Here is a 72,089-nt window from a genome sequence, read left to right on the forward strand (position 1 = left end):
GAGCTAACAATTAATAATTTAAAAAAATTAATACACATTGTTCCTTACCTTAACACAGAAGCGATCACTCAGGCATGGAAACCGCTTCCTTCGTCCAGAAGCCCGTGATGTGGACCGGCGGTACGACCTGATTTAATCCAGGTGCAGCGTTGGTCTTCCAGCCGCCGAAGCTTGTGGCTGCTCCTCACAGTCACCCGTCTTTTTTATTTTTATTTTCTTTGTGAAACCGAAATTAGAAAGCAGGTTGTCCCGTCGACATAATGCCTCGCTGCTAATTCTTGCTATAAACACGAATCAAGGTTTGAACTCAAGTGCAAGTGTGATTCAAGGGACGTTTTCAAACAGCGCCGCCACGTTTCAGTGACGGTGAGGAGAGGAACTGCATGCAGGCCGGCACTTTATTAAAGGGATGTGAGCAATGAGGCACTTTCATGCGAAAATCACATTAAAAATAAATTAATTTTAAGCATGATCATTACAATACAAAAATATAACAGTACGAGTATTGTAAAAACACAGAATTGTGCCAATGTTTGAGAGCCCCCCCCCCCCCACCAAAGTTTCACAAATTATATCTTCATGGGGGCTCATGTCTCATCTGCTGAACTTTTCCTTTGCCTCTAAAAAGGACTTATAATTAATTTGATCATGTGATTACAAAAATGTAAAAGCTTCTGACTCTGTACGCCACATTACGGTGTCACTCAGGGGGGCAGCACTTTGCAAGAATTTTCCAAAATGTTTTGCAAATGATATTTTGGTGTGATCACCATTCCTCAGTTCATGAAGTCTTCTGGTCACACAATCATGTTAAATGTCTTTTTAAAGGGGGTTCCTTGTTTTTATTCAAACTTACACGGGAATCAGCAAATAGTGAAGTAACTTCAGTTCCTCAAACAGTCGAATTTTCTTTTTTTCTTTCTGCCCTGTAACGCATAGCATCGAGGACACAGACTACAAACTACAGCACTTCGAGGACTAAAGTGATTTACACAAAGTATAATGTAATACTATTATAAGAAGTATTGGTGTGAGTCATGAACTTCAATTACATGCCGAAGATACCATGTTTGTAAGTGTTTAAAAGAACTATAATGTTTTATCACTTGGGCCTCTCTGAATCTAAATGCACTGTACTTAAATGAAATTACCATTGGCTGAAATTTTATAATAATGAAAAACCCCACTCAAGAAATTTACCACCAGCCGCTACTGCTTCTATCCCGATCTGTGTTACAGATTGCTTTATAGCATTTTATAGAATAAATGGTAAACAAAGTCACTGAGGCCAAAAGGGATTATTTTCGAAGAGTCCTTTTCCTCTCCAGGAAATACTTTCTCTGCATTTTACCCAGCCTATTCACCTTAACTGCAGATACCCAGGGACCCTCAGTGTTAACCTTTGACCCCCCCCAAGTCAGCTCCTCTGACCTCGAGGCCACCATCGCCTCAGCTGTGATCAGATATTACTGGACAAGCTTTGTGCCGAGGAAAGTCCATCAGCCAGCAGAGAGAGTTGACTTGTTCAATCAAGAGAGGTCAAGCATATGTCCTGCCTCTCGCTGACCTTGTGGAGAATACCTGTTGTCTGGGGGACAAGTGAGTCCTTTGGCTGGCTCAACGTGACGTGACCGGACTTCTTTTCAAAAGCCTTTGACAAACGGGAAGCGGTCTACTTGCTCTTCCAACAAGAGAGGTTACATGAGGACCCACCGTCTTATAAATACCATGCAAAGAGGACCGACCAATGTCTGAAGACATTTTCCATTGTCAGCGCTAAAAAAAACTGCTCAGCCACATAATCCGTGTGGCTCCAAGCAGGGAGGTGAATATGAGGGATGTCCTTGCCCTCCCATTGGGTCCACAGCCAAATGCTGATGAGTCCCTATGAAAAACAAACAAGGCTTCATTTGCTAGAGAGCTTGAAAACAATGCATCTCCAAGCAGAACACCTCCCACTGCTTCCACCGCTGATGGGATTAGTCTGGTCCAAAAAAAAAAAAAAAAAATGAATGACAACAAGAAAAAACCTTTTCAAACGTGACAAAGTTAGCTCTGACCCTGATTCTCCATGATGTTGTTTTTGAAGTCCAGGCATCAATCAAGAGATGCAGGATGGCTGAACGGGGGGGTGGAGACATCACTCTTCTGCGCAAGAACCCTGGGGGGCGGACATCACGTCCCGCGGTGGAGAAGAAAAGCCCTGCACAGGTCCAGCTGGAAAAAACGATCTCGTGGAGTTCGTGGCGGAAGAGCGGAAACACTGCATGGAAACGTAGAACATGAAGACCTACGACAAGTTGACAGAGGAACGGTCACCCATCAAGCAAAGGCTCAAAAGTAGTGACCTTCACAGCTGGTCAAGTTTCATCCACCAACATTCAAATGGGTTAGAGGGCAGTATGAGGCCTGCAGGCTGCACAATGGACATGTTTACTCTGGATAATAGATTAAACTCTCTTCCCTCTCAAATCAACCTGTGAAAACTGTTTTATTTACCTTTGCTTTCAGACCGCGAACGCGTCACAATAATAATAGTCTCTTTTAAGTCTTTTCTATTAACAACTACAACTACTCCAAAATAAACTTTGATTGCTGTGGCCACTGCCTAAATTAAAAAAAACGCATGAAGGATTCAGCACACACAACATTTACCTTGTTTTTGGCCATTTATTAATTTAATATGTCTGTTTAGATAATGAAACAAATATTATATAAGTTATTTATAAGTTTGACCTGTATTTTACTGACTTCAGCAAGCGGCGCTTATTTTGTTGCTCTAGGAAATTTCAAAACTTTGTTCCATTTTTTTTAAAAAGAGCTTTATCAGCAATTTGAAATAATAAAGACAAACATTCATAATGCAACATGTTAAATTTTAAAAGATTTAAGGCTGACAATGACATAAAAAGTAAAGCCTCAATGATGAAAATGCCTATAATAATAATGGTGATTGTTGGAAAACAAATTAACGACATTTGTCGGCAGCCCCTGAACGCATCACCCTGACGTCATCACGTTTGTTTTTGCGCGGCGCGATACGGAAGTTTGAACCAGTGTGCTTTTTTCTGGCGAAATCTGCAGTTTTATAAAGTCTCTGGCAGGTTTGACTGACACATTTCAGCAAATCCAGGCTTAATCCGGAGTTGTAGGTCGTTTCGGGATCGCTGATTTCAGAACGGAAGTGTTTCACTGTCGTGACAATGGAGAGATCTCTGATTCAAGACAATCCGCTGCTTTTACCGGCGAATAAGGAGAAAACCGTCTACGACGGATTCATAACTGTGCAGGTAAATATTAACACAACAGTGGACTCCCCGTTAAATGCTGTCATTGAAAAGAAGAGGCGCATATCAGAATAAATGACGAACCCAAACGACATGCGCTCGATTCAAGTGACACTTCTTTTGCATACATTATGTTATTATTACTAAAGATAATGTAAAACCCTGTGTAAAAATAATTTACAAAATCTATATTGCACATAAAACATTGCTCAGATTGCTATTATATGTTGAAAAACTGGGCCTGTATGATTGTGTGTTCAATATTTATATTTTATTTTTTGTATTTTTTTTTTGCAGTGACAATAACACAGAAATTCTGAGAATGTGTGATGGATTCATCACTGTTCGGGTAGTTAGGTAGTATTAATAGATTTCTTTGTCCTCAAAATTGTATATCAGAAAATAAAAATCTGAACTTGCACAAGCAGGTAGCATGTGTTTAGGAAACAGCTTTAGATTTCACCATAAATTAAATATATTTACAGGTATTATCCATTTTTGTAGCGCCAGCTCTGTTTTATATTTAAAATCCTCACTCGTGATGGGAAAAGTGACTCCTCAGATTCCCTCTTTTGCTTAAATATTGTAATTATGATCCACATATTTTACATGAAATGGAAAACAGAAAAAACAAGTACCCATCTAAATTTGGCAAAAATCCAATGTGACTGTCTGTTCAATGCTTATGAAATGAAAACTATTTGCAGGGAGATAACGTGAAGAAAGTTTGGGAATTAGTGCACAAAATAAAACCAAAAAAGTTTGCAAAATAAAAACATGATGCAGAAACAAGTTTGGACTTAAAGACGCTTAAAAGTTGAGAAATTTCAAGACATCAGAAAAACTGTCTGCTTCTAAAAGAGTCCTCACTCAGAGCACTTATTTATTTATTTATTATCTTTTGCTGGTTGCGTATGAGTAATACTCTGCAACACTGCCCCCGCAGGTCATCGGAGGTATTACCCTATTTGTTAAACTCCCTGGAAATTAACCATGTTGGCGAAATGAACCAAGATATAGGTTTTGTTTGACGTTTCACTGTATTCTGCACCAGAATGTTTCATGAAAATTGACTTCACGTTGAGATCGTAAGTCATTTTCAGCACTGATGATGTGATCTTACGACATTTTACAGACGGTTTCATCACGTACATTGTGGCCACAACAAAATAAAAAACTTTCAAGTGTGACTTTAAAGGTTATTATAGCATTATTTTACCAGTCCAGCCCACTGGAGATGAAACTGGACCGTATGTGGCTTCTGAAGTTACATTTTATTTAGGATTTTGTTTACATCTTTGTATATATTATATACATTATAACAGTGTTTTTCAACCACTGCGCCGCGGCACACTGGTGTTTCCGCGAGATCTAGTCAGGTGAGCCGTGGGAAATTATCCAATTAAAAAAAAAAAATTCTAAAAAAACATTTGCTCTCACAGCCGACAGTGTGTTGCAGAGTAATCATGTATAAATACTCTTCACCACTAGAGGGCAGCACAGAACTTTGCCGGTGAAATGTAAAGTGACAGACGTCAGTGTGGTTAATCTCCACCTCCTGCTACCATCTTGTATCAAAGTACTGTGTCAGTGACAGTGATGGAGAAGTTTTTGAAAAGGAAGAATGTGAACCAGGATCTCAGCTCTTCATCCATCAGGTCCAGGTTTCACACTGAGGGAGTCACTATTAAAAAAAAGACATTGGGAAAAACTTTTTTTCTGGATTTACTTGATTCCTGTTGATAAAATTTTGACGAGAAAGACTTTATATTGTTAATAGAGGCTACAGAGTTTAACATTTTAACATTTCCGGGTGGTGGAGTGACTCTAGATTTTTCCAAACAAAAAAGTGCGCCTCGGCTCAAAAGAGGTTGAAAAACACTGCATTATAAGATGTGACAGAATGAAATGTATTAACTATTAAATCCCAGCCTGTGACGGCGTACCCCATCACTGAGGTCTTCTGGGTTGTTGTTGTTTTTTTTCTAGGAAAGAGATTTCAGGATGAGGATCGTTCTTCCACCAGATCGCCAGCTCAAGATGGCCAAGTATAAATTCTCTCATCACTCTTTTTTTTTTTTTTTTCTTTCCCCCACAAGCTCATATAAACCGTGTGTCCTGTGTTTTCCTTATCTATTGTGTCCTGTATACCTGCCGATACTTCCCAGGCTGCATTGCTGCTGGCAGTTGAAACACCTGCTGCGCGGCTACGAGCAGATAGTCAAGCAGGTAACGTGTTGTTCCCTCTGTGTTTTTATATATTTATCACCTTTTTTCTCTTTTTTTTCTGCGTCACTTTGGCTTCTTTTGCGTCGGCCGCCTGGCGACGTTCCCTCGCCCTCTTGTCACCCGTCAGACTCGCCTCACTCAGAAGCAGAGAAAAAAAAACAAAATTTTTTTCACTGTTTAATTAACATCGCCATGGAAAATGTCCCTATTTGTTATGTGGCCCCTCGGGGTTATTTGGATGAGATTGATATTTCACCCCGGGCTGCAAAGTTCATTATTTTCACAGCCTTTAAGCTATCATTAATTATTAAAGCTGGTGGCAGCCCCCATTAATCACAAACACTGTGTTTGATTTGAATGGCTGGCGAGAGGAGAGGGGTGAAAAAAGAAAAGGAAGAAAAGACACTGTCACTTCATTATCCCTCTATTCACGGATGTCTTTTCTCCTGTTCCCGACTCGGCAGAGGCTGCAGCAGTCCACCGATCTCGTCGGTTTCCTTCTGGAGTTGAAGACGGTCTTGGTAAGGAGCAGAAACGACACCAGGGGTTTCAACCCCGGTCACTTCGACACTCTTTACTTTATGAATACGGAGTGAATGGGAGCCTCGAGGCGCTATCAATAGCCTTGATTGTGAGCGTACTCATGTACATGTATGTACAAAGCGGATCGATGAAAAACGCCACCAAACAAAAAGGCGAGAGGCTTCCTGGCCTATTAGTATTCTGGGTTTCGTTCGCAGGAAGTGGGTCTGAAGGGCCGACCCCAGCGCCGCGCCATCCCGTCCCCGCAGTACTACTCGCAGCTCGTCGCCGAGATGGAGACCCTCGGCTGGGATAAGTAAGTGGACCACTGCGAGCTCTGAACACCTAGTTTTTCTTTTTTTTTAAGAGTGTGACTCAACTCAACTCAACTTTATTTACAAAGCGCTTTAAGCAGCCGTAGCTGAGACAAAGTGCTGTACATTGAAATAAAAGATATAAGAGGCAACATAAAAACATTAAAACAATACAAAAGTTAAAGCAATAAAAACAATAAACAAAACATAAAAAGTTAAAAACATAAAGTGTTAATTGATAACAAGCAAAAACAAAACAAATACAACAAATAATAAATAATTGATGTATTTTAAGCAAAAATAAATAAATAAATTATAATAATAATAAATTAGGCTAAATGACCTTGTCTTATTAATATCGTCAATGTGAGCACAATTTATTATTTTTTATTATTATTATTATTGTTAATTGTTTGCTTTTTTTTTTTTATTTACTGTCAAGAAGAGAAACGGAAAAATGAAAATAAAGAGTTTAAAAAAACAAAAAAACAAAACAAAAAGAAAACGAAGGCACTAAAACCAGAGCAGAGTCTCACGCTGAGGTAGAAGCCAAAGAATAAAAAATGGGTTTTAAGACGAGTTTTAAAAAATGGACAGTGAAGGGGCTTGTCTAACAGGGAGGGGGAGGGGGGGGGGGGCATTCCAGAGGTGAGGACCGGCAATGGAAAAGGCTCTTACCCCTCTGAGCTTCCGTTTGGACCTCGGTACCTCCAGGAGCAGCCGGTCAGCTGACCTGAGGCTCCGAGCAGGAGCGTATGGATGAAGCAGCTCAGAGAGGTAAGGCGGGGCGACACCGTTTAAAGATTTAAAAACAAATAAAAGAATCTTAAAACGGACTCTGAAAAGCACAGAGTGACCACGTCTTGTAATGTAGGTGTTTTGTCTACTTCATGCCGGAGTACCTCAGGGGTCTTTAAAGCTGCCTGGTTCTCAATTCTCGGTGGAAAGAAAAGAAAAGGAGGGGGGGGGGTCCTTTTATGAAGAAGAAACCTGCAGGACGAGACTCTGAGGTGGAGAAAAGTGCACGTCGGAACCGGCTAACTCAGAGAACTGTAGCAGAAGGTGTCAAAGTCGGGTCCTGGAGGGCCGCAGCCCCGCATGTTTGACACCTGAGTGTCATGGCGGTTCGCCAGAGAGCCTGTTAATGAGCCGCTCGTTGCAATCAAGCAGGGAAAACATGCAGGACTGCGGCCCTCCAGGACCCCAGTCTGAGTCCACGTTTAAACGTACCAAGTTTTTTTTTTTTTTTTTACAAAAACTGCTATTTCTCCTTCTGCATTTACAAAAAAACCAACAAAAAACCTTACTTTACACGGAGCCGCATATCAACCTGGTTCGGAGCTAATATGAGCGTGCCAAACCTGTAGGGGGCAGTGTGACGGGAAGGACGAAGCCGCGCTAGCCAATCGGAATCTGTCTCGATCAAAGATGAGCAGGATCGGGTTGGGAGGCGTCATTGAACCGCTCTATGATGCGCCGAATCGTGGGATTTATGTCAATGGCCGCCGTCTCCTCCCCTTTGCGTTCCCGTCGCGAGGGACCAGATGTTACCGGTGCCGCCAGTGTAAAGATAAATGTCATTTCCACGCGTTTTCCCAGGAGGAAAACAAAGTGACTGGGCCCGTATACGTGGCTAAAAGCGTCCTGCGGCTACGTGGAGCTAAACAAGAGACAACGCCGCCCCGCCTTAACAAATGGCTCTTAATGCCTTGCTTATTTTTAGTTATTGAGTTATAGTTAAATCCAGGTCACTTTTAATAACGCTCAGCCCGCGGATGACGACGGGCCAGGCTAACGCTCGTCAGAAGGAGGAGGGGTGGGGGGAGGGGGGGGGGGGGGGGGGGTGGAGGTGGGGTTAGTTGAAAGATATCTGTTCTCCCCCAGCTCAGATTAAACCTCAACTACTACACTCATTTTCCACTTTCCTATTAATGACCGCGGCTACAATTATGATATTAGCAAAATGCAAATGGAGCTAATTGAAGACTCTCAGGTTTTAATAGGAGAAATGTGTGGGGGGGGGTGGTTGGGGGGGTTGGGGGGGTGGGTGAAGGTATGCTTTCGGCTGGAAATAGGGCCGACATCATTTCCAGTGTCGCGTTACGGTTAGGAGGCATTACACACGGCGGGCCTCAATCTCCAAAGCACTCGAGATTCGCTTAGCGTCTTAATTGGTGTGGGCCGTGCTAATGGCCACCGGGGGGGTTCTCAGCTGTAACGCTGTCTGCTGATTGGCCCAGGTAAGAGACCCTCCCCCCCCTCCTCCCGCTCGTCTCCGGTTCCACATTGGAGAGCGTGGTCATCCTAATTGGCTGGAGATGGCGGCCCGTGTGTTAATTAATGGAAAATGAGGTCAAGTGGGTCACACGCCATCACTTGGTGGAGCCCGCCCCCCTCGCCCCCTCCACCCCCCCAACCCCCCCGCCCATCAGCTTCAAAAACTGAGCTTCGCCAGATCTCCGGGGCTCATTACGGGAGCAGCTGGCCCTCCGTGCTCGCCAACGCTCCGATGTGAAAGTTTGGCCTCGCCTTTTTCCCCGGCGTTATCACTCCGTCACACCGTGTTGCCGCTCCTCCTCCTCCTCCTCCTCCTCCTCCTCCTCCTCCTCCGACGACGACTCTTGACGGCGGCTCTCCGCTGGACCCCGGCCCGAGGGAATCGCATGTTCTCCAACGTCGACTTCATTTTTTTTTTTTTCTTCCCTTCCCTCGTTCTTACATTATTAGGCCAGCTAATAAATGACATCACCACTGGTAGTGTGGGGGAGGGGGGGTTGGGGTTGGGGGGGGGGGGTTCTGCAGTTGCACCCAGTAAGTAATGACAATGCCCCTGTTAGCACAGTAAAACTGTAAACCAGGCTAATGGTTATTGAGGTCTCGGCACTTGATGAAATTAAGAGTCCGTTTCCTGTGCTCGCGCGACTTCCATCCGTCCTCCGTCCCCCCCATGCGCGCCCCCCCCACGCAGGAACTCTGCATCTCCGTTGATATCACCAGTCATGAATCACGTTGTCAACGTGCGTGCGTGCACGCGTGTGCGTGCGCACACTTGGCTGCGGAGTTGCAAATGGGATGCTCTCATCAGTCTTCCCAGCAGGACGTCTGGCTGTCACGCTGTTTCCATCACGGCCAAGTAAGGGCGGCGGTGGCGGCGGCGGCGGCGGCTGGTCCCTGCGATCCTGGATGCGAGACCCCGATGGTGCGGAGATGGGAAAGTGAACACCGTCGATGCACCGGCGGCTCCCTCTCCACGCCAAAGAGAATCAGCCGTTACAGCCCGAGTCTTACTTTTTTTTTTTTTTTTAAACTCCGTTACCGTTCGTCTTACTCGTCTGTTGCTTGAGTTTCCACTTCATTTTTGACTTCGGTGAGGTCACGGCGTCCACGGCGACGGGGAAGAAACTTAAAGACTCGAATTTAAACGTTTGGCCTTGGACGTGAGACTCGTTTCCATTTCTCATTTAAAGTCAAATCAACAATGCTAAGCAGCAGACTCGATGAGGTGGAGCTAATTCAAGTAATTCCACTTCCTGTGGCTGTAGCGGGATTGTTTTCGCCTAGCCTTGTGTCGTGATGAACGAGCCGAGGTCGACACCCGAAGGCCACTTTGACTGTCGTCCCTCAGACGGGGCGAACCGCCGAGTTCATGACTGGTTTAACAGGTTGACGTAAATGAAAACAGAAGTAAGTGAAAAGCCTGTTTTAGATTCGATTCTTCATCACGGGATTCTTTTCTCACGTCCCTCACGAGTTACTCGCTCCAAACTATTTCTACTCCCCAGCTTTTACTCTTTCCCGACATTTTCCATTCCCTGTCCGTCAATTTAGTTTATTTTGATATTAAATTCGCATGACATGTCCAAACAACAACAACAACAAAAGTGTGTCTGATCTCAAAGACATCTAAGACTCTACAGTATGCTCCGTTTTTGTTAAGCTGAAATAAAACAACTTATACTCAGGTAGAACATAAATTGGTGAATTTACTGTGACCCAACTTAACTGTACCGACTTAATTTGGTCCAAAAAAAAGTCTGTTTGAAAGTAACTTGAAGTACATACACCCACTTTCCCCAAAAGTTTGACAACCTTCCCAATGTGGCTCCATTTACTACCAACAAAGGCCTGACCGAAGGAGACGGAGACGCTCATGGACCTCTGAAGCTGCAGTTCTGTCCATTTGTGCCTCCGTTGATAGAAACGGACCGCCTGCAGACCAGAAACTCACAAGAGCTTCGGTTTTGGAGACGCTCTGACCCAAATCACATCACCCAGCCATCACTCTTTGATCTTTGTTGAACTTTGAAGACAAAATGTTGACTTGAGGTCCAAGTCTATCCCTCCGACTTAATGAAGGAATGATCATTGCTCGTCATTTGACCTGACGAGTTGAATTAAAGCTTTTCATAGTCATAAGATATCAGTTGTACGTTCAAGAGTGTGACGACACCGGGACTCACTGGAGCCCGAGAGGCTTTGGAAACCTCTTGAACATTTTTGCCTGGCGAACCCTGATGTTGCCCGTCAGACCCAACTGAATGCTGGAAGCACAAAGGGAGGTGCAGTGATTTACTCTGGTATGACGACTCAAACAGGGTCAAGTAGAAGTATATTTTCCTTTCTGGACAATCTTCCCCTCACACCCTCTGGAACCTTTTAAGTTCAGCGAGTTTAGCTTCTCACTCGTTCGCTCGGACGCTTGTCACTCTCTTCACTCGCGTGGGTCTATTAGCTGGCCTTGCCTGACAGATGTGTGTATTTACTGCTGTAAGCAGCTGCGGGTGTTTTATGAGTCTTTGTGAGCGCGCGCCTAAAGATGTGAAATAACCTTCGTGCATTCAAGAAGTTCTGCACGGCGAGATGACTTTAGCCTGTTGTCGGAAGATAGCGCCGCTATCGGCACCGTCAAAGAAGTGTGTGTGTGTGTGTGTGTGTGTGTGTGTGTGTGTGTGTGTGCATCAAATTGCTATGATCATGACAAGCATACTTGTATGTGTAGATGTTGGTGTGTGTGTGTGTGACATTAAAGCACTGTTGCCCTTCTCCTGAGGTTTGATTGCTAACGTGTGAGTGAGCAGACACTTTTATGAGTCGGGGCCCATTGGACAGCGTCTCCCATCATTCCATCACTTCCCTAAGTGTGTGTGTGTGTGTGTGTGTGTGTGTCTGAGTCTGTCGCTCCCCGAGCACACTGCTCACATCACTCCTCTCTAACACAGTCCATAAATCCTGTGCAGATATACAGCCGCGTCAGCCCGGGCGCGGAGCGTCCGCGGTAATGTACTGTAAATCTGGAGGAGGACCGCTCCCAACCTTTGTCTCCGATCGCTCTTTTGTCTCCGGGTCTCGGTGGACCGGAGATGGAGTGGCGAGGGGGAGGAAGTGACTCCTTCACAGCGTGCTGGAGCGGCTGAAGGAGCGGTAAATCTGACGGCTCCAAGCTCCAGCCAGATCGGTGTGGTGTCCTTAGCCTCGCCGGGTTATAATTAGCTGGAGAAGGTTGAGCGTCTGATTTACTAAGTCCACTCGAAACTCGGAAAAATGTGAACCAAAGCCTGAGGTCGCGAAGAAACGCGGCGCTCTTCTCACAACTCGAATCCCACGGCATGTAAACCCGTCGATGCAGCTCCGGTGTCAGTAGGACTTTATTTTTCATGTGCTCAGTGGTGGAGTGACGGTGACCGATGTTTTCCAACGGCCAACTGTCGTCTGCTAAAAACAGCTTCAGCCGACGCGGAGGCCAGTCTCGGCATATTGATATATCTATTTCCATCAAACACATGCGGTATAATGTCTCGTCTTAACCAGTCCTTGCTTCTGTTGTAGGAACCGATATAGCTTATAAGCTTGAGATCATGGGCAACAACGTGTTCAAGTGAAAAATGGAAGAGTTTTGTCGCGTTTCTGTTTAAGTAACACTATGAAAACTGCTCCCAGGGGGGGATTTTTTTTTAAAAGGCTCCGACGCCGTCTCCGTGTAAACGGTAGAAAATGCAACAAAATAAAAACGTGAAAACGATGCTTTTTAACCTTTGTGTACACAGGGCTTGGGTTTTGTCCCAGTCTGAAATCAGGCTCTTGGGGGTTATTTGTCTGGATTACCTTTGGGGATTGTATCGCCTACACAGTTGGAAATATTTAAATATTTATGTGGACCAGTGGGGAGGTTTATTCCCATTCCGAGTTGCGTCCTGCTAATGGAAATTAAAGAAGAAAAAAACCCTTAATCACTGTTTACTTCTATTTGGAGCAACATTATCATGGCTAATTATAGAGGTACAACATTTTTGTATGAGCAAAAAAACAAACCAGACCATGAACTGATGGCTAATGTAAGGTCAGAATGTGGCCATTTCAAAGCAAGGCAGCGTGGTCGAGTGGCCGTCTCTCGATCAGAGGATTACCGGTTTGATTCCTCGTCGCGACAGGCCACATGTCTGTATATATGTGTGTGTGTGTGTGTGTGTGTGTGTGTGTGTGTGTGTGTGTGTGTGTGTGTGTGTGTGTGTGTGTGTGTGTGTGTGTCTGTGTGTGTATATATGTGTGTGTGTGTGTGTATGTGTGTGTGTGTGTGTATGTGTGTGTGTGTGTGTGTATGTATATATATATATATTATATGTATTATATGTGTGTGTATATATGTGTAAATATGTATATATGTGTGTGTGTATATACGTGTATATACACACACATATATATGTATATATATACATACAGTATGTATATATATGTGTGTGTGTGTGTGTATATATATATATATATATATATATACGTGTGTGTGTGTGCGTGTTAGTCCATATACCATTTGTGAAGCGTGCAGGAAGTTGAGGCCTCGACGCGCTGCTGAAGTCGACCAAACGTTTAGTTCCTGCCACAGTCGTCCCCCACAGAGAGAAGCAGAACCTGTGGACGTAGACGAAGCCGCAGTCTGATATAACGTCGGCCGCGGTGGTAGAAGCAGCGATAAATCCCCGGAGCAGAGTCTCAATATTGCTCTCTGCCACTGTGATTAATGATGGATGATGGCGGCTGTCGGGTGACGGTGTTGTTGTACACTTCCCCCCCCCGGCGGACGCCTTGCTAATTTACGACGCCGCCCTGCGTCCGTCCCAGGCTGCTCTCCATAGACACGGGGTTCCGGACGCTGAGGCTGCGAGCGCAGGACTCCTGTGGACGGGAACACGTCCTCACCGTCAAACTCAAGCCCAAGGTAAGATGCAATCCAAAATCCAGCATGCACTGCGACTCCCCCCACACACACACACACACACACACACACACACACGTCGTTCAGCGTGGGGGCTGGATCATTTTCACAGTGGAAATTATTCATCACTCACATGGAATAGTCTCCAGCTCGATGTTGACCTCCAGCCAATCGGAATCCAAAACAGGCGGACTTCAGCAGACTCGTGTGGGGACGTTTCAATTTCCCTGACGGAAAATCGGCGATTTACATCTGTGCCCCTAAATCTGGGTCAAACTGGAGAGGATGCGGAGAGACATGATAACCCACTGTGACTGAGATGTAGCACAGATAAAACGTCTCTACGCAGACCTCAGCGTGATGAGGGGGGAGGGGGAGGGGGGGGGGGGGGATCTTTGGCTATGCATAGAGAAAGAACCAATCCACCCCCACGCTCATCTGCATCGCCGCCGTCTCCGTTTTGCCGCCGTCGAGGAAAAATACACGAAACTCCGAGGTAATAAATGCAGCAGGCCCCGGTCAAACACTGCCGTGCCGCAGGGTGTTGGGAATGTTTGCACGTCGGAGAGTTTCACATCGGGAGCGTTTAATGACACTTTCGGACACGTGGTGTCACACAAAAGATGTCGCTTTCTCTCTCTCGCGCAGTCAAATTATGATAATTTTTCTCAGTTCGGTCCGTGCTGTTTAAGAGTCCGTGCTTCACGGAATCAAGCCGGTGACTGTTCTACCAAAATAGGCAGTCTATTTTTGTTCCCGGAGGAAAATGTGCGTTTGGCTTTATTTGTCTGATTCTCACTGCTTAAAAGGTTTTGAGTCGGTGACAGTTGAGATTACGGCGGTGAGGGAGTCATACGTGTTTTGAGGCACGGCACAAAAGTCCCAATTAGACCTGCAGTTGTTCAGAAGGAATATGAATACGATAACCTGCAACTCGGGTACAAAACCTTCAACGCGAGTGTAGAAATCCTGTGACTTGGCATGAATGAAAAAGCCAACAACGCTTTTTCTTTTTATTTATTTCATTCAAAAGTAATAATTAAAATCACTCCCCCGCAACAAAACGTCCAGTCTGAATGAAAAGGAGCAGAAGAGAAGATCAGTATTATGATATCTGCCCACATCATCCATTCAAGAGCTGGAAAGAAAAAGTCGCGACACCAATATAAAGCCCACAACACAATTGCAAAAGCTGCAACATGAAGGGAAATGCCCACAAAAGGCATGCAAAACGGATCTGTACTGTTTTGTAAAAGACACATTAAAGCAAAAGCCCACAAGACACACCCACAATCAGCAATATGACGGCAAAAGCTATAATATTCCAATATGATTGCCTGGTTTTTACTGTCAAGCAGCTTTGGTGTTGCAGTGTCGTCCCTCTTACAAGTCTACAATCACACAATATTAAAGAAACGCTACTAATGTTCCGTGGTCAGGAAACCTTACGACAATCTCATTGCAGCTGCCCACCTCTGCAAAAGTGTCTTATTAATTTTAGTAAAACTACCAAGGCTTCTTCTATTCATATCCACAATGTTGCCTCAAGTAAACGAACTCCAGTGGGAATCGTTGAAAAGACACTGAGAAGATTTTAACCCCAAAAAGCTGTTTAGATTTGGTTTGACTTTGCTCTCAAACCGTCTTATTGTTCTTTGAAAACCAGTCTGAAGCCTGATCTGTTTACACTTGTTACAGCTCGGGCATCGCCCGCTATAGAATCGCTGTATTCCTCCCGTTCTATCCGTCTTCTCGCTTTATCCAGCTGAGACACGGATGAAGGCCAAACGCCATCGTGGCGACTCTGTTTAGACTCGTTCAACTCAATTCAACCTGATTTTATATTGCGCCACATGTAACACAGTCATTTCTAGGTGCTTTTAACAGAGAGAAGCCCAACAAATCCACACGCCGTAGAGGTAGAAGTAGAGAGGCTGACACACACACATAGTTTAGTTCAGTGTTTTTCAACCACTGCGCCGCGGCACACTGGTGTTTCCTCCAGATCTCATCAGGTGAGCCGTGGGAAATTATCCAATTTCACATTTTTTTTTCGATAAAAACATTTGCTCTCACAGCGACAGTGTGTTGCAGAGTAATCATGTATAAATACTCTTCACCACTAGAGGGCAGCACAGAACTTTGCCGGTGAAATGTAAAGTGACAGACGTCAGTGTGGTTCATCTCCACCTCCTGCTACCATCTTGTATCAAAGTACTGTGTCAGTGACAGTGATGGAGAAGTTTTTGAAAAGGAAGAATGTGAACCAGGATCTCAGCTCTTCATCCATCAGGTCCAGGTTTCACACTGAGGGAGGCACTATTAAAAAAAAAAAGACATTGGGAAATACTTTTTTTTCTGCATTTATTTGATTCCTGTTGATAAAACTTTGATGAGAAAGACTTTATTTTGTTAATAGAGGCTACAGAGTTTCGCATTTTAACATTTTCGAGTGGTGGTGTGACTCCAGAGTTTTCCAAAGAAAAAAAGTGTGCCTCGGCTCAAAAGAGGTTGAAAAACACTGCTTTAGAGTTTAGACCACTTTGTCTGAAGTTTTCTTTCACGCTTCCAGGTCAGTATTCACTCTTGAGTTTCCCCCAAATACCTCAAGCGAGATCTGTGCGTTACCTAAGCGGGGGGGGCGGCGCACGCTAAAGTGTTGTCGTCTACTTGCGTTCCACGCGAGGACAGGATGTGAGAAATGACGACACTGCCAAAGATTTTCTTTATGTTGCCCAGGTCTTTGCCAGACTTACCTTCAGCAGGACAACGGGGATTGAACGCTGGGAGGCTTTTAATATGTTGACTTGAACTCTTGGCAGCTTTTAAATGACGGATTCCCCAAAATGTAATATTTAACCCGGCTTTGTCGCGTTTACTTTTTCTGTTCGGGTTTTTCACATACAGCGTGCACATGCCGTTGATAGGAAATGCTGACAAAGCGAGGTAGAAATCCACCGACACCTGTACTTTACATGCTGCAGGCAAGTTTTCCAGCCTGGCCAATGATGATGGAAATGCTAGAATGTACTCGCGGTAGTCACGGGACGTCGTGGCCGCTTGGGTGGGATGGAGAGTTTGAGTTTTTATCGGAGTCCGGATGACATCCATCGTGGGTCAGTGGAGAGTAGTGGAGACCCCAACTGTGGGCCCACCTGGCCTCCCCTCCCCCGCCCCTCCCTTGGCACCTCTCGCCAAAAAGCACCCTTGAGTCCTTCCTCCGAGCGCTCCAGCTGCTTCCTCCAGAGCCAGCAGCAGGTCATCGCTCAGCACAGCGAGGGAGGAGGCAGCTCTGGCATGGAGGTGTGGAGAGGGAGAGGGGGGAGGGGGGGGGAGGGAGAGGGAGGGGGGGGGACGAGGAGGCTGAAGGTGAGCACAGAGAGGATGTCGGGCTTCCGAAAAGTTATCTTGTTCACGCAGGAATGCATCGAGATCACTTTCTCAAAGTGTTGTATAAAGTTTACTTTGTACTTTACCTTCGACCCAAACATTTATTGTAGTAGGGTTAGGGAGTTAGGAGGTTAGGGGTTAAGGCTAGGGGGTTAGGGTTAGGGGGCTAGGGGTTAGGGTTAGGGTGTGGAGGGTAGGGTTAGGGGGTTACAGTTAGGGGTTAGGGTTAGAGTTAGGGGTTAGAGTTCAACAAAAGTTGTTGAACTCTATATTCAATGTCAAACAGGATTTTTGTTGATATATTGTCTCCTCTGTTAAAAACCTGCAGCATCCTGCTGAAGCGCCGGAATGCTCTGCCGACCTGCCCGTCCCTCTGGCCTTACCCTGGACACCCCAGGTACACACACACACACACACACACACACACACACACACACACACACACAAATTGAGAAATATTGTGTCAAATCAGCGAGAAGAGTCCGTTGACAGACTCCTTTCAGGGCGACCGAGCCGAGATGATCCAATGTGGACAAATGAGCAAATTTTTTTTTTTTAAAACAACTAACTTTTACATTTTATTTCCTTGAAAATTATTTAAAATGGACTCGAGAAATGCAGACTTGATTTAATAATCTCAAAGATTATATGCAACAGTTGCAAAGAGCAATAGAGGAGAAATAATCGCTTTGCACTCTAAAACAATCCAAAAACATTTTTTCTAAATTACATGATGAGTCTAAAGCCCCATTTATACTGTTTCAAGTGAAAATGTATAATTTTGGGGCCGAAAGTGGTGTCGTGAGCACATTGAGCCAGTAGTGGGTGCAGTTGTTTGTTGTTGTAGTGAAACCACACACACATACATTCAGTGTAGTTTTGTTTATGGCATTTTTCTGCTTTCATGTAACATTCAGAAATATAAGAGGGATAAAACATGTGCTGTATGTATGAAAGCAACTAGCAAACTAAACTATTTCTATCATAATAACATAAAAGTGGAGTTATTGCCTTTATTTCCCAGATCAAAAAGCAACATATAATTCCGAATGGCTCACATATTTCCTTTTTTGCTGGAAATACATCGGCAATGCATGAAATGAACTGTCTAACGTGACACGATCGCTCAAGAGAAGGAAGTGAATGGAGCATTTCACAAGCATGAGCAGTGTTACCTTAAAATTAGAGTGTCGATTAGCAGAACTTTTAATCTACTGGAGCAAAGTATTTCCCAAATCTTTCTATGTGCACGATGCACATAAAGTTAATGGGAAACACTTTTTTTTTTTTTTTTTTTTTTTTTTTTTTTTAATGGCTTCTCTTTATTTTTCTGAAACATTCAGACTGAAGGTTTGATGGAAAGCGCTTGAAACGTTTTTCCATGTTCATGGCTCTTCTCGAATATTCAACTCCATTGTTGCTTATTTACTTTTGGAAGAGGAGTAAACGCAAGTGCTGGGTTTTTTGTTTTTTTTGTTTTTGTATGTAAGCCAGATAAATAAATCATGAAAAAGGTGCTTAACACGGTGCTTTTCAGGTTTAAATTGCAGTATTATTCCTGCACTTAGAATTGCAATTATCTTCACGAGGGTCACCGAGGCTATTTGCTGCAGCCCTGAATGCTTCCTGCAGCTCCTCGTTCAGAATATTGTGCTGGAAGTAACGCCAAGAGTGAGACGGTAGCAACACTTCAGGTGTTATTTACTCCAATTTTGGCACATTTGGACCATCAGCAATCTGCATTTCGGCATGGAAGACCAACAAACATCTCCATAGTGACGTATGTTTTGGTTTCATGTTCTCAGATTAAAACTGTAGTGAAGATGCCATGAGTTGTGTGAAGACCAGCAGTGAACGCTTACATTTAATGACTTGTTACTAGACATGAAAGGGTTCTGCCTTTCATGTCCAGTGTCGCGCTGTCGTCTCTCGATTGTCCATCAGGAGTTGAGATGTGAAGGAACAAGTTTGTTTCCACGGTTTAGATGGAGGAATGGCTGGAATATAGATTCATCCTGTCATCTAAAGCACTTTTATTCAAAATTCAATGCACTTTGATGTTTTGAGGGAGGCGGCAGAAGAATCCGTCTTCGAACCAAACCGTGAGAATCTTTTAAAAATTCAGCAAGTTCTGATTGTAGGGCTGCTCAATTAATCGAATTTTAATGGCGATTCCGATTTTGGCTCCAGACGACCTCAAAATTCATATAATGGAGGAAAAACAGTATTTATGTTGGACTTGTTTATTGAAGTATATCTATCTATTATTGTATTTTATTTATTTATTGTTTCCAAAACATTGAGTGCAGTACAACAGTTTATCTTTTACTACTACCTTACGAGATATTTTTATATATTTAACAGGAGAGTATTTTTTTATTTAAACATGTTCAATAAATGTTTTTCCAAATTCAAAAACGGAATCGTGTAAATAATCGCGATTTTGATTTTATTTTTTTCCCATAATCGTGCAGCCCTATGTGATTATCTTTGTGAGGTACTGGAGTCAAAGTTTATCGGCTATTTTCTCGCAGATTGCCGTGTTTTAGCATTTTACCCTTCGGCCAGTTAGCATAAAAATGTCCCTAGAAGCGACGGCCAGAGTGTTTTTTTGAGGTCGAATTTTCATTTCACTAGGACTTTAAGTCTTGTACCTTGATACCTTTGAGCTTTGCCCTCTCTGGACACACCCTCCAATCCACACACTGATTCGGCTCAAACACGTTTGCATAGTCTAAAGGCTAAAAAAAAACATCCCCGCCCCCTCCGTTCGGCCCGTCCTCAATCCAGCCACCTCAAATTTAGTCCACTTTAATTGGTGTTAGCGAGCTTTGATGTGGAAACCAGCTGTGGGCTCTTTGGAGCTCCTCCGCTCCTCGTTATTGTTGTTTGCCGTCTTTGCTTCGTTCTCCCTACGCCGCTTTTCATCTCGGTCACTGCCTCCGAGTGTGTGTCGCCACACACACACACACACACACACACACACACACACACACACACACACACACACACACACAGTTTTTTCCCCGCCAGGTATTCCAACTCGAGCTGCATGTTATTAAGTCAACATGCGATAATAGTGAATATTGCATTAACGATATTATCCACGTACGATCTACTGAACTTATTTACACAGTTTGTCGGCTTTGTTGTTGTGAAATTTATTTGTTGTTCTTGGCCATTTCTTAGTTCCCTGTGGCCACCAGGTAAGAAGTATTTACAGTATTTTCCAGACTGTGAGTTCCGTCTGACAAAAGTGTCTTCGCACAGAGATTCCCCTATTCTGGTGAAGACACATTTATTTTAGAATTTTTTATAAAAATGTAAATGCTGAATGCTCATTTAAATAATATAAGTCACATTCATTATCATTTTCGAAGTTCATTGAGCTTTTGAATCATCCGAAACCCGGAAAAAATGACAAAATAACCTTAAAAACGTGGATGAAATGTCTATTTTTGTATGACGACGTAAGTTACATGCAGGTATAAAGGGTCTGACTTTATTCAAATTAAACCCTGCTGTGTAAATCTTTCTTTCTAGAGATATTTCTACTTTGTCAGTTGAAAAAAGAAAGTGTGACCTGGACAATATGGTGAGACTCTCAATCAGTTCAAAACATTCCTAAATTGATGTCGGTCCTTAATGCTTGTTGCTCATGTTGACAAGACTGCAAGCATGTCGTGCTGCTTGAATTCCATCATTAAAAACAAAAAAGAGCTGCTGCTCCGTTCTTCTGAATATCGTGCGTGTGTGTGTGTGCATGTGTGTGTGTGTGTGTGGTGTGTGTGTGTGTTGCTGAGCTGATACATGGCAGGCGTACAGTGAGGACCAGCTCAGAACAGCGCTGCCGTATGGAGCCTGTCTGCCTGCTGGGCCGTTGATGGATCTCTCCCACACTGCAACATGAAGTGGGCCTGCGTCTTTGTGTGTGTGTGTGTGTGTGTGTGTTCGTGTGTGTGTGTGTGTACGTGTGCGCCCTTGCATCTGTGCCAAGTGTGTTTTTGTCTAATGTGTGAAGGGTGTGTGTGTGTGGCGGGGGGAAGGGCCTGTCTGTCGGCAGTCCTGACATGTTCATTTGAATGAGTAATTATTGCCTGCTCTGTTGCAGGGCCAAGACGTGCCACTCTGTGCATTTGTGTGGAACTAGAACGGGAAGTGTGTGTATGCGTGTGTGTGTGTGTGCGTGTGCGTGTGTGTGTCCTTTGTGCTGCAGGCTGTACGTGCTGCTTCTTAACAACGTAGCGGTACATGTATGACGAGACGAAGTAAGTAAGGTTGAGGGAACCAAGGTGGAATAAGTGCACGAGAAATACGTGAAATAGCATGACTCCGCAGTATTCCCAAGACATCCCGGCGACTTTTCGCTGACGGCAAATCCTGATTAGCTGAGGCAGGCCACTGGACACTAAGAAAATGACAGTAATAATAATAATAATAATAACAGCGGTAATAAATGTGTTTTCTGTTGAGGGATTGACACGTAACAGAAGGTTAAATTATAGTCATCTAAATGTCAGAAGCCAGGAATGCATTTGATTAGTCCGGTTCGCTATTAAAGGTTCTCCCCCGCGGCAGCCGGAAATATTAGTTAGATGTGAGATTAACTGTCATGCAGCTGCTCGCCACTAGTCGGAACTAGAGAGGCATCATACGACCACGTAAACAGTGCTGAAATATAAAATTTATAAAGAAGTAGGAAGTCGGAGTGATGCCTTCAGAGCACATAGAACTTTAGAAGTAGATTCTTGCTCATCAATTTCTCTATAATTCTAGTTCTATAGATCTATGGCCGCACTCTTCCTGCTGTTAGCGTCATGTAGCTTCTTTTATGGCTATTTGATGACATCACGGACCACGGTGGGGGGAGATTACCTCATCTTTTTTCCACAGATGATCGTCTTTGCAGACTTCCACGCCTTGGGGAGGGTTGAGCCGGGGTTTTAGAATTTCCCCACTCTGGGACCCGTCTTTGCGCTCCTAAAACTGCCTCACCTGGATGACAGGCCAAATACAAGCACGTTTAGCGTCAGCGGTTTCCTGGTGTGGACGTCCCCTTAAACTCTTGATGCTGGTCGTTCAGTTCTGGGTCTCGGTCTTGTGTTCTGTCTACGAAACCCACGTTTCAGCGTCTTGAAATCCGGGTCTGGAGAGCCGGTCTCTCACAGGTGCAACACACCTGAATGCAATCAGGGGCTCGTTATTATTATTATTATTATTATTTTTTTTTTTTACAAGCTTGACGACCGCCTCAACTTTAGATTTGCGGCGTTCTGAATCTGGGAGGAGCTAAAAAAACAAAACAAAACGTGCAGGACGCCGGATTTGAAGACCCCTGGATTAGAAGCAACATAGCGAGAACTCGTTTTTTGTTGTTTTTTTTGTATAAAAAGGTTTTAAAGTGGGTGAAGTTTTGTCCTCGTGAGCAGAAAGGAGTGAATTCGCTCCCGCGAGGAAGGTCAGAAAGAGATATCATGAACGGATAAAGACGACTGATTGAGACGGCCGAGGAGAGGAAAAAAGAAAAAAATCCCCGCTGTCTTTCACGCTTCCCTCCCGTCTCTTTGCTCTTCGCACACGTTCTTCTCTCATATTCTTGCAGGAATTCAATTACCACCTCTTCTTCTTCCTCCCCCCCCCCCCCCCCTCCCTCCGTTTCCTTCTCTCTGAACTGGGCTGAGCGCAGTTATCCTGAGCCGTAACCGTAATCATACCACTGGCATTAATTGGGCTGTAATTGCCGAGGCTCTCTGCACCTGGACGATGCTTAATTGTGTGCACTGTGCTGGCACAATGACCCGTAATTTTTGGTTCATTTTTCCCCCCCTAATTTTTTTTTTTTCCTCCCTCTCTCTCATTCCATCTGTAGCACTCACCCACACCTCCATCAGCCTCCTCTTCTCTTCCTTTGCATGAGAGCAGGTGTGTGTGTGTGTGTGTGTGTGTGTGTGTGTGTGTGTGTGTGTGTGTGTGTGTGTGTGTGTGTGCGCACCTTAAGTTTTCCTACTTTTACCAAATGGTCATTTGTTGTCCGCTCCCCCTTTTTTTTTTCTGGTTTCCTCCAAATGTCGGCAGCTTTGAGGCGTTTTCACCGACTAATAATGAATTTGCAGGATCCTACACACCCCCCCCCCCCCCCCACACACACACACACACACACACACTCTCTCTCTTCTTTCTGTTTGATAACAAATCTAATCACACGTTTCTCGCTGAGGCGGTTTCAAGCGTCATACACCAGTTGGCTTGATTTACTTTTCACTTGAATTGACAATTAGTTTCTTTTATTGATCAATCTGCGACTAATAGGCCAACGATTGTCTCCGTGGCGTGTCGGTAATGCTTAAAAACACGCAGTGACTTTTCAGAGCGTTCGTCTCGGTGACCCAACTCCAAAGTCAAAGAAAAGTTTGGACAGTTTTTTGTGGATGCCGTTAAAATGACGATCTCCGGCATTAAATTGAGGCTAAGTTGGATTTAAAGCCGGCAGACGGGCGAATCCACTGTAAACTGTTCAGAACAATCGTCATTTGAGTTCCAAGTATGAATTAGACCTGATGTCATTCAACGCGTACTTGTATCGGTACTCTGTGTAGGCAAGTAGCTAAAGCTCGGTACTCGGACTCTTTTAAAAAAAGTAGTATCAGTTCATCTCTAATAGATGGTCAACTAGTATCAGAGTAAAAAAATAAATACAAAGAGCAAAACATGGCAATAATCAAACAAAGCACACGCTCAGAAAACACCCCAAAGAAAATAACAAACAAAAAACACATCCGTCATGAGAAAGTATAAATGTTAAGACGTTCAGTAGCCAAGCCTTCACTTTCCACCACATCGGTCCGTCTGAGAGGCCGGAATCCTTCTAACGTGAAGATGGACCCCAAATATTGTTGAACTTATTGTCTAGGTCAGGGGTCGGTAACCTTTAATGCTCAAAGAGCCATTTGGTCCCGTTTCCCACTGAACGCAACACCCATTTTATTTTGACAGTCCCACAGGAAGACCATGCCAGGACGACACGACACACAAAACCTCCTTCACTGCTGGTTGACGACTTACAACTAATAAACTCAACTACATGAACTAAGCAACAAAAACACAATCATTACCAACACTACAAACCTAACATAACCCCCAATAATTACATTTAAAACACCACAAACAGAAACTCCCATGATGCATTGCAGCTCTCAGCTCCTTTATCGCTACACATTATTAAAATGGAAGATAAATGTGGGAGATGTGGATTGTTAGAACCATGAGTGTGAGCGGTGTGTCTTTAATGTCCTGTAGTTGTTGTGGAATTCACTAGAATGTTCCGTCACTCTCAACAAGTCTGTAATGAACCTCCTGGAACTGTCGGCTTTTACTGTGAAAGGTACAGGAAGCTCCCAGTTGAGCCGCTGTCATGACCTGCAGCCGCAATTCTACGTTCTTCCTGCCATTATTGTTGCGTAATGACGTCACGTCGCTGCGTCGTTCAGGACCCTACATGTTACCACTCTTTGTAGCGGGACTGCGCTCTGGGTGGCCTTGCCTCCTTACGTCCCTACGGGATGAACTGCAGTGGGACGGAGGCTCCAGGAGCCGCGAGTTGCCGACCCCCGGTCTAGACCAAACAGCTGAGTGCTGAATCTCCTCCAGTCCCGTGAGCTATAGCGTCTTGTATCCAGCGAGTACGAGAGGGACGTCTGTCTTGATTTCCATGCGATCGGTGTTGAACCGTGTGTTCAGGAAGCTCAACGCTCAGACAGACAAAGAAGAAAACCTTCAAAGTGCTCCGCGACTGTTGTTTGCGTCGGCGTCTGTCAGTCTCGGCCTTGTTTGCAGTCAAGCGCGTCTTTGAAGAACTCGTAAACGCCGGAAAGTTTTCCCAGCCTCCCGAACACCCCCACCCCCCCCCCCCTCCGACTCGACCTCAGCTGTTCCTTTCAACCGCCACTTAATTATGTTATGAAGAGAGGAAAAATGACTACCTGCTTTCTGCTGCGCGGGCATCAATTATACTAATTCCGAGGAGCCGATGGCTGCCGATCGCCGGGACGTGGTTTGAGGAGTCGGGTGTTTGCGAAGCTTTGAAATTTTCATCACCTGGCCTTTCTCCTAATGACGACTGTGAACAAGCCGTAGCCTCAACCGGCTCATTAAAGTGTGAGACCTTGGTGGAAAAATGAAAAATAAAGGAGTTATCAAACACCTTAAATTCCTCCGGGGCTGAAAGTTTCGCACTCTACTTCTTCTCAGTTTTTTTTTTCTTTTCTTTTCACCGTAAAGTCACACACAACATAAATATTCCACTAATCTGGCTCAAAGTGCTCAAAACAAGGCAGGCGCCTCGTTTTAAATAACTCCTCGCAGTGAATTTAACTAGAATTCAACATGCCAGGGATTTGTCAGTTAAATGTTTGAGAAATATTCTTCTTCTTAGTTTCCATTGATTCCCATTTTTCTCCAAATTCTCCACATGGGATTATTTTAAATTTGAAGTAATTTGACGAGAATGGAACTGAATCTATTCCAGATTATATACACCAAATGAATCCATCCTGAAGGAAAATAAATAAGCATTAGCTTCAGAGAAAAATAGAGATGTATTCAATGTGGACAAATTTGCTTGGAATTGTTATTGTAGATTAAAAAAAATAAAAGCTAAAATAGAAGACGGGACAAAAAATACCTGGAATGGCTAAAAAAAACTTAAGATTGCAATTTATATATTTCATAAACACAATGTTGCTTTGGTGATTACAATACCAACAAAACCTTTATAAACCATTGATTATAAAGGTGGTGGTCATGTAGCTCATTTGCTTCGTCCATCTTCTGTGTTCATCGCTGAGTAATTAGCTTCATTTCCAGCAAGCTTATAGATGCGTATTAAACAGAGTAATACCACTGCTGACCTGTGGGGGCAGTGTTGTGAACGGCAGAGCCCGTGTGAACAATGACAGACGACAGAAATGAGGAATTCCTTCGAGGAAAGTCTCAAACAAATCTCCAACTTTGAAAACAAAAGGCGACAAATTAGACCCCTTACCCTAGGTCAGTGGTTCCCAACCTTTTTTGACCAGTGTACCCCTTGAGCTGGTTTCCATGTGAAAAGTACCCCCTCTCTCGTGTGTGATTATTATGTTTACAGTCGGTATGCAGCTAGAGTTAGCTAGCTTCGCGAATCGTGCGCCCCCGCAGCAAGAACGTGAACCTTTTTTTTTTTTTTTTTTTTTAAAGCGCGCCACTTTATAGTCTTTTCATGTTATGTGCATTGTAGTGTTACAATCACTGTGGACGAACTGCTACTCATGGAAAATAAACGTATGGCCTTACTAAAATTCATGATATAATACAATATAATAGAGTATACATTTTTTTTTGGTGTGTGGATACTGTAGGCTAATTTATAATCTTTCTGCGTACCCCCTGCAATACCCTCGCGTACCCCTAGGGGTCCGTGTACCCCCGGTTGGGAATCACTGCCCTAGGTCACGGTCTTTGTTTGGAGAGTTTAGACGTTCTCTCGCTGTTGGTTTGTTGTTTTGATTTTCTTGTTTCCTGCCAAAATTCAAACACACTTCCAGGCGAGATCGCAAATGGGTAAGGTGGTCAGAAAGACGGATCTTAAGATCTGGTGTGGTGAACTTCCCTACCTGTGGTCTGCCGTGCCAGAGCACTCTGGAGCAGCTCCTCGCCCACTTCCTGCTGGTGTTGGAGTCCCTGACGGAGTTCTGGGACGTCCTGGACGAGGTCGACGGCAACACGTGGATCCTGGAGCCGGAAAAACCCAGCAGGTCCGACACCATGAGGCGGATCGCCATCGGTATGCGTCAAAGGCCGTCCACGGTTTGTCTCTCTGCAGCAGGGGTGTCAAACATGCGGCCCGGGGGCCAGAAGCGGCCCACCAGAGAATCTAATCCAGCCCTCCATGTGATTTTTTATTTTTTTTTTTAAGTATAAATATGAAAACTGACAAGAGGCTGATCTAAAAACACTGAGATTGTCAAAAATGACATTCAAAACCGCCCTTTGGTCAGAATTTATTAATGCGTCTGTGGAGGTCACACAACACAACGCCTTTCACAATAAAACAGCGAGTCCAACTTATGTGAAGTGATACTTTAGACACGTAAACTCCAAATTTTTTTCCAGATAATGACAAATTGTTTTAATCCTGAATAAAAATACGATATCCAGAAACAGGTACTTGAGGGGTTTTTGTTTTTTTTCAAATATAATAATATCTGATTAACTTTAATATGTATATTTCAGATTAAGACTGGCAAATTCTTGCAGTTACAAAAGGATCAAAAGAAGGAAAGACTTGATCTGCAGTTTAATATGTTACGTTTGACTTGTTCGGCCCTCCAGAGGTCAGGTTAGGATGGATGTGGCCCCTGAACTGAAATGAGTTTGACACCCCTGGTCTACAGTATCCGCTACACTAATGCTCACCAGGACCCCCCCCCCCCCCCCCCCCCCCCCTCCTGTATGTGTGCAGGAAACAACGTGTCCATCAAAGTGGAGCTGGATCCCCGACACCCAAAGATGCTGCCGGAGTGCTGCCTGCTGGGAGCCGAGCACGGTGGGTAGGACCCCAGAGACGTGGCGACACTTCAAAGTCTGTCCCCGGGGCGCGAGAAGCGTATCTGCACCGCTGCACGCGCTAAAACTGACACAGTGCATTAGAGCGTGGGGAATCCTCTCCTCGCCATAATGCCGCTATCGGCGCGGGACCACGTCTAAGCTACTTTTGGCGGGGCGGCGGGATTTGCAGGTGATGTGGACAGGTGACGGTCGTCAAAGGTGGAGAGGCGGCTGACGGCGTTCTGGTCACGCGGTGATTATCCCCGGCTAAACAAGTGACGGCTCGCGTCAGCCGACGCCCCTCGGAGGTCCGCCGTCAGAAAGCTTTCACGAGTTAGAATTACAAGATCAACTTTCTGAGGTCCCAATATATATATTCGTGCATTTATATAAAGAAAAAAAATCTAGAAATAGCGCTTATTAAAGGATGAGTGCTAACCATTAGCCGCTTGGCGATAACGAGTACCGATCCAAGTACTTATTAAATGCCATAAAGCTGAATTTATTTCTCCGTGCGATACAGACGACACGTGAAGGTTATGCGCCGCTACACGCTTCCTCCGGCGGCCCTGCAGCCTCCAGTACGCACAGTTTATTTACCTGAATTCAATAAGTGAATCAGGTAATAGATCCAAATCTCTGTTGGATTGGATGAAGTCGGTCCCTCCAGAAAAAAAATCGTCTTCTCGCCGCTCTACAGTATTTGCAGATGATTGGGTTTTATTAAGTGTTCGCAGTGAACCACATCGCCGAGACTCAAGTTGACTTGATTTTCGCTCAATAAGAATTAATTCTTGATTAAAAAAAACAAGATTTTTGTGAGGTATTGTGGCTCTGCTGCAGTTGTTTCCCCCTGGATATCAGGATTACATTTGTCTACAGGGTTTTTATGAACTCAAGTTTTGAGTTCCAATATTTTCTTTTGGATGTAATGAAGCCAGTAATGACAGTAAACGTCATGTGACTCGGGGACGTGTTGCCCAGGTCTGCAGGTAGCTTGAATAAAAACGGTTTGACTCACGGAGAAGGGATCTCGTCAGCTTAAACGAACCAATAGAAAAACGCAGTACGACATGACATATGACTGGGTTCACGTGTCTTTTACACGTGGAGAATTTCTCCAAACGTAAGAATTACGCAAGGGCGAGAGTTCCGTCCGCGCTTCGCGCCGGTATTGATCCTGAACGGATGGCGAACGCTTCCGACATTGTATACGGGCGAAAATCCCACTTTAAGTTGATCCAGGGAGCGCGCGGGGGTCAAGGGGCTTGCTCGTGGGAACCACAGTGGTCACTTGTCCACTGGAGGATTCAAACCTGCAATCCCCCCCCCCCCCTCGACCACCACTTCCCCCGAAGTCCCTGCTTCTGTGTGACCACAGCAGTCCTTCCTGGTCTCCACACCACATCGCTCACCGAGGACGAGTCCAGCCAATAAAGTCCGATCTGAGCCGAGAGCCGCGGAGGAAAAAAAAGACATCTGAGCCTCACCGATCGTGTGCTTGTTGTCGCGTCGTTCTACCACGCCCCCCCCCCCCCACACACACACACACACACACACACACCTGCCCGGGCTCCGGCTTTCCATTTTATTCCCCGTCAATTGTCGGCCAAGGTCGTGCGACACCTAGCCTGTTGCCTAGCAATGCAACTCAAAAGATATTAAACACGCGTGCACACTTCTCCCGCCAAGACGGAGGCGGCGGCGGGAGGGCGTTGTGGGGTGGGGGGGGGGGGGGGTGCAGGTGGCAACGACCCTCAAATACAGGGGGGGGGGGGGTCGCACAGAAATATTGCTTTTTGCATGTAGGAATAACAAATAGTGAGAGTGATGAGTGCTGCACGGAGACAAAGCTCCCCCGTGGAAGCCGGGAAGCTTCCAGTGTTCATATCTGTCCTCCCAATGAGGCGGCGTGCGGCTCTGAAGCCGCTCTCGTTTCTCCCGAAGGGCGAAAATCTGTGGGAACGGCCTTCAGACGCAACGCAAGGATCGGCCGTAAAGGAACGTAAAGATCCCGCAGCTAATCTTTCCACTTGTCGTTGCAGCGGTGACTCCTCTGAGGAACAAGCTCAACGCCAACATGCACTCGTGGTAAGATGCCGTCTCTGGTCGCTCTTCGATTGCGCAATCGCCCGCGCTCATGTAAACGTACACAAGAATGGAAATAAACCCCCCCCCCCCCAAAAAAAAAATTTAAAAATAAAGGAGGAGGAGGAAAGTGTGGACACGGTCGTGAATCACATTTTTCTACTTTTTCAACCACTGAGCCACGGCACACTGGTGTTTCCGCGAGATCTAGTCAGGTGTGCCGTGGGAAATTATCCAATTTCACATTTTTTTGCGAAAAAACATTTGCTCTCACAGCGACAGTGTGTTGCAGAGTAATCATGTATAAATACTCTTCACCACTAGAGGGCAGCACAGAACTTTGCCAGTGAAATGTAAAGTGACAGACGTCAGTGTGGTTCATCTCCACCTCCTGCTACCATCTTGTATCAAAGTACTGTGTCAGTGACAGTGATGGAGAAGTTTTTGAAAAGGAAGAATGTGAACCAGGATCTCAGCTCTTCATCCATCAGGTCCAGGTTTCACACTGGGAGTAAAAATAAAAAAAAAGAAATTGGGAAATACTTTTTTTCTGTATTTATTTCATTCCTGTTGATAAAACTTTGATGAGAATGACCTTATATTGTTAATAGAGGCTACAGAGTTTCAGGTGGTGGAGGTGTGCCTCCAGATTTTTCCAAACAAAAAAGTGTGCCTCGGCTCAAAAAGGTTGAAAAACACTGGTTTAACCACGAGTGTCGGCGACACAAAACTTGTTCAGAAGAAGCACAAGCAGTTCAAGTTCACCACAGGCTTTAAAACTCTTCCTGCCGCCGTGACGAGGCCCTCCTCTCCCGTAGCGAATCATCCCCCCGGTGTGTGTGTGTGTGTGTGTGTGTGTGTGTGTGTGTGTGTGTGTGTGTGTGTGTGTGTGTGTGTGTGTGTGTGGACTCATTTGCATGCGGTTAATTAGTGTGTGAAGGAGCTGTCTGTGGTTCTGCTGACAGGAACCCGGACGCCAGCGTCCTGCTCAACCTCCGGGATGTTCTGGAGATCCAGTTCCCGTCACCTGCCACCCACGACAAGTCGGTACGTCATCGCACGTGTGAAAGCTTCCAGAGGCTCCTTTCTCTCTATTTACAGATTTTCCTCCTCCTCCTCCTCCTTCTACCAGTGTTTTTTTTTTTTTTCTAAAAGGTGTGCACAAATCCCTCTTTAATTGGGTTGTTTACAGATCCGATCATTAGAATAACAAAGATGGCAGATTTCTCTACGACTATCAAACCGCTTTAATCATAAAAAAAAAAAAAAACATCTCTCACTTTTTTGTTTTTTTCGAAAAAGAAAAAAAAAAATCCCCTCCCGTTCCCTCCCCTCTCCACGGATGGGTTGAAAGGGCGTCGTGTTTATCCGCTGTCGCCGCGGTGATTAATGCCGCCGCTTCATTAACATTCAGAGGAGTGCAGAAAAGTTGAGTTGACCAGATGTTGATTTTTTTTTTTTTTTTTTTTTTTTACCTGCCATCGTCTCGCTTAATGGATCGCTTCAGGAAAAAAAAAACAAAAAAACAAAAACACAAGCAGGAGCTTCTCATTACAACACACACACACACACACACACAGTTTGGCGCTTACTGTTTGTGTGTGTGTGTGTGTGTGTGTGTGTGTGTGTGTGTGTGTGTGTGTGTGTGTGTGTGTGTGTGTGTGTGTGCAGAGTTTCAACGTGGAGTGTGGGATCTGTTACTCCTACCGTCTGGAAGCAGCCATCCCCGATCAGGTGTGTAACGACCCTCGATGTGGACAACCCTTCCACCAGGCCTGTCTCTATGAGGTAACCACAGACACACACACACACACACACACTCCTGAACAAAAACACCCGAGACAAATCTATTTTTGCAGTATTAAAACATCGCTACAGTACAAATAATTTATTCCTTCAGGAATAAACTCAATTCAGTTCAGTTGTAGACTGTAAAACCGTAGATTTAACAATTAATAAGAAACACGTTCAAACATTAAACTGCTGCTGTTCTTGAGGAGAACATTTAATTTCTGTCGTGTGAAGATCTGAGACCTGGTCCAGAAAGATCCGTCCCGTCCCGTCACTGGTGGATTAGTAGAGCATCGCGATAAACACTGCAGGCCAGAATCACAGCCAACAAACAGTAAAAGCCTTTATTCCCCACCAAAGACACGATGAGACGGAACTTCCAACACGTCTCCACAAAGAGCAGCGAGTTCACAGCAGAGGAGCGGCTCTCTAATAAAGCCTGCAGGTAAAAGTGGCGACGAGCCGGCCGAGGAAATCCTCGTCACGCCGACAGACGTTTCAAACACTTTAAAGTTGCGAAACCAGACGCTGTGGACGATGTACAAGTCGAGGCGATGAAAGCCCCCCCGTGTCTCCAGTGCGTTTAAAAGCAGCTGTTCGCCGTCTGAAGTGAACAACTGAGACGGTGGCGGGACGAGAGCGTCGCTCCGGTTTCCGCCGATAGAAGGTTTTTTGTTTTTTTTTGAGAGGAGACGTGGAGCCGACGAGCTCCGTTCACAAACAGGAAGCGAAGGCTGTCGCAGAGTTCCAGATGTAGAGAGGAGCCTTGGACAGCTTGACGTCTTGATGAAGCTGTCTCTGATGTCCTCGTCTCTGCAGTGGCTGCGTGCGCTCCCCTCCAGCAGGCAGAGCTTCAGCATTGTTTTTGGAGAGTGTCCTTACTGCAGCAAGGTACGTGCAAATCCTCACCCTCCCCCCATTCACAGTCAAAATGCGGTTATTATCTCACAGATCGACGCTTCTTTGTAAGTTTGGATACACGTTCCTCAGGCGCCCATGAAATCCACTATGGGGTTCCCCAGGGGTCGATTTTAGGCCCAATCCTTTTTAATTTATACATGCTGCCACTAGGGGGGGCGTCATCAGGAGACGTGGCGTCAGCTTCCACCGCTATGCTGACGAGACACAGCTGTATGTGGCCGTGTCTCCTGATGACACCAGGCCGATTGATGCCCTGTATTTTAGATATCAAGTCATTGATGGCAGCAAACTTCCTACAGCCCAAAAGGGTTAAAAACTCACCCTTTTAATCAGGCTTTTAACTGATTTTATATAGGTGTATGTTTTTATATATTTATGTATATATGTTTATGTATTTTATAAATGTATTTATCTACTTTTATCTATTTTTATCTTCATATCACCAGGCATGTCTTCACTTATGGTGTCTGCATGTGTGTTCATCTGCTTTTTATTCATCTATTTTATCTTTGCACTGTTTTTTATTCTTTTTAAAGCACTTTGTGTTAGTTCATTGTATAAAAAAGTGCTATATAAATAAAGATTGATTTATTTATACAAAAAAAATCCAGCGATCCTCCACAGAGCGGGATAAAGCCTCTCCTCCTCCTCCTCCTCCTCCTCTCCCTCCTCCTCCTCCTCCTCTCTGCAGCCCATCACTGTAAAAATGGTCCACGCGTCGTGAAGAGGACGACGTTCCAGCTGCTCACAGGAGTCTGAGCCGACTGCTTGACGCCCCGAGAGCAGCGACCAGCAGGAAGAAGAAGACGAGAGCAGAGACCAACCAGGGGGCGCTGGACGCTGGTCTCTGGACGTCTGGACGTCTCTGGAGGAGGGAGACGTCCTCCTCGTACCGCCTCCGGCCGGACGCCGCCTCCCCACCGGGGAATGGCGGCGGTCGCGGTGACGTCTTCCTCCTCATCCTCTGTTTAAAAAAAAAAAAAGAAGCTGGTTTGAGTCTCGTCGTTTCTCTGACTTGTAATAAAAAACATTTGGTGCAGAACTTCAGACACACGTTCAGGTCGAACACACGTTTTACCTCACACCTGTTTGGATGCACCTCCGGGGTTCATCGGGGGGCCGCGCAGGTAGCATGGGGCAATGGGTTGAGGTCGGCCTTCGTCCTCCTCCTCCTCCTCCTCATCTTCATCTTCACAAGTGTAGACAGGGGGGTTTCTGCTCCGCCGCGCTCTCTGCCAGCAGACACAAAACACATCTCGTCATTAAAAACTTTGACATTTGGAGGAAAAAAACTTCATTGTAAATCATGAATCCTGCAGAAAACTGCCGACTCCACAGTTCTTAGGGCAGTGGCGTCCATCCGTTTTCTTGATGGACCTAAATTTCTACCTTTGCAATCTTCGGTCCTACGTGGACCTCAGGGACGTGAACACAAAGTGTACCTGTGGTGACTGAGGCCTCGCGAGGGGGGGTCCTCTGAGGTACTGAGCGGGGACGTGTTTGGGCTTGGCTCCTTGGTGGCCCCCCTCTGGAGGAACAGCCCGGGCTCCTTGGTGGCCCCCCCCTGGAGGAACAGCCGGGGCTCCTCTGGCTCCTTGGTGGCCCCCCCCTGGAGGAACAGCCGGGGCTCCTCCTGCTTTCTGTTGACACATTTCTGCTTAATGGTTTCACTGATACCCTTTAACTACTTGCGAGTATTTATTAGGAGTACTAAATGCCATACGAGTACTCCGTGCAGTATTGCACCACATACCGTTATCAGTATCGACGCATCCCTGGGTTTTTTTTTCTTCAGTTTCATGTTTTCGCTCCTCTTTTTGTTTTGGAAATAGTGAATAAAGACTTTCCCCTCCCTCCCAAACTAAAACCAGCCTTGAAGTGATCACATATTTATCCAACGCCGGCGAAAAAACGATTCCGCGAACGCGCCCGCCGGGGTGGCCTTTATCTCGCCTGACATTTAACTCTCCGCGCTAAACCGCCGGTAAATGGCCACTTCTGTTTAACTAGGGATCAAACTGGCCGGCACTTTAGCGGGGAAATTAAATGACACAAGGAGAGGAGAGGAAATCAGGAGCATAATTGGAGACGCCGCCATCAACTCCTTCAAAACTGGGCCGTGGAGAGGGCGCTCGCTGGGCCCCGCCGGGTCAACAAGTGATTCTGCCCAATTGGGAGAATCGCGGCCCCCTCGTTCAGCGAGAGACCTCGACACCCCCCGGGGGGTGGGGTGGGGGGGGTTTACCCTTCCCTCTCGGCACTGAGGTCAAGAGACTTGGCGGAGTGCGGTGGCCAACAGTGTTGAACTGAAAGAGTCGTCGTCTGTGATCCAGCTGCCGGGAGGGCGGTTCAATTTATAGCCGCGGGGACGGCGTGTAAACCGTGGGGGTGTCAAACTCGTTTTCAGTTGAGGGGCCACATCCAACCTGATCTGACCTCTGGGGGGGGGCCGAGGAAGCAAAACAACAGATATGGACAAATGCAAAGTCTTTCCTTCTTCTGATCCTTTTGTAACTGAAACAATTTGCCAGTCTATTCTGAAATATTCATATTTAGGGAAATCGGATATTATATTTGCAAAAAAAAGAAAAGAAAAAAACTGGCAACCTGTATCTGGATATCGTATTTTTATTCAGGAATAAAGAATTGCTTCAAAGAAAAAAAAAATCCTGTTCTGGCAGTGACCCAGTCGGACTGCAGACCTGAATCAACTGAGCTCAGAAAGCTGAAGAGGAGATGAAAGTTTTTCAAAAATGTGCCGGAGGTTTGATATTCTGGCGACTTCAACGCAGATCATTTGTGACCAAATGAAGATCTCGACATTTCAGATGGCTGTTTTGCCTCTGCACACGTCGTATCTCCACACGAGGACAGAGCAGAATGACGGACGACTTTCAGGCCTTGGGATCGTCACTGATCGTCTCCATCGGTGTGAGGCTGCCGTCGATGATCCACAACATTTAGTCTGAACTATTGAACGGACTGCCGGTTTACGGGAAAATCCCAGCACTCACACAAATCACTGTATGTCGCTATGGAGACGGCGTGACGGGGGTTTTCCCTTGAATTTCAAAACAAAATCAAACTGAATGGAGTTTTATCAGTCTGCAGACTAAAGCTCACGGGGCTGGTGTGGCTCACAGTGAGGGTGGTACTGCAGTTATTTACATTAAAAGTCTTATTTCCCCGAGATTAAAGGAAATACTGAAAAATGGAGCAGTTTTTCTCAATGATGGCGGCGAGAAATCATTTTACGGTTACGATGACGGTATCAGACGCCGTGTGTCAGTGTTAAACCTGCAGGCTCTTAAAAGCTTTGCTCATTACCATTATTTTTCATTAAGATCACTCCCCCCCCCCCCCCCACCGTCCTCCAAGACAAACCTCATGTTCTCACCTTGTCCCTGCTGGCGGCCTTCGTGGCAGAAGCTTCCCCTGCGGCTCCGCGAGGCATTGAGAAGTCCAGTCTGCCGCCGGCGACGCCCCCCAGCAGCTCTACCAGATACTTGTAGTCGGGCTTCTCTTGGTAATCCAGTGTTTTAACGTACAGGAGGAAGCGAGCCACCTCGTCTGAAAACAGAACCGGGAGAGGCTCCGCTAAACGAGCTGGAACAGCCGACGGCTCGGCAACACAAAATGGTGTCGAGATCTGACGGTCAGACGAAGGAGGTCCTTCACTTCCTCACCTCCAAATTATTCCCTCAACGTTAAATAGTCAGGATCTTCACAACAACTGAATGACATTGAAAGACGCACCACTCTCAAATCACGGTTCTAAAAACCTCGAACTTCACTGTGATCTTTTAAGCCAATCGGAGATCAGCGAAGGTTCCATTGCCCTTCTTCAAGGCGCCGTAGGGGTGGGATTTGAGGAAGACGAGGTTGGACACCGTTGCTCCAGCAGATCCTGGGCGGAAATCGAGGACTTGGCCCAGTCGGAGGCGCCGGGTTTCGTATTGGTCTGGACAGACCACCAAGTTGTATTTCCATCACTGCGACCGTAAACCTACGTACAAAACTACCAAGTCCAGGAGAATCTGTTTCCACACAGACGGAGGATTTCCCAAGAAGCTCCACCTGTTCAGCGCCTCACAGCACCATTGTTGGACACCCAAGTACCAATAAAATTGCTTTTCTTTTCTTTCCACTTGAAAATATTGTCATTAAATGGGTCTAAGTGAGAACAAGTAGCGACACTTCTAAAACTCTCTTTTGAGATGAAAGAACTCCTCACCTGGTCACAAAGAGGATTATGTGATTGTTTGATTTTATACTTGAGCGGTTGAGAAGTTGATCCACAGCATTGATGGTGTATTTATTTATTATGTAAAATTATACTCCCGCATAAGTAAATTTTTTGCTTTGAAGCTCGAGTTCTTGACGAACTTGTGAACAGCCAAACGGGACGAGATCTACAAATATACTTTTATTTCCCCCAGTGCCGGCCTGAACGAGCCTGAAGCCACCAGCGGTGTTGGAAAACGTTCTTTGGCTTATGTAACTCTGTAAACCACTTCTGGACGGAGTGAGTGAAACGGCGGCAAAGACATCATGAACCTTGAAGGTCTTCCAGTGCAGATAATCCACTCGCCGCTCATGTATCTCCACACGCCGAGGCCATTAGGCACGCTGTGCGTATGCAGTGTGAGGACGAGCGTTGGCGTCACACACACACACACACAGGCCAGACGGTGTGTATGACACATGCTGCAGTGGATCCTGCATCACACACACACACACACACACACACAGCAGCGTTTCGTTGATGCATGCCCGGGCTCTTATCTGCGGCGAGCAGCTGGGCTTTGTCAGCAGAGGAGCAGCCGGGCCCGACCATGCATCACACAGGTGTGACTTCTCCTTAGAATGGAGGAGCGATAAAGCAACGCTAACTTTGAAAAGGCACGTCGGCGGGACGGCGGGTTTCAGTTGGCGCGGCGCGGCGCTCCGCCGCAGCCTCGGGTGAGTTAAAGACGGACGTCGATGCATCTGATCAGTTTCAGCCACGTTCAAAACAAACGGATTAAAAAACCCATTTATTAATACGGCTTTTCCACTTTCCACGAACTGGTGTTGTTTGTTTTTACTAATTATGAGCACATTTTATGGGCCGAGCCATAATTGGAGAGAGGAAGTGGGTTTTAGAGTCTTTCTGAGCTCATTCAGATCCTTCCAGTGCAGAATCATGACCTGACCTGACAAGGACACGATATCCTCCAAGTCTTTGTCGGTCTAAATCCAAGTCCGCAATTTATACCGACGCACCTCTTCTCATATTGACGCTGCTTCCCAGGTGCCACAGTTGTTGGGAATTCCCAACTTGGAATAATGTTACTAAAACTGTGTGTGTGTGTGTGTGTGTGTGTGTGTGTGTGTGTGTGTGTGTGTGTGTGTGTGTGTGTGTGTGTGTGTGTGTGTGTGTGTGTGTGTGTGTGTGTGTGTGTGTGTGTGTGTGATAACAACAACATGCTAACTACATTATGTTAACGGTTTGTGCTGTTTCCATGTAAACGGACATCATTTTGAAAATGTTGCTGTGTAAAAGCAAAACCTTTCTGAAAAATTGCTCAAAATGCATTTTCACTTGAAACGCTGTTGTGTAAGCAGGTATTATTTTACGAATCCTTGTTTCTTTTCTTTTTTTTTCTTTACCCTGTACCAATTTTGTTGTGTTTCTGCAATGTAAAGTCTAAACGAAACAATATTTCAAATACAATTATAAGCCCTCGATGTAATTTTCCAGTTTCTATCTACATCCTGCACGTCATCCCAAACGCCCTGGATCTCCGAGTTTGACCTGAAGAAGGTCAAAACTTTACTTGATGCTGCAGTTTCCCGACAGGAACGAGTGGGAAAAAAAACGTCATCTCGGCATGCTGGACTATCGCCTCACGAGAGCCCGGCGCTCCGCTGTGGATACCCCCCCCCCCCCCCCCCTACCCCGTCTTCTCCTCACCGGAGGAACCTGAAGACTTGTGCAGAACCGGGCTCACCTGTGCTGGATCCGCTCGGCGACAGCTGCTGGACCGACTCTGGCAGATCGTCCATCAGTCTGAGAGGAGCGAAGGACGGAGGAGGAGGAGGAGGAGGAGGAGAGAAAAGTCAAAGAACAGACCGAAACGGTGTCTCGATTCAACTCGGGCTCTTAGTTCATACAGACGACACACTTATCGAATCATGATAACTTGGCAAAATGCCAATTTTTACTCAATCTAGCTTGTTGTCAGCACAAATACAGAACGCTGGTTTGAAATCTAACATATTGCAGGTGTTTGATAAGCGTAGCAAAATAATCTAAAACTTTTTTTTATTCCTGGAAGCCGTGACCTTCCAGGAATGATTCAGAATTCATATTCCGGCTCGATTTTACACAGGTTTCTGGAAGTGAAGGCGTTTTGTATGAAACCAGTGAGGACCTACTTGACTTTGGCCTCTTGGACTTTAGTTGGATGCATGAGAACCCTGTCCCATGGGAGAGAACCGCAGATCCAGTGAAGAAGGCAGAAACCCAAAATCTGGAGGTCGCCACGTCTGGACGGAGCTACACACACACACACAACACACACACACACACACACACATGAAACAATGGTCAGAAACTCCAAATATATCTGCGTTTTTTAACTGTGAACAATGATTGTGAAAGCAGCAGATTACAGACGCATGAACAACAGGATCTGTTCTTATTCATATGCTAATACCAAAAGTGACTTCCTTGCTTTGGATTTGGAGTCGGCAAGACATAGTAACCTGAGATTACATCCAGAGGATGGTTGGCGGTTTGGGCTCCTGTCACTTCAATGAAAAGCTCCGCCGAGGACCAACTCCTGCCGACTCATTTGGGAACGTCCTCGCATAAACGGCCTTTATTTGCGATGAAAACGAATCCTTGTGGCCTGCGACACGAACCAGACGCACACATAATATTCCAATCTCCTCGCAGACACCGACTGTAATACAACAACAATGTCTGAGGACAAATTGATGCCACATGAGGCGCAAGTCCATAACAATGGTGCACTGTTGACCCCACATCAGTACATCAGTGAGTGAAAACGACGGTCAGGGATTGGGATTATAATCCCAGCATGTTCCCAAAGAAGGCAACTTTAAACTGTTTGATATTAACTAAAACTGTTTGGTGGAGGGTCGTTTGTTTTTGAGGGGAATAATTGAAGTGAGAAAAACAAAAATTTGATGCGACTTTTCTTCAGCAGCAGGCCTGGCTGTGTGGGTGTTTCACTGGGTGTCCCCCAGGGTTCAGTCCTGGGTCCACTTCTCTTTTATTATTAACCATCACAATGGAACTAATTTTTATTGTTGCGCCGACGATACACAGGTTGATATCTGCTCCAAACCCACCGCTGCCGCCTCCGTCATCACCTGACTTGAAGACAACCTGAGCTGGATGAGCAGGAACCGCCTGAAGCTGAACGGCAATAAAAGAAATCGAGGCCCTGCTCACCGGCTCCAAATCCACCGTCATCAAAACACAAGTCAGAAATCTCGGATTGCTCTTGTTATATCACTGAAGAGCGCCTGAGAGTCATCATCCTGCAAATTCTAGCTAAACGTTAAGCTCTCCGGGCTGGTTGCGGCATCAGTTCATCAAAAAGCAGGGGAAAAAAAAAAAAAGGTGCTTCGTGTGACATTCTTCAAACATAGATTTCATATCGTCACCTCCAGCAATGGAGGTTGTGTATTTCTGCTCTGCGTTGTGGACGACAACTGTCTGTCAGGGAATACAGTAGAACTGAATCCCTCTTTGCCCGTGCACCTACTACAATCACATTTTAATAATGAAGCTTAAATATATCACACGTGTGGTTTTTCCACTATTGATTACCTCTTCGGACTCTCCTTCGAAAATCCAGCTTCGTTAGAGAAATTCAAATCTAATCGCCTCATTTAAAATGAACTGTTCAGCAGACTGCTTGATCTCATAATGTGAAATAAATGTGAGTTAAAGGAACTGCAAATTCTCCATTCATCTAGCGTGAATGACTGCGAGAGAGCAATATTCACAAGGATTAGCCGTGGACAAAGTGTTGAACGGCACTTTGAAGAACGGCGGCGCTCAAACTGTACTGGGCTGCGAAGAGCACAGGGATCAGCCGGCTGCTCCGTCAATGTCTGGAGAAACTGAAGGATTTCCACAATTCATAACCCGAAATCACTTCGGCACTTCGGGGATTTGAGCAACAGAATTTAATATGTGAGAATTTAATATTCGGAGGCGTCAGAAATTGCATGTATGATGCCAGCGATTTTTCCGTGAACTGCGGCTTACTTAAGAGCAGGTGGAGGGTGTGTTTGCATCTGAGTGTGTGTGTGTGTGTGTGTGTGTCTACACTCGTGTGTGAGGTCTATCAATACTTAGCGACCGAGTCCATCCGGAGGGGTCGAGCCCGGGGAGTTTTAGCAGCTCAATACTGTAACGGCCACCACATGTCTCGGGAGAAATTACCTATCGACTGGGCTCCGTCAGAGGGGAGAAATCTCCTCCCTGAGCCGCGGCCAACATTGATCCTCCCCCAGCCAACAGGCCGCTCTGAAGAGGACGCACTGTGGCGAGCACGGACGACCAGATTACGCGGCGCGTGTGGGGGGGGGCTGTAATCTGATTTCACCCGAGACAAATTCAGAGTATCAGGATTTATCAAGTTACAAACTTCTTCTTGGCAAGCGGACATCAAGACAGAAGGACACCTGGACGAACTGAAGACAGCGAAAAGGAAATGACCGCCAGCAAGCAGGTTTTTGCGCCTGAATCCCAAATTCTAGACTTAGGCTCCCAATGCTTAACTGCTTCAACCCTGCAGGGAGCTGAAACAATCAATGTGGGAAGAGCAGGGTGGGAGGGAGGGTTGGCGTTGAATGCTGGTGAGAATCAGCTCCTCACTCTGCACACCGACTCTGCAGAAGTACAACAAGCCGTCCAAAACATTAGGTACACCTTGCTGGAAGCATTACTAAATATCAAATCAATCAAACTTTAATTCTATAGCCCTTTACAATCACCCAGTGGTACCCAACGTGCTTTACGACAAAGCTATAAAAACAATACATTAAGAAATAAATACGAGAATAAATACATAAAAACAATAAATAAAACACAGGTGTGACGGTGCTGCAGGTTGGTGAAGCTTCCAGAAATTCATAAAAACAGAGCATACAGAATAAAATACTCTGCCCTAGACAGAGTTAAAAGCCAACTTAAAAAAGTGAGTTTTCAGCTTTGATTTAAAAAGGCGGAGATCAGTGGTGGTGCGAATGTCGGGGGGGCAGTTTCAGCAAGAGAGCGACACCCCACTGTTTCTATCTCCACCTTGGAATATCTAGAAGAAGCTGAGCTGAAGAACGTAGGGCCCTGCCGTGGTCACGTAGAGTTAGAATATCAGACAAGTAAGAGGGACCCGGGCCGTTGATGGCATTAAAAACAAACAACAGAAGTTTAAAATCGATTCTGAAAGGAACTGGAAGCCGGTGGAGAGACGACGGCACCGGGGGGACGTGTTCACGTCTGGATGAATTTGTTAGCAATCTGGCAGCGGCGTTCTGCACTAGCTGAAGACGTGAGATGGAAAGACTGGCTGAGGCCGACATAGAGGGCGCTACAGTCGTCCAGTCTTTTTTTTTTAAAGACTTCTTCCAACATGTGTGAAAAGTGTAAAGGAGCTAAAGAACAGATCTCGTACTTTCACGCGTCTCAACAACCGATAGAAGCCCAACGTGAAGCGGAGAACAAAACCTTCCCCGGTGATCTCCTCTCCTATGTGGGGATACAAACCAAACGCACCTGCAGATAAAGCAGCGGGCGGCGTCGACGATACATTACCTCTAAACGCGCGACCGTCGGCGCTCCTCCTCGTCTCAACAACTCTAAAAAAAACCAGAGACGTGTTTGCCCTTGTGGGTGTAAAGTCTGCATTAAGTCAGCGCTGCGGCGAGGTTGCCTATTGTTGTAAATAATTACCCGGCGCTTCATTGCTACCGAGAGCCCATTCAAGGAGAATAAAGATGAAAAATACATGCTGATACCGACACAGGGAAGAGGGAGGGGGGGGGGGAAGAAAAAGAAAAAAAAAAAAAGTGTTGCAACTCCCAGAGCGCCATAATGGATTAACAATTAAAAAGATCAACAACTACATTAAGTGCCGCTGCCCTGCGTCTGTGCTCTGGGCGTGTTATCGTGCCTCATAATGGCGCTTGGTGCGTCTGCTCTGTTGTATTTAATGCGCTGTGCCCTCGTGTAAGGAATGGCACAGGACAGCATGCACAAAGCAGCCCTCAGAGGAAGCCTGGACACACACACACACACACACACACACATACACACACGGTACAGAAAAACACTAAACACCCACAGAAACACACAGCACGCACGCACGTGCTCGGGAGAGGTGATGAAGCGACGGTGTTGTTGTTAATTATCTCCCATTGTTATTCAGATTCCCTAAAGTACGGCGCCGTGTCACACTCTTAACCCCCCCCACCTTCGCAGTCTCGTCGTTCAGAGACGGTCTTCCGTCCGCTGTCCGCCCACTGAATGCCGGTAATTACACCGTTTAGCTCCGGGGTTCACGGGACTGCCACTCGCAGGCGGCGCTCGAGCCGAAGGCTCACCATGGAAACCTGCTCGCGTCTCGGCGGAGGACTGACGTGGCGGTGGCGGCGGCGGTCAGCGGAGGGCCGGTTCAGACTCCGGCCGTCTGTCGCAGCCTCGTGGACGAACGCTTTGCCTGATCCGCCTGGGGTTTCGTCGGGTTACACAGCCGGACACGTCAGACACGTTTCTTCGAGGACTCGTTGGAAGACGTCGGTACACGTGGTGAACGAGCCGATCTGGAGCTCCGCTCTTAGTGTGGGTTCAGACGTTAAAACTTTTTATGAGCACCTCACTGCCAGATGTTTGCGCTGGTCAACTGGAACCAGTCATTCTTTGCCATACCTCTTGAAAACGTACTGATTAATAACGAGACTAATATTTTCATAATCGTCAGTAATTCTGTCAGTTATCCACCTCCTTGTCCTCTATGTCAGTGGTCCCCAACCTTTTTATCACCGCGGACCGGTCAATGCTTGACAATTGTCAAGCCGGGGGCTTGTTTTTTTAATCCAGGGTGCTTGGTCTCCAAGTGGCGAAGCAATTTTGAAGGCTTCATAGCCTCGTTAGAGAGCCGCTAGGGCTTTGGTCTGTGGGAATCACCTGTCGAGTAGAACTCCTGGTACCGTCTGCTAAAAACTTTCTTTTTCTTGGAAGTCGTCGGCTCTTCTTCTGTCTCTTCACCGGCCCCTTTTCCCCTCCGAAAAGAAACTTTCCAAACACGTCTGTTTTTTGCTCATTTTGCTAGCTTGTGGGTTAAACGTTTGGCGCTCTAGTGACCGAGAAGATCCGGTCATTTTTCAAAATAAAAGATTGTTCAGACTCGGATAATAAACACAACGGAAATAATTAATTATTTCTTGTGCGGCCCGGTACCAATTGATCCACGGACTAAAAACACACCTGAAGGCTAAAGGAAAACATCCCTGTTGGTGTCTCGCTGAAACGTAAGGTCCCCACCGAGACGTCCAAACTCCGGCCCAATGCAGAACGTTCCTAAAAGTACGGTGGAATACCACCACATACGTCACCTTCACTGAATAATTCTGCCGTTCGCTTCGTTTTCTTGACGCGTCCCTCCGATGAAAACCGACCGCTGTGTTCCGAGTAATAAACGATAGATTCAGTCACGGCTTCCCGCGAGAAATAACTGAATCTTCTAGAGCAGCGGTTCCCCAAACACTGGTACCGGTCCGTGGGTCATTTGGCACCGGGCCGTACAGAAAGAATAAATAACTTACATCATTTCCGTTATATTTATATCCGAGTCTGAACAATCTTTTATGTTGAAAAGCCGTTCCGTCGGTCATGTGAAACATTAGCGCTTAAATTAAACCTACAAGTAGAAAAATGAGTAAAAAAAGTGGTTTTTGGAGAGTTTCTTTGCAAAAGGTCCAGTGAGGAGACTTTTAAGAATAACATAAAAGTAAATAGAAAGACATACACAGTAGATTCACATTTATTATTATATTTACAAAATTACCACAGTTTTCGTGTTGGTCTGCATGATTTTATTTTGGCGTATTTATTCACCACACTTTAAAGCCGGTCCGCGAAAATATCGTCTGACAATTAAACCGGTCCGTGGCGCAAAAAAGGTTGGGGATCGCTGTTCTGGAGTGGTTTTTTTTTCCCCGTACTCGGACTACGATTGGTCAGAAATTGACCGGAGGAGGTGTTCTTTGTTTAAAAACTCCTTCCGATTTAACTTTGTGTGTGAATCGTGAACGTTTGCGGCGGACTGCTTGTGCACAGACACCGTCGCGGGGGGAAATGAAGAGCGTGTTCCGCACATGCGGAGGGGGTTAAAAATTGACATGCTTTTCTGTTTGATGGCCTCTGCTGACAGGACACTTTCGGGCCCTTCTTTCATCCATCGATCGCGCTGATAGAAACTCGGCCGCGGCGATTAGGCAGTCTGAGCCACACTAACTCGCGGTATCGAGCCGTTGGCTAGCGGAGTCAGCCGGTTGCGGCGCTCGCCGAGGGTTATCAGTGGCCCGGGCCTCAGCTCTAACCAAACATCAAAGCCTGTAATTAATGGGGGGATGAATACATGATGCAGGTTATGACTCTGGCTAATTAGGGAATTGTTAAACAGAAGACGGTGCCGGAGAATTCCGAGGGGGAGCGCGGACGGAGAATCGATGGTCAGTGAAGAGAGCGGGCATGTAAGCAATTTGCCAGTTAATGTGTTCCCAATATCGGCTCGGGAGAGGCCGGCGCACCGCGCCGCCGCCGCTATTTTACATGCATCGACAGGGAGGAGAGCGCAAACTGCAGCGGCACGGCCCATGCGAACGTGGAAAAACAACGGGAGGGGATTCAAAATACAAGTCGTTACGATACACAGGGAGTAAAAACAGGTTTCTGAACGACACACCGGAAACTCCACGTTTTTAAGCAAAGGATCTCATTTCCATAATCCCACACACATTTCCCACAAGGTGGAACTAATGTGGTCCTACAATGTTTTCTTCACAGGTAAATAGCATGTTGACATCCTGGTCACCATATTCATTTTCAGCATGTTTCCATATTCTTCCGGAAAATGAGCTTCTGACATGTTTACATTTAATCTGTACAATTGCACACAATGCACATCTCACTTTCTTACTAATATTTTGCACTGCTCTGTTATTTTATTTTATTTTATTCTATTTTTTGTGTGTATATGCTTACTTATTTATGTATGTCGGCTCCAGGGTAGACGGCAAAGTAAGAATTTCATTCACTGTGAAACCTGGCTTTTACTGTTGAGATGACAATAAAACACCTTGAACCTTGAAACTTGAAAATGTGTCACAGGAAAGGCCCCTGCACACTCCCTTTTAGAAGTCGCAGGCCACGCCCCCTCGCAGCATCCACACGTCTTCGAAGCGCCGATTTGACCTTTCAACTGCACAGCTTATTTCTCGTTTTCAGAAATGCATTCCTCTGAACCGTTTCAGTCAAAAAAAAAAAAAGAGAAAGTTTGTGTCCCAGCCGCCATGTTGGTCCGGTTTTAACCGCGGGAGCCGAGTGATGCGTTCAGGTGCATCACGTAAACCCGCCCTCCAACATGTTAACGAGCTGCGGGGCTCGTTACAACAGCGACGTGACAAACTAAATAGGATTCCAATATGACTGATTGTCATTACCGAGCCGTAACATTTTGTTTTTCACTAGAATATGTTGTGTGTGCGTGGAGAGGCTTACCGACTCCCCTGTGAGCGTCGACGCTCGTGTACTCGATGGTTCCGTTGTGACCCTTTTTGGGGTTCTCCTTGTATTCCTTGTGGACTCCCTCGGGGCAGAATCTGTACGACAGCCCGTAGTCTGCCAGGTAAACCTAACAGTACACACACACACACACACACACACACACACACACACACACCACGATGAACACACACGTCGCTGCACAGCGCAGGACACCCTTGTGGGGCTCGTCTGCGTTCGACCGACCTGCTCGCTGTCGTCGTAACCGAGCATGAGGTTGGCAGCTTTGATGTCTGCGTGGACGTATTCCTTGTCGTGAATGTACTCCAGAATGTCCACCTGCACACACACACACACACACACACACACACTGTGAACAAACTGAACCCTGCAGGCGGCGACCGGCGGGCAATCCCGTGTCGATGGTCTCACCAGCCTCCGGCCAAGCTGGAGCACCGTGGCCTTCTTCAGTCGGCCTCGGTTGCCCTCGCAGACTTTCTGGAGGTCGCTGCCGAGCCGGTCCATCACCATGAAGCGATACCTGAGTGGGAACGAGAGGAAGAGACTCAAAACCTTTGGGGGTGGGGGGGGGGGGGGGGGGGGGCTCCTTTGACTGCTGCGAAAACTCTCGAGTCAGATGAAAAGGATGCAGAAGGTTCTCGTACGGCTTTGTTTTCTTTTTCTTTTATCCATCAAGAACACAAATATCCCCAACAATGGAAATACGCCAGGTTTTTTGATGTTGTGACAGATTGTTGTGGCGGTCACATATGAATAGTCGACGTGGTTAAAAGCAGCAAATTAGCCGGCGAATGAATGAAAATGAAGGATATCCTTGTTTTCCTTCATCTCTTTACGGTCTTGGTGTTATTCAGCAGGAGACGCATCGAGTGCATCGCCTGAAGAGGCGTTCAAGGACAGCTCTGAAACAGTCCTCAGCTCAGTATACCATGAATAAAGGTAAAAGTAGAGAATTATCAACTCTATACTGAGGGGTTGTTGTGCGAGTGTCGGGAAGAAAAAAAAAAGGAGGAATTTAACAAAACTACTCCCGTTCAAAAAGGATCATTCTGGGAAAAAAAAGATGGACATGAACACTCTGGTTCTCTTTGTAATCAACACTTTGAAGCGTAGGGGACAAAGCCTCGGGCCTCATTAGGGTCCGTGACCACAGGCTGGAAAATGTGAAAAATAGTTTCACAATACTTAAAAAAATTAAATAAAATCACTTCTGAAAATAACTACAATCTCAACATGAAGCCGATTTTAATGAAACCTTTTGGTGCAAAACGCAGTGAATGTTGAAACGACTTGTTTCACGATGCATGTTTTTCCAAACTCCCCGACAGCGCGGCTTTTGAGCCTAATGCTGGTTCACTGGTTTTGGAGATCCGTTCGACACCCTGACCCGGATCATTTTAACTCCTAATGATCCACAGTGAACAACTTCAGAGCAGAAAAAAGCCTGCGATCCAGACCACAAGCTGAGAGCAGCTCAATCTGACTTTCACCACAACATCTCGGACTCCCGAGGCCCAGATTTGCCTTAAAGTCCTCGTGAAATGAAAATTCGACCTCCAAAACACTCTGGCTGTCGCTTCTAGGATCCTTTTTATGCTAACTGGTCGATGGGTAAAATGTTAAAACATTTCCTCTGCTGGGCGGAGCTTCTGACAACAATAGAGTGACATCACGAGTTGTGCACACGCCCAAGTTGTGTTTACATTATGGAGGATCAGAGTTTTGACCACGAAGAGACTGAATTTAACCATATTTCATCATCATGGTCATTTCAAACCCAGTGATTGATGAAGAAGACACAGAAGGTGGTTCTGCCATCGGTGACCCCGTCTGGAACATGTTTGAGGAAGCAGAAGACGCTTCGTCCTCCATTCGTCCTCGTCTCCTCGCCTCAGCAACCGCCAGTTTTCACCTTTGAGGCTTTGAGGCTCCTGACTTTTGGCAGAACGATGAATGTGGCGAAGAATGTGGAAGCACTTTTCCGACTGCAGAATCACTGAAGATGAGTCCAGGTATTACTTGATCGTCTACTAGCCGCCCGAGCTAGCGGCTCCCGCCGCCGGTGCTCCTTTTCTCCTCTCTCGGTCTCTTCCAGGCTCAATCTTTCATCAAGGCTCATAAAACGCCGACTATAACTTCAAAACACTGTAAAAACATCGATATTTAAGAGGGAAACAAGCCGATATAAACACAACAGATCGAGATCTGTACAACTCTTGACGTCACACATAGGCTCCGCCCACAATGGCCCACGAAGAAGGATTCCCCCGACTTCGTCGGCTGGAGATTCAAAATTCAGATAACTTTGTTATGCGACAACAGTGGTGGGGCAGAGTCGGAGGAACCTTAGAAGTAGAACCCCAACTATCGTTTTTTGCAAAGTAGTGTTTTACACTTCACTAGGACTTTAACAGAGGTTAGAAACGAGAGAAGATGGAAGGGAAGGGATCTGAATCCCGTACCTGAGGTCTTTCCACTCGGCCAGTCCCGACCCCCAGTACGCCGGGACGCCCAGGAAGTCCAGTCTCCTGCCTCTCCTCCATCTCTGCACTGAAACAAGACGAGCACGTTCCCTTTCGCTCCACAGTGGCTGTTCGCACACATTGTACCGACCGGGAGCGGCTGGCAGCCGCAACTCCTCGATTGTCCCAACAATATTAGACTTTCATGATTGGCTGTGACCTCCGGCCCCCCCGGGCGGCGCTCCGCCGACACCCGGCCTCCGTGAAAGGGAAGGAATTTGTTTTCATTCCCAGAAATCCGATTTGCCCTTGTAAGTGCAAGACTGTGTGAATATAAACAGTGATCTGAAAGTATGGGGACGACGTGCACACGCACACACGCACACACAGACACACACACACACACACACACACACACACACAGTAGGACTGGCTTGGGGCTCGATGGCGGCCGGCCTGACTGGCTCTCAACCAGGCTGGCAGGTGGTCAGGGGCTCAGCGGAGGCACGGGCATCATTACGTATGAGTGGCTTCCTCTCCAAACGAAGGCAGAGAGGAGCAGGAGGGGTGGTGGTGGTGGTGGTGGGGGGTGTGGGGTGGGGGGGTGAGGGACCGCCACTGAGGTGCATGTTTGCTTTGGCTTATTATTAATTACTGAGCGCCACGCAGCAAAAGCCCCGGTGTCTGCAGCCACTTCATCAGTCAAACGCACTCGCGCTCCAGTGAGCTGCCGGGACGCCGCCGCTCACCGCTCTCCGCCTTGGCTGCCCTCTGGTAGAACTTGAGCTCGGAGAACAGCGGGCCGTTCTGCTGGTACTCCTGCGCAGGCGAGAGGAATCAAGCGTTTCGTTATCGCCGCCCGAGGCTGAACGTGTGAACTTCAGGAAGGAGGAAACACAACCGCCGCACGCGGCGGGATCGGGAAACGCTTCCCCGTGAAAATGCATCAGTTTTCGCATTTTAATCACAGAAAAGGTTTTTAGGTTTTACGTGGTAACATTTTGAAAACAAGGTCCATTTGTACGGAAGCTGAAAACGATGCAGTTAGCATGTTGGGCCACAAGATGGTGCTGTTGTTTGTTTTTGTAACGGAACCAAACGCAGACGTCCTCAGAACGATACGACGTAAACGATACCGATGGGAGTCTAGGGGCTCCCCCGTCGCTACGTTGTTTTCAGCTTTACTGCAAGTTTCCGTACAAATGGACGTTGTTTTCAAAATGTTACCACGTAAAACGTAAAAACCTTTCTGTGATTAAAATGCAGAACTGATATAATTTTCACAGGCGCGAGCACAATGGGAGCGTTTCGGAAAAGTTTTGTTTCACACGGTTGCCATGGAGACGGGGTCAAAGTATTTTCAAAAGATTGTTTGTTACGCATTTATACGAAGACAGAGCACTTTTCTTTTTTCAATAGTTTTCACTTGTAAAATGTCACTAAACAGACACTAAATCTACACCCCATTTTTTTCTCCTCCTTTCAAAGAAATACTAAATCACGGTCGTATCTTCACTTCTACTGTATAAACCCATTTCTGTAGTTTTGAACTAAATCTAAACCAGATATAAAATGTTAGTTATCGTATGCGTAAATGCATTTGTAGGCGTGCGTGTAGATAGAACGCTCGACCTCCACCCGGCAGGGTTGGCTTTTTGGGGTCTTCATGATGATGACCTCCCGCAATGCATGATGGGAAAACCGCCGTTTTTGAACACGATTTTCAAAAAGAGCTGCTCTTTGTTGGATATAAGATAAGATAAGATAAGATAAGCTTTTATTGATCTCACAATGGAGAAATGTACTTGTTACATTCTGCTCTTAAGGACTCGTGAGTAGGAAAGACAAGAAATGTGCAAACAGATAAGAATAGAGGTATATTATATACAATGACTATCAAGAACTCTAAGGGCCAAAAGTATTTACAGTAAAAACTAATAATAAATAAAATAAAATAGGACCAAAATAAAAAAAAAAGATAAAAATCACAAACTATAATAAAGTATAATAAGTTCTAAGGGGAGCAAAATATACAGTAAGATGAAATACAAGGAAATTAAACCATGATGGGGGCGGCAAAGTGTAGAATAAGAGTACAATAAACATACTATAGTAAAAAATAATAGCAGTGTTGGCAGTGCAGGTTCAGTCCTAGTACAAGTGGTAAAAGACGGCACTGCTTATCAATAATGTGAGTAAAAGGAGACATGAGGCTAAATATTGCATTTTGACATTTGACAGTTGTGTATTGAGTGTTTTTTGATTCATCCAAGTCGACTTCCTGTCGTCTGCCTTCCTCTCTTAAGAGCGATTTCCTAAACCGTACTCTCCTAAATACACTCCCGACACATTCAGATACACTGAATCTAAGCAACTTGAATCCACACGAGCTGGAGTGTAGCCGCAAAAAAGAATAGAATCGAAACTTCACGTGTGAGGAAGTGGCACGTGGACTTATGACGGTTCCCCATCAGCTGTCCAACATAAAAGCGAAGTCATGTGATGCTCAGTGGAATAGAGACTAAAGAGAACAAAGAGGAGCTGATGGTGAAAGGATGAACTCACCACTTTTATAACAAAGCGTGTGTCGTCTGCGACAGGTCTGCCCGAGTCCCGAGAGGCTGGAGAATAAAAGAAAACAACAACAACAAAACAAAACATAGCATTATGTATTTTATTTCTGGACTTTCACACGTTTGGACAGAAATCGGAGCTGAGCTCTTGACGGGTTTTGTGGGAAATAACGGCCGATCAAAAACAGTGATCAATTGAAGAGGTGCGGTGAAGGAGATTCGACTGATCTGATTGCGGCGGGAGGAGGAAAAACAGATCAATCCGAGCCGCGTCGCCCAGGTAGAACGCAGAGGAACATCCACAGGTTCACACGTGTGTGTTATCAGACACGGCGCGCTCATTACCCAGATAGATCAGCCCACAGCCGCCCTGACCGACGCGCCTCCCCAGCCGCCACGTCGTCTTCTCCGTGTCGGTGAGCAGGAAGTCCGCGGGGAGCTCTTTGGGCAGGGCGCTCTTCCTCGGGGGTGCCATGAAAGCTGAAGAGGTTTTAGAGGCAGAGATTTAGAAACTGAGGCGAGACTGCGATCCTGAAGCTTCAGACAAAAAAAACGTGAAGGAAATAAGCAGGGATGCACCGGTGGCCACATTTTTAAGCTCCAAGTACTAATTTTAGCTCTCTGCCGAGACAGAGCAGCGATACGAGTAGTTACTAAATGCCATAAAGCATAATTTACACTCCATATACAAACAATAGGATAATACTGCGTCAGTCGTGTTTTGTGTCACTTCAACACGCATTTAGAAAATGTCGGAGGTATGCGTCTGGTGACATAGACGCTGTTCCGAGACAATACATGTCTTGGCGTGTGGAGTATAAATTAGGTTTGAGCTTAATTTATTCTCCGTATGCAAATAATGTGCGACGGCGATGCATCGCTGTTCCTACTTTGCCCCCTCGCGGTATGGAGGCGAACGGCGTCAACAAACCTCGACGCAGGTTTTTTTTGTTCGTGCAATCAAAAGACTTTGTGGAGAAACCTCGCAGTAATACTAGTGGTCGTCAGTTCTCTAAGCTAAAGAAATGCACCTGTGGACAGGGTTGCCAGATTGGGCGGATTTCCGCCCAATTGGGCTATTTTTGTTTACATCAGGCGGGGGAAAGGAAAAAAAAAATACATTGGGCTGGTTCATGGTACATGCAACTTCGTGGTTTGGGTCGGTTTTTATTGGAATTGGTGGCTTCTAAGATGTGATTTGGCTGGAAACTGTCAATCTGATCTGGCAACACTGCCTGTGGGCAAGGCAAGCCAAACACCTTGAGTGAAAGAGAAACCACCTGCTTGTGTACGGAAACGCTGCAGAAACCTGCAGTATACCGGCCACACAGATTAATGGCTGACTTGTAACATGTATAATTAGCAGTGAGTGACATAAGGGCCACGATTTAGCTGCACGTCTAATCTTCACCGTGATTCTGATTCACACCTGCTGCTGAGGATGGAGCTTAAGCCCAGCGGAGTGAACGTGAATGTGGCTTGTTTGGGGCGTTCTGGTTGTTTTAAGCACACAGTGTATAATTCGCAGACACAACGTGCTGCGTTAGACACTCAGTTTAACATGAAACGAGTCAAAACCTTCATATTAATTAGCCACCGAGCAGCTAACTTAGCAGGGTGTCCGACTCGAAACTTTGGAGAAAAGTACAATCCGTAACGTGCTCAGACGGACCTAATGTCAATGAAGATTGGTAAAAATCGCTGCTCGTACCGTGTGACGGCCTCTTTTTGACCTTTTTCTTCTTTTAATCAACCTTTAACCGGCTGCAGCTGAGCAAGCCGACAAAACTTGTAATTTCCGGAAACATCACGGCTGAGCCAATCATAAAGAAGGAAAAGTTTCTCCACCGTCAGCAGCCAATGGGAAGGTAGAGTAGGCGGGACTAGGAGAAATATCGACCAATCAAGATAGAGAACAGTTTCTATTATTAGAAACAAAGATTTAAAAATCCCGAAATACAGATTTATTCACTTTAATTGAATGAAAATCATTTTGATAATGTTTAATTCTTAATTTGTTTTGGGAGGGGGGGGTTTGGCAAACAGTTCCTATTAGATATCACAACTTTTATTTTTCAATCATTGTTTGTTAGAAAATGTGATGAATATTGATTGTTTTCATATGATTACCAAATGGAAAGTTACAAAAATTATATTTCAAGACAAAGACATTGGAAATTTGTGGACAATTCCTCTTTTTAAAAATGAAACACAGCTGTTAATCCGTCACTTCTCTCTTTTGTTTTCAGCTTCAGTAACATTAATAAGAGCTTCATCACACTCCTTTATTTAATAAAAAAAACTGTAAAAGTATAGGCCAAATTCATTTGCCAGTAATACCCAGAACCAAACGGGTCCAGTTGATCAGATCAGAGGAATTGTGGATCAGTCTTCTCAAATTGCTCGACAGCGACTGCAAGCAAACACAAAGAGATATCTCGACAAAGATCTTCACAATGTATATTGTGCAACATTTTAAAACGTGTTTGCTGATGCAGATTGCATTGTATGAAGCATAATTCAAATGAATGATCTCTGACTGTATGACATTAAAATCATGCAGAGCTTAAAAACATGAGCTAAAATTTTAACGTGTTTTTTCAAGAATTTGAATAACTTCAAGTTACATGATATCTGTTTCTGGTTCACGTGGCTGGAACTTCATAAAACGCAAACTGGTCAATCATGTGTAAAGTTCTACCAGAAAAGGAACGTAAACCTTGAAACGAGTACCCACCAAATCCTTTGGGAGCAACAATCTGAACGAAGCTCCTCTTGTTGATCAGATCAGAGGAATTTTAGAAACATATTTTTCCTTCCACGGCTTCATCGCAGAGAGAAAAGCGGGACGTCTGATCTCACACTCCGGCGTCTCCGCTTAGATTCAGCTCTGAGCCTTGACCGGGTCACGGTAAAAAGTGAACACTCGTCGTTCGAAGCTATTTCGCCGTAGACCTACTTGCATGTTTGTTGTTTATTGTCCCGCAGCATCAACCGCCATGTGGTGGAGGACACGCTATTATTCCGTATCATTCTGTAGGATCTAATAACACACTTTAATTTCCCATCCGTGATGGTTGAAGGGTAAGGCTGATTTTGTAAAGAAACCAGACACCAGCGTAGAGAGCCATACGCTATAAACATGAATGGGAGTGCACAGACATTCGTATGGACTGTTATTACGGTGACTGTTAACAAACATTGTCCTTATTGTTCATCTACTTGCACATGTGCAGAAAAAAAAAACTACTGGCTGAGGCCGTGGCAGAAGCAGTATTTCAGAAAAGTTGCATTTTCTTGGTTTCCGGAGACGGAGTGTTTTTCAAAAAGTGACTCGTAGCTCCGAACACCATCGTCATGTAAACGGGACAACAAAGCAGCCACAAATCATGATGACGCCTCCTCCATACTACATATGTATCCTTCATACGTCATACTGGGATGAAAACATCCACCTGATGATTCCCAGGGTTTGTTTTTTTTTTTGGTTCATAGCTCAAGTTTCACTGATAGTCTAGACCAGGGGTGTCAAACATGCGGCCCGGGGGCCAGAAGCGGCACGCCAGAGGATCTAATCCGGCCCGCCATGTGATTTAAAATTTTTTTTATACATAGTATAAATATGAAAACTGACAGAGGCTGATGTAAAAACACTAGATTGGCAAAAATGACATTCAAAACCGCCCTCGGTCAGAATTAATTAATGCATCTGTGGAGGTCACATAACGCAATACCTTTCACAATAAAGGTGTCCAATTTATGTGAAGTGATACTTTAGACACGTAAGCTCAAAAAAATGTTCCAGGTGATGACAAATTGTTTTAATCCTGAATAAAAATATGATATCCAGATACAGATATTGTGGGTTTTTTTTTTGCAAATATGATAATATCTGATTAACTTTAATATGTACATTTCAGAATAGACTGGCAAATTCTTGCAGTTACAAAAGGATCAAAAGAAGGAAAGACTTTGACATTTGTCCATATCTGCAGTTTAATATATTACGTTTGACTTGTTGGGCCCTCCAGAGGTCAGGTTAGGGTGGATGTGGCCCCTCAACTGAAATCAGTTTGACACCCCTGGTCTAGACAATACGGTAATTGTAAAACCTGCCCATTATAGACATTTATACATTCAATTGCACTTTACTCCTTGGGGTGAAAACAGTGTGAATCATGAATGTGTTTCACTTAAATACATTTATCTCACGTCGTTGAAGATCAATTATGTCCAGTCGGCGAGTGAAGTAATTGAGGATTTCGCGTGTCTCTGGTTCAGTCTGGCGGATGTGTGATCTGTGGAGGACTGTCATACTTAAACCCCCCACTCAGCCGGCGGGTTTGAGCCTTCAGCCTTATTCAACCTACTCACACAAATCAATAGCAGTTTGTTTTGGGGGAATTCAAGCATCCCTGTTGCAACCCAGCTTGATCTCTGTTTGTTGCTGTGGTCAATATCACCGCTGGCTAATGAACGCAGGCCGCAGGAACAGAGGCGGTGGGAAGCGGCCGGGGCGGAGACTCAAAACCTCCGCGTTTCTTCCCGCTCGCTGCTCTCAATCAGGCCGGCTTTATTCCGATGAAAGAGGAGGTGAAGTAGCTGCCGTTGCCGCTCCCGTCGGCAAGGCATCGATCCGCCCCGCACCCTCAGGGCCTCATTGAAGCCTGAAGGATTCCGCTATGAAAAGAGGGAAATAAAACATCACACGGTTCCAGGGAAAAGTGAAGCGGAGCCGAGTTTTGGACTGAACGTCGGCTTGTAAACTGTGAGCAGATCAATGCAACGCTTAGAGTGAACGTATCCGGATCATTACAGTGGAGAGAAAACGAGTCCCCACATGTTTTTTTTTTTTTTTTTTAACTCACATTTGCAGTTATTTCATTCACATATCAGTTTAAATTGCAGTCACACAGATATAATAAGTGTGAAACCGGAGCCTCTAAAATCCTCAGGGAATCTTTAACCCAGCAAATGTATATACTGCATAGCTCATGTGTCAAACTGTTTATGAAATATACAGAAATACATACATACATAGATGAAAAGTTGAAGTTGACAAGGTTATATTTTTGTCCTGTATGTATGTATGTATGTATGTATGTATGTATGTATGTATGAATGTAAGTATGTACGTACGTATGTATGTATGTATGTATGTACGTATGTACGTATGTATGTACGTATGTATGTATGTACGTATGTATGTATGTACGTACGAATGTATGTACGTATGCATGTACGTATGTATGTACGTATGTATGTATGTATGTATGTATGTATGTATGTTACTAACTTTTTGGAAAAAAACTATTGACCCAAATTGCTTGGAATTTTCGGGAGGATTTGTCCAAAGATGGTTCCATTCACATTTGAGAGCGATTTGGCTCAAAGGTCAAGGTCGAGGTCACAAAAAGGTCAAAAATGTGTTTTCATCATAACACAGTCAGTTTTAATCCGACCAACGTTACACCGAGGCCAACATGTTCAGTTTCCAGTCCCCCATCTATCATCTGACATGCTTACATGCTCCGGTGACATCATTACCCTGGTTAGTGGTTGGGGGTCAAAGGTCAGCATGGTCACATGTAAAACTGTAAAACTGTGTGTACATCTGTGTCAAACAGTGACGACATGAAGCAATTCTAGCGCATGAGCTCTACTGAGTGCATGTTCGAGTTTGTTGGATGGATTTTCACTGGGTTTATTGATTTGTAGTAGTTTAGTAAATTGACATTTCGACAAATATCGTCAGCAAACTTTCATTTTCACTGAAGAGAAAGGGAAACTTCCTCAATACCCCCCCCCTCTGGCAGACAGCTGGAGCAGAAAGAGGCCATCGCAGGTTCAAACCGAAGCTTGAGCCCTCCGTCCTCCTCCTGGAGGACGCAGACGTTCAGCCAATCGATCCAAAAGTCACCGATGTTAACGTCATTGATACTGTAACCTCTGGCTGCGGCTCCCCCACCCGCCTCCCCTCGCCCAGTGCCCTCTCTCTCTCTCGCTTGCCCCCCCCCTTCCCCTCGTCCGGGGTAATTGCCTCTCGCCTCTCGCGGTGTACCGCTCGCCGACACCAATCTCAGTGAGGGCGTGACACCATTCTGTGTAACCGGCCCTCGTGGCGGCAATGGCGTAATTGTCCTAATTGGGAAGGAAGTGAGGGAAGGAGGAGGGGGGTGGAGGGGGGGGGGGGCGCCGCCACTCTGACCCACCCCGGCCCGAGTCCATATGGTGGGAGGCTGATAATGATCCGGGCTAATGTGCTGTGTCCATCAGCCAGAGACTCTCACTTTGACGGAGTGGCAAAGACACAGAAGAGGCTCGTAAAGTCACGCGTTTCACTCCGGCGTTCACACAATTAATCACGGGAGCGGCGGCGCCGCGTTCTTGTTCGGGAATCGCACAAACAACCCCCGTCCCCCCGCAGCATTCGGCGAGACACTCAAGCCCATTCGGTGGCGCGAACGGTTTCGTTCCCGGCCTCGCCGCTCCGTCATGTTGTGACTTTATGAATATGAGATGTATCGCCGCTTCAAATGAAGGTAATACAAATCTAATGGCCGGTAATGAGACGTTGTTTCACCATGATTGGGCTGCGTGCGTGTGTGTGTGTGTGTGTGTGTGTGTCTTTGATTTGATTTGATGCTAATAAAAGCACTCTTTCTGCTCCAGGGAGCGGCGCGCTGACCACCATTCAGATTAGGCCTTAATGGCTTCCAGGCCTCGGGCTAAATTGAAATGTAAGACCTCAAACCAAACATCGTTTAGCTCCGACGTTTGCCTGATGTGTCCCGGCGAGTTGAAACCGGAGACGCGTTGACGTTTAACTGTAATTCACTTCATTCGGCAGCCGACGCGGCGGCCGGACGGGTCCTTCCACTGCGACGCCGGAGCGTTTTCGTTCTCCGGTAATCGGCGTCCGCTCTGCAGCTCTTTGTACAAACGAGTTTTATCTCCGGAAATATTCACACGTGATCTTTGCCAAGCACGTTTTGCCAGAAGTCAAAAGCGACATGCCGAGATCGATCGACGTCAAAACCACTGCAATCAATTAATGCCTTGAAATTAAAATGCTTTGCATTCATGGTGTCAGAGGTGGAGAAGTTGGCCTGGATGTCAGGGTTTTACTGATCAGCTGGTGAGTCACAGATCAATGCAGTTCAGTTCGTGTGGAGAAACTCGGCGCTTGTTTGTCAAGAAGTGAACAGGAGGGTTTCACTTCAGCACTCAATTAGAGTCAGTTCAAATAAAATGAAGCGTTCGGCCAAAACTTCCAAATTCACACTGAAAATACCTCCCGGGGCTGAACTTTTTGAAAATGTTCCAATTCTGTCGAAACTGGGAAAAAACAAAACAAATTAAACTTTAAGAATGAAAGCAGTCAGAATTGGATGAGAAAAGAGTCGGTTGAAGCACAGCTAAAGAAAAAGCCCCCCCAAAAAACAAGCATTTTCTCGGCGAGCACACGTCGACCTGCAAACGACGTCTCGGTGACATGAAGGTGCGGCGCCGGGAGACGCCGAGGGACTGTCAACCATCTGCAGCGGTAGAGAAGTTTTAGTTTGAGCTTCTGCTAGGACACCTGTGACACGAGCGCGGCGCTAATAGCCGACAGCCGTGCGGCGCAAGCTAGTCACATGCAGGTCGAAACGAGACGCCGAGAGACAAACACGTCCGCCGGGATCTCCGTCTCAACGCCGCGCCGCCGCGAGGTTGTTTCTCGTTGTGCTGGGAGTTTTGACGACCAGCCCGGGAGAAGCCGAACCGCTGTATGTTCCTCCAGGCGGAGGAGCTGTGAGGGACGGAGGACCGGCTGCCCCTCCGCTGACCACCTAGCCGCTGCTAACCCCCGCCGCTAGCTAGCTTCCCACCCACCCCCCGCGACTAAACGAACGACAACGTGGGCCCGAAAAAAAAAAAGGGTGGCGGCTGTTAGGATTCAGGCCTCTCACCCAGTAGGATGATGGGAGAAAGGGGCGTGGTTTGAACTGAAGAGCTGAACGTAGGAACTTGTCTTTATTTAGCAACCGCCAAAACTCAACTCCACAGTACGGCAACAGCACAGGCGCGGGAGCGCTAAAACCACGCCCCTTTTCCCATCATCCTACTGGGTGAGAGGCCCGAATCCTACCGGCCGCCACAAAGGCACTTACAGCGGAGGAAGGAGACGACGTCCGGAGGTCCTTGGACTTCAATGACTGGGGAAATATCAACAGTCACGATGCAGCGGGGAGTCGTCCTGGACTCGTTTGCAGAGGCGAAGGATCGGAAGATCCAGAACGCCGAGGAGGAGCCGGCGTGTCCGGAGGGCGGAGTCGCCGATTTGGACCAGTACTCGTCGTCGTCTCCCCCAAATCTCACCCCAAATCAGGTCGTGATGCCAACCGACAAATCGGAATAACTGAATATTTCAAAAATATTGAAATTAAACACACTTTCTCTGCACGAGGGTCATGGCGGATGCGTCTTATCGACAAACTGACAACAAACCTCCGCCGCGGCGTCGTGCCTGAGCACAATGAGGCCGTTTCTCCTTCGTAGGTTTGTTTCCATTTGTTCAAGGTCGCGCCGAGAGTTGCTGCAGCCTTTGACGGATAAACACCCAATATCTATTTTCCATTTGGACAGTGATCTGCACGACGCCACTGGAAAAAAAAAAAACTTCCTCCGTCGAATACTTTTCATCAATCCGCGTCTCTCGCTCACGCGTGCGGAAAAAGTCAAAGGAATACGCCGAACAAAATCAATTGTCTTTATCCGGGTGCCTTTGTTGTTGCACCATAGAAAGCTGCCGGGCTCGGCGCACGCATCACGTGTAATGGCCTTGGTCAAGGCAACTTCATGTCCGGCGTTCACCGAGACGGGGGAAGAAACAAACCGGAGGAGGAAAATATGCAAGAAACATTGAAATGTCTCCTTCCAAACTCACCTTGAGCCGCATTGATCGGAATCGTGGTTTTGGACTCCGCTGCATTTCCGCCAGTGAATCGCCTCATCGGTGTCGTCTCGCTTTGTTTTGGAATTCAATGGGTCTGCATTAGAAGGTTCCGGCGATCCACGAGACCCCCGGAGTGTTAAATTCCACCACTGTCGTCATCTGTTTATGTGTGTCTGCACATGAATCGACGTGTCAGCTCCTCTCAGGGTCCCAGGAATTTGTCTACAATGTAAGAATATCAAAGATTTCTTTTTTCTTTTTTTTTTTTAAGCTCTTCTTGAATTCAAGACAGAAATTCCCACAAACTGGAGCCACACTCTGCAGTTCAGGTTCTACTTAGCAGTTCACTGGAGGGTTTTACAAAAACGTTTTGAGTGAAATCGCAATGTTTTCTGACATTTTCATTTCTGAAAAGTTTCACGTTTTACACGCCATCATTTTGGGTCCGTCAACTATAAAACTAACTAAGCTAAGCTTCTAAGCCGTCCATAAGGAAACGTTTTCAAAATGTTGTTTTCTCTCGTTTTCATGGAGACAGAGCATTTTTGAAAAGTCCCACCTTGGGAGCTGTTTATTTATTTATTTATTTATTTTTAGAAATAAGCAGATCCCAAAACAAAACAAAAGTTTACATTTTCACTTAAAAACAGATTTTACACATGATGCTCTACATTAAACGATGGAGTGCCTGAAAGTCGAACTATATGTTTTCTTATAATGTTTTTAATAGAATAATTTATCCTGGAGAGTTTGTTTTTTTTTTATCCCACAAATCCTGCAGACAACAACAACTTTGTCTTTAATTTCAACCATGCAGCATCTTTCATGTTGTAATTTGTCCTAAATTGTTCTTTGAAACAAGAGTCAGAAATTTTAAAAAACCCAAAACAAAACAAATAAAACAGGAAACAACCTGGCATGTGGATGTTGCTGTTATTGAGATGCGAAGATTTTCCAAATTTATAAAAAGACATTCCATGTGTTTTCTTGGGTCTTCTTGTTGCATTTCGTTTTCACACAGCTCTAAATGTGATTGTGTTTTTTGTCGATTTGTTTTTGCCAAATTCAGATATATTTGCTGTAACGCTCCGATATGTTTGATAAACTTCCTTCACTTGCTCAGTACAAAAATACAATAATCAACCGCAAAACACGCAAATTTTCATGAAACCAGGCCCGTGGTGTTTTGGAGTCCGTTTACACGACAATGGCGCTCGGAGCCACTGAAAACAGAATTTTTTGTAAACGACTCCCAAGGTGGAAGTTTTTGAAAACGGCGCGTCTGTGAACGCACGCCACGGCTGCAGTAAATCGTTCTTCTGCACATGCTCAGTAGCGACGATGTTTGCCTCCAGTGTCATGACTCCATCTTCTCCTGGACTTGGTGCTCTTATTTTGACAGTCACGGTAATTCCAATCCAACTTGATCGTCTGTCCACTAAAACGTCGGCGTTCTCCCGTTGTTAATGTTTCGAGTGTATTGTTCTCTGCGTGTATGTGTGTGTGGTTTCATTACAAAGACGACCAACAAACAACCAATTCGTGGCGTGATAAAAACGACATCATTTTCAGCGTTTCTGCCGTTGCCATGGAAACTAACATTGTTTTTTTTTTTTTTAGGTTTTTGTGAAACTTTTCCGAAGCGATGCATCAATTTCACTTGACGTGCAAACAGGATTGCTCATCGGCTGCAGGTCAGATGAGTTCTCATCACTGATTTGTCAAAAACAAACAAAACAACAACAACAAGAAATGTTTGTTTTTGTTTTTTTGACCTCTGCATGGCCTCCTTGTCCTGTCAGAGCTTCTTCTTCTTCTTCTTCTTCTTCATCTTCTTCTTCTTCTTCTTCTTCTTCTTCTTACGGAGCGCTCAAAGGCACACTATCCCCCCCCCCCCCCCCCCCCCCCCCCACACACACACACACACACACACATCTGCATGCATAATGCATTGCTACAAACGTATAAAAGCTACGAAAGCTCAACGAGTCAAGAACTCCCGTCTCCCCGGAGTTTGTGATCCGAGCAAACGGAGACGAATGCACAAAGTCAGAATGAGGAAAAAAAAAAAAAAAAAGCCACTGGAGGACATCAGCGTGTGGATTTGAAGCGGTTTTGTTTGGAGTGATTTAGGTTGCAGATGCAATTAGAGCTCGCATTGCGCGAGCTCCAGCGTGCGTTTGGGTGAACACCTGAAGCCACACTGGGGAGAGAGCGGCTGCCGGCCTGCGAGCCATTCTGCTCCGACAACACTCACCCACTTTACCTTCGCTTTGGCGTCCAACACAACAACAGAAAGAAAAAAAAGAAGAAAAAAACAAAAAAAAACAAAACAGCAAACCTTTAAAAACAAAAAAAAACAAACAAACAACAAAGGAGCAGTGCTGGCACACAAGAATGTATTGATTTATTCTCTATGCTAAGTAGAGTTTGTAGTTTTACAAAAAATAAATAAATAAATAAATAAAAAATAGCACTTTGCTTTCTTTTGTTTCATCCCAAGTCCCGCCCCTTAAAATCATCGTGACCCCAATAAACAATATACTCTTGAAAACACAAAAGAAGCTCTGATTTAGATCCCAAAGTTTCAATCCAATTTAAGCAGGTGTGGGTTGCGGGGATCTGGCCTCGCTCTTCTTTCACCTGGGGGGGGGGGGGGGGTTCTAACTCGCTGGGAGAGTGCGGTCATACGGCTCTCAGGTATAGCGGGGGCAATTACACAGCTATCATTTGCTGGAGACCGCCTGTTTTTTTTTTTGTCTTTGATGTTGTTCCTCAAAACAACAATGCCTTCGCTTTCTTCAGCCCCCACCGGACCCCGCAGAGTGTTAATTACCGAGGCGATTACCATCTGCATCCAAACCACCGTGTTCCAAGCAGTGGGCTGGGATCCTGATGTGGGTCGCATATATTTGGAGAAGGACTCGGAGCCAGGAGGAGATTCACTGAGTAATTGTTGCCGCAGGATCCGCGCGATGGTAAAAACGCAGCTTCGTTTCTCGACGTGAAGCGACTTTACTGCCTTGCCTGCTCCTCGTGTCTCCAGAAAAGCTGCGAAAATCGTGTTCCTTCGGACTGAAGGCTTCAACGTCGCAGCTCGTTGGGCCTTTTTCTAAACTTTCACCCAAATAAATGAAGACACGGAGTGCAAGATCTTTTTAGAGATGGCAAAAAAAAAAAAAAATCGAGGACATGTAGGGGTCTACTCTACTCTGCCATGTCACTCCTGAACAAAAGTTGCATAACCAACCAACTAATAAAAAGTGTGGCTCATAGTCCAGAAATGGGAAGAAAAATTCAAAATTCTGCAAATTCTTTCCCTAAACATTATTTTGAAGTTGGACTTTTTTTAAATTCTAAACTGAATAATAAAGAATACCTACTGGTTCATCTACTGGTTCTAGAGAGGATGTACCAGATAGATTCATAAGTAACTTGCGTCTTAATATTAATTACAGTGACCAGGAAAATGTCTGAAAAAAAAGAAAAAAGGAATGGGTTATAGTCCAGAAAATACGGTAATTTTGAAAACTTTGGGCGTCATTATGACAGTACAGTCGTCATGATGGGTTTTTTTTTTCCTGTGGTCAAACAGTGACATCTAGTGCTCCCAGACGTTATGTACTGTATACGTTGATATACCAGTCACATTACCAACTACCGTATTTTCCAGACTATAAGTCGCTCCGGAGTCAAAATGTGAAGCGGAAATCAAACGTATATGAGTCACTCTGGGCTATAAGTCGCATTTATTTTTAAATCTATTTCACAAAATCCAAGACCGAGAACATTTAATCTGGAAAGGCTAGTTATTCCGTCTGTTGTCATGGTTTCTCCGCCTGAACATGGCAATATTGAATCATTTCCACAACATGCCAACACCGCTCTGAAGTTAATATATATATATTAACTTATATTAACTAACATATATTTTTCTGTCCTTTCCCTGCAAGGCCTTGGCCCGTGGGGATGTCAAATGCAGGGGGGGGGGGGGCTGTACGTCCTGAACAGAACAAGACAGCTATACTCACCATAATACCAGCTGTGTTACAGATGTAATATATTTCGATACATAAGCTGCAGGATGGAGGTATTTCCTGCTGCCGCTCTTCTAGAAGCCTTTCTCCGGCACGTTTAAAACCCCAGTTACACATGAGTGCAACATTCTCACACCTTACACGCACTCTGTGCCTGGTTTACGTCCCATTAGGCAGACCTCCACGCCAACACCACATATTCCACTTCAGGGTTTTTTTTTTTTTTGTTTAGTTTTTTTTTTTTTTTGTAGTTACAGTCTGAGCACATCGCCAGCACAGTGGGAATGCATTATTCAAATAGATCTTTGTTACTCCTCCAAGATGATTGTGGCACAATCAGCCATGAAATAAGTTTTGCTGTCTTCTTTTTTTTTTTTTTTTTTTTTAAAGTGTTATTCTCCCCTCCGGGTCTCTCAGGTGTAGCTTTGTATTCAGGTCGGCTCGCCGGCACCAAAAATCAATCTCAATCAAAGGTGGCGAGGAGTTTATCATAAATTATCATGAAAAGGGTTCCCACTCAGTAGATGCTTAATTACAATCTCATTTGAATAAGTTTGCATATTAATGACTTTGGAATGAAAATGGTTTGTGGGGTTTGTGATGGGGGTGTAGGGGTTGGGGGGGGGGGGGGGTTGGCTGTGGGGGTTGGGGGACGAGGGGTAACCCACGGCGATAATGACGCTCCTTTAAAATGGCGAACTCACATGGATGCGGTGCACACACACACACACACACAGAAAACACACACACACACACACACAGATCAGTGCATTCACACTCAGAGACGTTCTAATATGATTAATGGCGGAGTGTCTGTGACATTAATAAACTATAACCAAATTAAAGACTTCATTAGTCTCGACTCGATCTCGGTGTTTGGTCACACGGTGAATCAGCACCGTGTGAGATCCGCCTCGCGTGACTTTTCTCTTTTTCTTCTTATCCAGCCGCAAAAGTTTACTTTCTCAAATACAAATTTTTTTTGTTGATATTTCTTTCAATATGCGCACCTGGATTATCTTACAATCGCGTCGTCCTGCACATGTTGGGAAGTGACGAACGTCGTGGGACGTCAGGAGCTCTTTCACCCAAATCTCAGGATACGATCATCTGGTTGGAATCGTCGATATTCTGTGAGGAAAAACAGTTGAACTCGTTTCTAGCACTTTGAAGAAATTAAAAAAAAAAGTCGAAACATACACAGATTTGGAATCTTTCCTCCTCCAGAGTCCCAAAGTCCCAAACAGATTATTTAATATAAATAATTTAAAATGAAGAACAAACTGAATGGATTTTATTTAAGGGTTTTGACTTAAAACAACAATGACTCCCAATTTTAAGTCGATTGACATTCCGAATTTTTAGGAATGGTCTCAAAAGAGGGGAAACCAGACCAACGGTTGTCGACATGTGGGTCCAGCTAGAAGAATCAAACTTACTGCAACTTGGGGGACGGATGAAGATCCAGAAATCCTGAAAAACACAAAACAATCATTTCACTGTTAACAGAGAATATCCTCAAATCTGTGCTTAAGGATCCCATCAGGAAAGAATAAACAATCAAAAAAAACATGTGAAACATTCCCATTTTGAGTTAAAATCCCCTCAAAAGCTGTAAAAGCTCCAGCTTCATGTGGTAGACGAAGCAGCTTTAGAAACGAGTCCAACTATCAGAAAACCATCGGTTGAGGAATCAGTGAGGTGACTGAAGGCTGAAATCCACATGTTTTTCCTCCATTAACTCTTATTTCTGTATCGTGACACTCGTATCTCACAGCCTTGTCTCCAGGGACAAAGTGTCTGAGAAGACGGACGGCCATCTGTTGGGTGGTCAGAAATCTCCTCAACGTCTCAGATCCGTAAGTTTGGAGACTCCTTGAGAAAAACGACACCGGTCGATGTGGCGGACGTTCTCTACTGAGGTTTGACGAACTCTGCAGGGTCTCGGGCGCGACAGTAAAGTTTCCCGCCAGTCGTGTTCGACGTGGGTCTGGACTCTGTGGAGGAGAGTCGTCGTTTGCTCTGCCGATGTTCTTGGCTGCGACATAAACTCCTCTCCCTCTCCACTCCGCCTCCCCGTAACAACGTCCAGTCAAACGCTCTCTGCTCAGGACCTGTGACCATCCAATGACTCTGTCTGGAAGTGTTTGGATCCAGTGGGATCTGCCGTGACTGTCGTAAGAAGTGGACTCTGGTCTTGGGGAAAGTGAGAGCTCCTCTTACGTGGCTCTCGGTGAGACGTTCGTCATCCGTCTGTCTCAGGCTGTCCTGGAGTTTCTCTCTGCTGCCACGTCCTCAAAGCATCTGAGAGGAAGCCGTGTGGCTGCTGGAGGGGTGTGCCTCAACGTCGCTGCTTCATCGATTCCTGGAGCTGCTCGGAGGGAATGGTTTCGATTCCCTCCGAGAAGCTCCAGGAATCTCGGAGGGCCTCCACCAGCTTGGGTTTCTTTCATAGGGCTGCTTCGTCGTGAGGTTGGAGGTGTTCCTCACAGTAAGAGGCCAAACAGACCATCCAGGCCACATCGTCAGGTCCAGCATAGCGGAGATCCACCTCCATCAGATCCTCCACTAACTCAGGCCTCTGCATGACCTCCTCCAGCTGTAGATTCCCTGGTTGTTCTCTCCAACCCGGTGGCTTTTAACGGAACTACAGCGGTACTTGTGTCCACGGGAAACCGTCACTGGATCCTACAGGAGATCCAGACAGATCCAACAGTAGAACTCAACAACAGCAAATGTTTGAAGCGTTTCTCTTCCGGCTCAGCAGGTTTTAAACATCCCGGTCACCCTGGTTCCCTCGTTCTGAGAGCGCTGGTCTGTGCTGGTTCTTCCGGTGAGCTCAGGGAGAGGTCGTCAGAACGTTTTGGTTCCAGCTCGACTCCTTCGACTGCCCGTTCAGCTGTGATTTAAGTTCTGCCTTTTCTACTCATTCATTCTTTCAATCTTCCATCTCTCATCTCGGGTTTCTTCTCTGTTTAAAAGCACCTAGAAACAACTGCGTCACATGTGGTGCTACATAAAAAAGTTGAATTGAATTGAAAGTTTCCAGAACGTACCGTCTCACGTCACACGAAACAAGCGACAAACGAAGTTGATCTCGAGCTCCGGTGCCTTTATGACCATCCTTTGTGTTCGAACGCTGTGGTTTTTGTTTTTTTTCATGGCAAACCATGACGAGCACAAGACGTCCAATAACGACCCACTCACGAGGATTCAGGTTGGGCAGGCCGTTCCTCCTCGAAACCTCGGGGACCAATACTTCACAGCCGCACGAGATATTGTGGGTTCACGAGAAATCGGCTCAAGCGTGACGTTTTCAGACCGGATGAAAGTGATTTTTAAACGTTAAAACTGGTTGATAAATGTGTGCAATGCCACAAGCCTCTGTTTTCCTCTGCCTCTTCTCTCATAGCTGCGGTGTTGGATGAGTAGGAAAGAAGGCAGGATCGAGCAGAGGGGCAGAAATCCTGACGCCCGATTCCTGATGCAACAGCAGAGACTAGTGGTGAGAAGTTGTGATCACCTCTTCTGGTTTCAGGCCTCCTGACTCGACCTTCTCCTGCAGGATTTGCAGGATTATTATTACGGCGACAACGATTGCAGATCAGGTCCGTTGTGCCCACGCACTGACACGATGCAGCTTTTAAATAGATCTGAACCATGCAGCTTATTGACTCCTCACCTAAATCACCTAAAGGCAAACATCCAGGAAATAAAGGGAGTATATTTATGGACTTTTCTCTCTTTTTTTCCCCACTGCACGAATGACAATCTTCCTCCTATTTCACTGATGGTCATTTTTATCATTTAGGTTCATGGTGCTGTGACAAAATCCTAATATTCTCATACAGTACTGTAGAAAATACCAATATTGATGGATTCATTAAGACTAATTATTGCTTAAACTCACACACACCGATACTGTAGAAAATACAACAATACTGTTAGAAATACAATATCTGTACTGTTAAAATGAAGGCTAATCGTAATGTTACTACTACTAATAAAATACTACCATATTGCACAGTGTGGTATGAAAAAATATGCAATATTACTGTTAAAAATCCCAAGTTATTCAGCGCTGTAGCATCCAAAATACTAAATATTGTCAAGAAAATATAGTATTGGAAAAAATACACTGAAAAAAATTGTGGTTTTGTTTAAAATCCTATGATACACAGTTAATAATAGCAGGATATTCTTAGAAATAAAATGTTCACATTCAGGAACTGGTAAAATTACAGTTAAACATTATAGTGGTGTGCAAAAATACTAAAACTACAAAAAAAAGCTAAACACTAAAAACATGGCTGGATTCAAGACTGAATGAATAGCAGGGTACTTATAAAATTATATTTTAATATGATTAATAAAGGAATATGTTATTACATTCTGACCGACCAACGTACTGTTAAAATATATTGATATTTTAATACTACCAAAATCTAGTAATACCACCAGAAATACCACATTGCTACCAAAAGTACCATAATACAGTAAAAATTACCATAATACTGCCTCCAAATACCATATGACCGAAAATATGATAATACTGCCAGAAATACCATATCAAAAGACTACCCAGAAATACCATATCAAAAGACTACCCAGAAATACCATATCAAAAAACTACCCAGAAATACCGTAAGAAAACCAGAAATACCATGACACGATCCGTAATTACCATAATAGCAACAAAAATCCCAAATTACGACTAAAAATCACGACAATACTCCCAAAAATAGTTTCATACTGTCAAAAGATATTATTGGGTGCACGTTAAAGTATTCAAAATACCACATTATACACGGCGGTAATATCAGGAATACTGTTGAAAAAACAGTCCCCAAAGTGCCTCACGTTGTTAATCACATTCACCCATTCACACACACACTCACACACCAATGGGGGCTGCGAGTCACTCAGTACACCCATAGAGGCGTTCAGCGTCTTGCTCAAGGACACTTTGGTGCACGGACATATAGGGAATCAAACTTGCAACCTTCCGCTTGAGTGATGACCACTCTGCCCACAAATCCACAGCTGTCCCCCTAATATTCCCAAAACTACCATAAAATCACTGAAAGTACAGCAACATTATCACAATTACAATATTATTGCCAAACTTGTGCAATTCTATCGCGTTTAACCAAAACCCTAACACATTTTCAATAATACTTCCAAAATGACCATAATACTCTACAAAAATAATACTGTTTGAAAAACAGTAATGCACATTAACATACTGCAAGTACCACATTATGTACTGTGTCCATATCAGAAATACTTCAATATTGTTGATAATAATATGGTGCATTTATTTAGGGTAATCATTGAAATTGAGAGGTAGTATGATCCAAATCATGGTACTACAAAAAATACCATACTACTGCCTCTTCCTCCTCCTCCTCCTCCTCCTCCTCCTCCTCCTCCTCCTCCTCCTCCTGCTGCCACATGTTAAAAATCATAACTCACCATATCTGACTTGTTTTGATGAGCGAAGAGGCAGAAGGAGGACGAGGAGGTGGAGAGTGTTCAGCTGTGTGGAAGAATCTGAGCATAATCAGAGCTGAGGGCCAGCAGATTAATTACACACACACACACACACACACACACACACACACACACACACACACACACACACACACACACACACACACACACACACACACACACACACACACATAGACAGGCTAATAAAGACTGCATGCTAATGAGTGACCCCCCCCACCCCCCACCCCCCCCCTTAAGACAGAAAGAAAGAAAAAAAAAACGGTGCAAATAATTCCTAAAGTGGTATTGATCTGCCAGTGGAGACGTTAAGCCTCCATTAAGGGCAACAAAAGGGGAAAAACAAGCATCAGGCTTTATCAACAGGAGAAGCTGAGGGGAGGATTGTGAGATCACACACAGATTGTCATTAAGGAAGTCATGTGACACACACACACACACACACATACACACACACAGAAGACGGAGGGAGGGCGCCGCTGATAAATCAGCTCTCCGTTCGTTTGCCGAATGCCAAAATCAGTCTCCGTTTACGTGATAATGTTTTTGAATTAAAATGTTAAGCATTCGACTTCCCGCTCACGGCGGCTGCATGTAAACAGCTCTTGTGCACATGCGCGGGTGTCGTGACCCCCCCCCCCCCCCTCCCCCGAGACGAGATCAAGTTTGTAACGTAAACATCAACAGTAAGAAATAATGGCCGCACGTTAAAAATGTCTGGAAGATCCGATGCATTTTAGAAACAAAAGACACAAACATGAGGCGGTTAATATATTTGTTCAGGGGGAAATGAAATATCAGTACGATATGGCTAATTTTACATCCAAACACAATGGAGGGTGTCTCATATTGTTTTTCCAACTGACCCAATGACCTCTTAGAGAATCTTTTGATTTACCAGTTGTGTTGCAATGTGAATCACCTTGTTGTGAGAAGATGAGGCTGGTAAATACCTGGAAAACGAAGTAAAAAAAAAAAAAAATCTATCCATCACTTGTCTAAATGGCTGCAGATGAATCGGAACGCGAAACATTTGCTTCTGTAGCCGACGTCTTGTAATTGCTAGAAAGCTGTGGCGCTCACCTGCAGATAGCCGGGGAGGAAAGGAATCAGGGGCACTTTGTGCTTTATCTCATTCAGACGAGGGATTCTCTCTTCATTGCCACACGAGGAGCCGTAATGAGGAAGACAGATTGATTGTGTGGGAGACGGGCCGGCTGTTGGACGTACATATTTCAGGTAATAAAAGCCCGCGCGGCGTGTTGCATCGTGCAGGATGGTTAAGAAGCGCAGAGCTTGATTCGGAGGGCATACGTAAAGGATTTTTTTTATTTTAGCGCCACGCCGTCTCTCCATTTTGACACACGTATGCAACACGTGCAGTCTGGGAGTGATTGCGCTCGCCCTGGCGGAGGTCCAAAAACCTTGTTTTGGGTTTAAGCCCATGCTGAGAGAGGAGAGCGCAAAGCAAGAGGGTGATATACTTCATCCCCGCTCTCATTAGGCGACTCGGGGAACACGTCAAATTGCAATTTGTTTCCCTTTGCATCCAATAAACAGCTCATTCACCGGTCAATCAGTCACCGCGGCGGCTCGTCAGATTAAACCCAGCGGAGGCCGACGCGACCGAGAGACAAAACAGCAGCGGGCCTCGAAAACAGCCTCCGGTCTCCCCCTTTTTATTCGCCTAAACACCCAGCAGCTGCTCGGCGACGTGTCCGACCGGCACGGCAGCTCCCGGGGATCGCCGGCTATCCGCGAGATGAGTGATGAGAACGCCGACCGGCAGGACTCATCAGGTCAGGCGGCGGCGTTCAGGACCGCGGATAAATCCCCCGTTTGTAAAAGAGTGCGCCGCATTGGGCGTGACAGAAATTCCCCCCATGCAGAAAGCGAAAGGCAAAAAAAATGTAGATAGAAAGAGAGCTAATAGAAAAGAGATTATAATTGGGTGTTTACCCGAAATGCTATCGCAACACGATGGTAATGGAGGATATGGGGGGGAGGAGAGGGCGTCCACCCTCGTGCAGCATGACAGGAACCAGCTGCGTGACGAGTGAACGACTCAATACCAAACAACTTTTAGGCCACATCCACACGAAAAAAAAAACAATCTTTTTCCTCCCCAGGCTTCTCCGAAAACATTCCGTCCACACGTCACTATGAACTCGGCTCAACACCAGGCTTCAGGGCGTGTAGTACACATGCCAGGCCTATAGGGGGCGCTGTGACTCACCAAACACACCAACAACACAGAAGAAGACAGAGCACATAGAATTTTAGAAGTAGATTACTGATCATGAACATAGATATAAAACACCCCACACGGAAAGAACCTATACGAGGATATATGTGCATACATGAAACCTATAAACAGTTTATATGCACATATATGCTGCATATATGCGTA

The 72,089-nt window shown here is 45.4% G+C and overlaps 2 protein-coding genes across 4 annotated transcripts; one reads left to right on the plus strand and one right to left on the minus strand.

The window, feature by feature from the left end:
- Positions 1-3,203: 3,203 nt before the first annotated feature.
- On the plus strand, positions 3,204-33,155 carry fancl (FA complementation group L; the record flags this gene model as incomplete). Its single annotated transcript, XM_080507019.1, has 14 exons — positions 3,204-3,290; positions 5,277-5,335; positions 5,456-5,516; positions 5,981-6,037; positions 6,257-6,354; positions 13,466-13,562; positions 17,278-17,346; positions 26,616-26,766; positions 27,445-27,528; positions 29,576-29,621; positions 30,584-30,665; positions 31,290-31,406; positions 32,229-32,300; positions 33,022-33,155. 14 exons carry the CDS (start codon positions 3,204-3,206, stop codon positions 33,052-33,054), a joined length of 1,113 nt encoding a protein of 370 aa, XP_080363145.1. The 3' UTR covers positions 33,055-33,155.
- On the minus strand, positions 32,931-52,996 carry vrk2 (VRK serine/threonine kinase 2). 3 transcript variants are annotated; one of them, XM_080507016.1, is made up of 14 exons: positions 52,905-52,996; positions 51,539-51,673; positions 51,186-51,241; positions 49,370-49,439; positions 48,621-48,708; positions 46,570-46,678; positions 46,384-46,476; positions 46,135-46,267; positions 38,751-38,871; positions 38,324-38,382; positions 35,728-35,900; positions 33,773-33,970; positions 33,416-33,562; positions 32,931-33,294 (listed from the first exon to the last, which is right to left on the minus strand). In XM_080507016.1, exons 2-14 carry the CDS (start codon positions 51,666-51,668, stop codon positions 33,076-33,078), a joined length of 1,596 nt encoding a protein of 531 aa, XP_080363142.1. In that variant the 5' UTR covers positions 51,669-51,673; positions 52,905-52,996; the 3' UTR covers positions 32,931-33,075. The 3 variants fall into 3 exon arrangements, with proteins under 3 accessions (XP_080363142.1, XP_080363143.1, XP_080363144.1); XM_080507018.1 differs by having other exon boundaries at positions 33,208-33,294; positions 33,409-33,562; XM_080507017.1 differs by lacking the exon at positions 33,773-33,970.
- Between the last annotated feature and the right edge of the window lie 19,093 nt (positions 52,997-72,089).

The sequence above is a fragment of the Blennius ocellaris genome (genome assembly GCF_963422515.1).
Source record: "Blennius ocellaris genome assembly, chromosome: 13".
NCBI classification, from domain to species: domain Eukaryota; kingdom Metazoa; phylum Chordata; class Actinopteri; order Blenniiformes; family Blenniidae; genus Blennius; species Blennius ocellaris.

Excerpts from the sequence above, each read along its gene's own strand:
- vrk2 (XM_080507016.1), bottom strand. The coding sequence starts at position 51,668 with ATGGCACCCCCGAGGAAGAGCGCCCTGCCCAAAGAGCTCCCCGCGGAC. Across the intron at positions 48,709-49,369 it reads GGCAGCCAAGGCGGAGAGCG|TGCAGAGATGGAGGAGAGGC; the intron begins GTGAGCGGCGGC and ends GTCTTGTTTCAG. Across the intron at positions 35,901-38,323 it reads GCCGAGCGGATCCAGCACAG|ACGAGGTGGCTCGCTTCCTC; the intron begins GTGAGCCCGGTT and ends TTCTGTTTTCAG.